We start from the raw sequence: 72,089 nt of genomic DNA, 5'->3' as shown, positions 1-72,089 counted from the left end.
CCACCGTGCGTTCGCTCTCCGTGATAGCGCGCGGGGGAGTTCGCCCTCCGTGATAGCGTGCGTCCTGCGCGCGCTATCGCTCGCGCATACGGCGCGCGGCGACGATTTTATCGCCCTTGGAATCTATACGGAACCTCACGGCGACGGCGACGCCGACGGCAGAAATCCGGTTGAAGTGTCCATATAATTGCTATCGCAATAAAAACACAAGACCAGAAGCGAGACACACAACTAACGCTGGGAAAGGTTAAAGGATTGAAGAGAGCCCGATGTAGAAGGAATAAATTGCAATACCGTAGAGGCTTGGGCTAGTCGGTACATACTCGATAGGGCTGGTTGTGTGTCTCCCTGCTGGTTTTGTCGTGTTCTTTTTTTTTTTTTTTGCGCTGTTTCCTTTGTAACTTCGTAACATTCGTGTGGATGACAACTTTTCCCTTTCATGATATTTGCTTCACATTGCGGGATTCCGCACGACTGATTTGGCATATGCGGGCCCAAATCACTAGAACGACCCGGGCGAAATAATGTTTTACCCCCCCCCCCCACCCTAATCACTCCATCGACCGGATCGCCTTTCTGAAGCTGCTCGGTGCAGTTTCGATTTCGACGTAGCCATAGTGTAGTAAGCGTGCATTCTACAGTGCATATCAGTGCAACCTGAGTGCAACCTAAGTGCAGCCTCGTAGAGGGTTTTCGGGCAGCGCTTGCGGCGCGCATGGCGCCGGCGGTCTCGGCGACGGCCGGAGCGATGAAGGCCTATGGCGAGGGACCCCGCTTGCAAGCGTGCGGTCCCCGCTATTTGTCGGGCCTCGTTGCGAACTCTACGGGCATGCCGAAAGCAGCGCGCAACTAGCCGCCGCCTGCTGAGAGGGCAGCCAGCCATCGTCGTATAAAAGACGGTGGCTCAAAATGTGAGTAGCGGCGTCGCCTTCTCCTGCGCCAACACGTGCGGTGTGTAGCACATCTATTTCCCCCGCAACTTTTTTTTCTTTTTTTCTCTTACCTTTCGAGAACAAGCGCTTCGGCGAGACTGTCGACACTGCCACTCTCGCCGAATGGATAATATGCGGCAGTGTTCAGTGTTTTTCGAAGCTATAGCGGTCAGCATTTGTTGAGGTCTGCTTGCCTTCAGTTGGGGTCGACCGCCAACATTCAATCGCGATATCCCAGTGTAAGCTTGGTCAACTGTATAATAGATCTGTTAATTAGGTTCATTCCAGAAAGGATCGCGTAGAGTATAGGGTAAATCAAGATATCGATTATGTTCGTAATGTCGCAGCATATTACAAGGAACCGCCGGTTCAATGCGCGATCGCCGGCATTGAGACCACGTGACAACAGTCGACCCCCCCCCCCCTGCCCCCCTTTTCATCCTATTCCTTTTGGACCTCGAAAATTCATTCATTTGCCTGACATTCTGCTACCATAATCTTGTTTGTTTGTTTAAATTTGATCTCAGCAGTGTGCACTGAAACTTATCAGTGCATTGATGCTTTACTTGTGTGGCAAAGTAAGCAGTGAGCAAGACGAGAACAAGGTGAGAGCAGGAGCCAACGTTTCGACAAGTGCACTTGTCGAAACGTTGGCTCCTGCTCTCACCTTGTATTTGCTTATTGTCCTGAATTTCCATCTCCTGCATTCCCTGTGTTTTCCCCAAAGTAAGCAGTGGATGCTCCACTGCATGCTTTGTACAGTAGTTCACGTTATACTGGTTCTGGTACGTTGTACTGGTATAATTGCTTAGTCTAGACACTCTGCAGTCGACGGTTGGGCATTGGAACAGCACCGCTGGTGGCAGGTGCTCGCAACACCCATTGGTCACTTCGCTCTAGAGTGCTTTAGCAACATAGCTGTTTTCTGAGTTGTTACTAATTATCTCAGGAGGGATGCGTGTGAGTTGAAGCACACATTGTTGCATATTCTGCCTTCCAGCATTTCTAAAAGTGGGAGAAGAGCCTTGAACTTAGTACGAGAGATGTGCTGCTAGGCAAACTCTTTGGCGGCTCATGCTTGATGCCAAAACCAGGTGCATTTGTGCTATATTGTGCTTGGTCTCCTCTACACCTATAGAAGGAATTCGCTGCCTCACCTGCACCCTTGAACAGATTAAGGGCCAGCTACTGCACGACAAGTGCATTAGAGGACAGCATGGGCATCAATCTCATGCTACTAGCAACAAATGTAGTACTCATATTTACTCTAAACAGCAGCCTAGGAAATGGGGCAGATTCGTTTTGTTATGCTACGGATCAAGAACTGCACAACATGACATAAAAAAGGTGTCCGAGTAGAAAGGCTTGGAATTATATAATCTTAAAGGGGGCCGTGCTATGTTATTTTAATCTTTCTGTTTCAAAGGATTCTTTGTGTAGTCCTGAGTTAAATGCAGAAAAGATTTGCAAAGATCAACACATGTAAGTTATCCAACCCCAAAATTCAAAAGGGAAGCAGACGAAAAGAAAGGCATCCACATTTGCCAAGTGACGCCTTATGCTGCTACCATTGAGAGCAGCATTTTCATGAGCTTTTACACTGGAAGCTTGAATATCAAGGTGGCCTTGTTGCCGCAGCAAGAGCGTGTGGTTTTTGATGGTGTTGTTTTGGCTGCACATACCAGTGGTACTGATGGTGCAGGTGGGTCTAGCGAGAGCTCAGACTAATACGCTGATTTTATCTTACCCCTCTGTGAGGAAGAAAAGGAGGAACAGCAAGATGGGGTCACGTCACATTTAGGTTGCAGAATTGGCAAGGAAGACAAAAAATGGGGTGGGAGAGGGATCGATCACTCAGAGGTATGTTTCAAGTTGTTGGCCCTTATAGCTGCCTCATGTCATGATCTCACTCTTCGATTATGTTAGCATTTATTTTTGTACTTGCTTCCTGCATAAAAAGGTTGTAAAACTTCATCCTATTGCTTTCTTGCATTTAGTTGCGGAGTACTAATCAAAGATGCGCAGACTGCACACCCAACCAGTCGCGGCGAACATCATATCCCCCCATATCCACTGCTATAAATCACTGCCTTATGCTGCTGCAAGACGTATGCAATTCTGGCTAGATTAATTATTCTAATGCCACTTGTCATGAAATCCGAGGCATCGCAGCAACCTGTACTATGCTAAGAGGGAATGAAAAATATGTGCTTGTGCTTTTTTGAGGCACCACACTAGGTGAGCGAACGTTAGTGATTAGGGAAAGTGTTTGGCAAGATGTGCCGTGCCTGCAATGTATTTTATCCGATAATCAAGAATTCTACAAGAACCCATCTGGCAAGGGAGAAACCCGGCCAAATCAGACAAAAAATAAAAGGACTATAATCTGGCATTTCAGTGCCCATACTTGTTCACAATCTTTCACAGGTGTGGGTTCCATAACATGAAGCATAACATGAAGCTCGTCCGGGTAGCGCTGCCCACCCCTAAGAAACATGTTCAGTTATCAACTTGCCCAGCTTGCTTTGTTAATGAAGCTTTAGTCAGTTTATTTTTACATTTTGGCGAGTGTTCGTTTTATTTCACCAGGTTTTCTCCTGCACTGTTTTGATTAATTGCAACAAAAGCCACACCACGGCTGCTTATTGTTTGCTTGAGCAGCATAAAATGCTCTCCTTAGTGTACTGCATTTTCACGCAGTACTGCCTGCAGTGTGCCCACCTTGCCCTTGTCTTTTGCCCACACCTGCAGTGCCAGTGATGCTGCAGGTGACTCCTCGAGTCAGCTTCCCAATGAATGACGCACCGCGCCGGAGCAAAATCATCATCGCATCAGCTGGCATTGGCATCATTCTGCTTGGCGTGCTCACCAGGCAAGTGCCTTGATGACAGAGTTTGTATTTTATTTACGAAGGGGCATAGCGGTATGTAGAGTAGCATCAGTTCTTATTCTTGCTGTGGTTACACCAGATGCTGCATTCTTAATTCATCACCTTCATTTCAGGGTGACATACTGAGAAGTTCATTCGGTGCTTCAAACAACTGAAAACTGTTTGCAGCTTCATACATGTGTTTGGGTGTATGTCAAACATATTTTTATGTCAAGCTTTTTTCTTTTTTTTTAATGCTAGAAAGGGCAACAAGCCCTGGGTGTGAGGTCAGGCCCTGACATCTCATTGTACTCAGTGTACTGGGGCAAACAGCACTTTTGTGCACTTTTGAGACGCAAAACACATGCATCCCGTCTCACTGTAATGTTCACTATGTGTGCTGCGTCGGCATTCATTGCCAGCTTTCTCGTGCTAATTTTTCATCATTCAGTTAACCCTTCCAGATGATGTATTGATAGTGACGTGTTTCTCGTAAAGGATTGAGGCAACTACATGACGGCAGGAACAAGAATGGCTGGAGGGTAGCAAATGTCTGCTCTACCTTATCGCTGTCGTGATAATGTAGGGCAGACAGCCCATGCTCGATACAGGTGCCACTTGCCATTTGCAGATTTTTTTTCTCTTTTTTCACAGTAAGCCACCTAAATAAAACTTGGGCCTTAGTGCAACTAATTAAATCAGTGGCAAACAAGAAGCTACCGTCGTTCATTTTTTGCATGTAGGTGTGTGCAGAGCTTCACGGTGGTCACAAAATTCAACCATGCATCTTAACATGGAAACTGTAAAAGCAGTTGTGGTATTTTGTCAGGCAGCTCCTCAATCGGCTTCTGCAGCCCTCTAATTTACGGTTAGGTGGTTCTGATCTGGCACTGCTTCTGGCTGGATCACGAGTTTCAGGTCACGGTCTTCTTCGGAAATCATGTTCACGTTTGCATGTTTTGTTTGAACACTAAGTATTTGTCGCTTGAAAGAAATGAACTTAGACTAGTCCTACCCCGAAAATTGTGCACCATTTGAGTGTTATCACGTTCAGGATGCTTGAGGTCATAGAGAGAAAAGGCAATTTCTTTCATTAAAAATTTATTTCACAATTTTCTACGGTACCAGAGATACCTGTACGTCTTGCACATTCTCTTCGGCCACGTCTTTAATGCAAGCGGAACTGACAAACTCCGGCAACGTCATCCCTCCTTGTCAATTGATTTGATTTCCGAGACGGTTGTTGATGCAATTTCTCTAGAAGTTTGCCTGCGCATAGCTTGCTCACATTGTTGAGTTTCTTCTCATGAAACGAGGACGAAGGTAGCGCAACAAACTCTTAAGAGATATCCGAGCAGTTCACTAGCTTTACGTAGAGCAGTTTGAACATATCCAGCATGATGCTTTGTATATGTCTGTGAGCACACACAAATTCTGGCCGTCCATTGAGTACAAGGGTTGTAATTTGATCTTGAGACATTCATATGATATTTATTTCAGCAGGTAATTTTTTGAAAACCATAGACAATGCCAGAAACGTAGAAAAAAAAGTCGCAGGGCCTGAAAGGCAAAGCATTGATTGCGATAGCAAATTATTAGACAGCTACACGAAGTAAGGTTAGTAGTCTTATGGGCCGTATAAACTGCTGTAAACATTTGCTTACTAACTAAATGAACAAGCACGGTGTTGCGCGCACACAAGCAAAGATTAACCCAATTTAGTCGATGAGCTCAGACTCTCGTCGTCACAACGCTGCTGCGATAGAGTGGCAGCGGAAGGGAGCCTTGTCTCACTTCAATGAGGCGTGTGTGATCACACGAAGCCGTCAGCTATTACTCGCTCTTTGCATCCACCGCAGATTACCTCCAAGGAGTAGAAGAGGATATGTACGTTAAACTGCCCCCTCCGAGCACACGCACATCACCCCGCTCATCCCTTGTGCGCGCAAGAGGACTCTGTCGCACCAAGCCACCATCCTTCTCGGCTCACCCTCGCACACTTTCCTTTGCACCTACAGCATATGGCATGCGATTGCGATGTTACCGCACTTGGGCTCTATACAGAACGTCACGATGACGACAGCGGTGGAAATTCGCCTGGAGTGTCTTTACGATTGCTATAGCAGGGATGGAAGTGCTGCGCCAGTTGCGCCAACCTGCGCCAAAACACTAATTTCGGACGAAGTCGCCAAATTTAGCAGGATGTGGTGTGTTCAGTGGCCTAGCCCTGCAATCCAAGCCCAAGCAATCCCTTTCAGCATCGGTGTCTTAGGAGTGTGGGTGTGTTTGGTGGCATAATTGTAACTAGGCTGCAAGAAAATGAAAACCGTTTTGTGCTATACAGTGCATTGCGAATGTTTCATATAAGTGTTTTGCGTTTGCGTATACGCAGACCAGCTAAGGATGATTTTAACCGGCGCTCATTTCATGGGGCAGTCGGGAAGGAAAACTGCGCTGAATGAATAAGGTCGTACAGTTTGCTCAGCGTGTAGCTTGTCAGATTTCACACTCTGTTCGTGCATCTGCATCGATTAACGGGCGAACGCCGTGTGTGCGATGTTCAAAACCTACTTCACACATGCACCATGTGCGGTTGTGGCATGCTGGCAGTACGGCACACTGACAATCTGCTTGCTTCCATGAATCTTCTCGGTCACAAATACCCAATGGCAACACCAATCGTCACTGGAATTTTCACTCGGGCTGCACTATTTTCTTCGTGGCCAAACCACACACAGCATCAGGCTTTTGCTGCCACAGAAAGCAAGCCAAGGAGTTTTGTATTTAGTCAACCTTAGCGGTCAAATGGTGGTCGTACTTAAAGGTGCGGTGAAGACGCAAACCTCTGAAATTGCACTCACAGCAACGATGTTCACGACGCGACTTGCGCAGATTGATTCTGCAAATTTTAATAAACCATCGTTCGGCGCACAAAATACTGGTTGCCATTTACATTGCCCTTATGATGCCTGTGGCAGAACCACAAATAAACCCAAATAATCGGGCTTATTCAAAGTATTGGTTGACGAAGCAGATCAGAAAGCCAGTGAACATTTTTATTCCTTTATTGTTTTAAAAATTATGTTAGAGTTTCCTTCTCGGCCAGCGATGTGAAATACTGGCCAACATGCAATGACCAGTATGTCACTTCACATTTATGCTGCGGTATTCTGCGATCTTAGCTGAAGGTCACCAACAATTTAAAATTACCAGAGGGTACTTCGCGAACAGCGTTCATTGTACCTTGATGGGTGCTGATCACGGTGGCCACTGTGAATATTTCTTGTTTATTGTGCACGAATGCGTTTAATTGGCTAACTTTATAAATTTACCTAATCAATGAGATGTCAATGAAAAAGTTGTGGATAGCATTGAGAAATGACCGATAACAGCATTTAAAGCTACCCAGGATTCATGAAGACATTTTTTTTTTTTACAAAAAAGAAAGTCGGTGAAAAAAAAAAAATGTCTGACAATTACGATACTCCCTAATGTGAAATTTGAGCACAGGTGTATACGTGTTTTCATTTCATGATATATTGAGGCTGAGGATTTGAGACCGAAATCACCGACTGGCCAGTGGGCCGTCAGCACCTTCGCAGGGGAGGGGAACCAGCTGTGGAAGAAAACAACGAAAGCGCAAGCAGTGGCACGCGTGCATTCGTGCCGTTACATCAAGGGATGCCGACGCTCAACCCAGGAATGGGCGCCTAAGAGCTGTGCTCTAAAAACCCCAATGTCACCGTGACGACGCTTCTGCGTACCAAAGATTGCATAAATATTTACACAAACCTCGTCAAATAGGGGCACTGGAAACGAGCGTCCACACTTTTTTCTCGACGCATCAGCAGTTTTTGGCGCTTCTCTCTGGTCCTTATCAAACGGGAGGTAGCGCTATCTTGTAACGGTTCGCTTTCCGAACCGTTGCATGACTGCGACCAAAGTTTGCACGTTCGTAATATACACAATGCACTAGATGACGTTTCCGTCTGAGGCCGCTTTTATTACTGGTGTGTGGACGCATTGTCACGTGGATAAAAAAAAAAGTTCGATGACTTTTTCTTGTCTTTTTTAGCTTATTGTTATTGTCAGAAAAAAGGACAACATAAGACCTAGGTTGCTGTATACGCTGTTGCCTGTCATTTGTCGATGTATTTCAATCTTTGCATTGACACCTTATTGAATAATAAGGTAATAAATGTTAGCTCTTGAAACTTAAATATTAGTTGCTTGTTCACAATGAAAAAAGAATGCAACTATCATTAAGAAAAGCCTATCAACATAGAGCAGGCGCTGTTCATGGAAAGCCGTCGGTTATTTTTTCTTTGCCACATTTACTTGGTACATCTGGTATGCTACTTAATAGTGGTTTCTGAGAAACCCGTATGGGTTTCCTTTGTAGCTTCATGCTCCAATTGGGTGGATGACGGTTTTTCCCTGTCGTGAAGTTTGCTCGCCTAGTGGGCTTCCGCAGAACTGATTTGCCATGATCTAATAGTGTTCTGCAAAGTCAAATAAAAAACGCTTTTTTCATTTGTCTGTATTTCACTCACATTGACCTTTACCAAGCTGCTCCAAGATGCGTATTTACTTCTCCAAAAGAGACAATTCATGCTCCAAACCTGCATAGCAATAAAATGAGAAAGATAGCTTATCTGGTGACGCTGAACCATGTGCTGCCGTCCACATTAGTTTTTTCCCCCTTCACTGTATGGCATAGTGAACTCCACAGTTGCAAAATGGGAGGAGCGGAGAATTTGGCTGGAACTATGAAATGTAACATGCTCGAAAGGAAAGGTGCGAGTTCACAATGTACACACTTGTGTACATAGAGTCTGACATGCTGTGTAACATGCTGGATGCTATGTGTTTTTACAAACTGCATTTCATTTGTTCAGTATAGCACATGGCTAAGCAAAAGGGAAGACAAGGTTTGGAGTGTATTAAAACGGATAGGCGGGCTAGTTGGTTTGGCATCATAATGAAACTTTTGCGCACACAACACGAAACCACAACGAAGAAGTACACAAGGACTAGCGCAGACTAACAACTGACCTTTATTCACTAAGAGAAAACACATATATATGGTCGCGACACGCACCTCACAATCACTGCACATGAGCACAAGGGCATTTTGTAATCTATTACATAAAAATAAAAACCTTTAACAAAACCATTGCGCTATCACATCTTATTCATCAGGTCAATTTCCTTGTCATTCAATGCTATTGAAGGATGACTGACACATGTGCTTTGTAGTCTAGATGTATGCCAAGCTTCCACAATCTCTCTTGTTGTCTGATTAGGATGAACATACAAAATATCAGTTTGATTACACACAGGACTACACATATTCATTGAACACCGTGCACAATGTATATATGTGTTTTCTCTTAGTGAATAAAGGTCAGTTGTTAGTCTGCGCTAGTCCTTGTGTACTTCTTCGTTGTGGTTTCGTGTTGTGTGCACAAAAGTTTCATTATGAAGGTTTGGAGGTCATGGTCAAACTTTGGTTGTTGCCACTTGCAGAGTTTAGTTTGTTATTTGTTTTGGTAGCGTATACGCGCTTGTTATTTTGCATTGTGACATCAAATCAGGTCTGAGGAACACTAGAGAGTTACATTTGTCTTTCACTTTTCAGGTACCTCAGGAGACGTTTTGTTGACTTCAAAAGTGCCGTCGTCAATGGAGGCAAGTGAGGCTCATTTTATCATTTTGAGCAACGTTAGCGCTGAGTAATTACAAAGTATGTACACTGTGTGACCTCTACCGTGGTGTGCTTGTGGCAATGTGTTAGTGCTCCCATTTTGCCAGATTAGTCTTACCAGCTTTTTCGCTTACACAGTTGGTGTTGTTTTCCATTGTACCACATACTCCTCATGGTGTCTTTATTTTCCCGTTTCTTCATCGTAGTTTATGTGCTGTGATGTAGATTGAGCAGCACATGGTGGCAAAACATAACAATGTGCATGAACAGCAATGAGTAGTTGCTGCTACACGTAACGAAATCGGAACAGTGCTAGATTTGTGTTTTGTGTTCAACCAACACTTGACTGCAATCTTGTTTGTGCAGAATTGCAATATAACATTCAGGACTACGGGCAGCGTATGTGGGAATTGAAGCCACTGGAATGTAAAACATGACTTTTGTACTTTTGCCAAAGTTGATGTTTCCACACCATAATAACTCGTATTTCTTTGCCTTCTATTCTTTGTGTACTAGGTCTTGCGGTGCCAATTGTAGGTGACAGTTAAAAATAAGGGATTGGAGAATTATGATAAATAATTTACAAAATTCCTTTAACATTTACGTTAGGGACACGTAATTACAAGACCGAAGTCAGCCGCAGTCAGTCAGAATAGCCATGTGCACACTGAGGTTTTACTCTGTGTGCCTAGTTATGTGAAATAGAGACTCGGAATGAAGTGCATCACTATTGCTGTTCCAGTTATTAGGTTTCCATGCTGCCGATATATGCAGTTTCGTATCGAGTTGCCTATTATAATAATCGGGAGACTGTCATCAAATACTTGTTATATAATGATAGTTGTTCTTGCAGTTTAGTTTTTCGTATCGCTTATTCAGGTAATACAGGCAAATGGATTGCAGTCACTGAGTTGAACTGGTAACACCTGCAAAAATTTGGCTGGGTTGGTCGACTAAACAGGAATAGTAGTAAACTTGAAACACTTTTTTTTAGGTGTCTAAGTATGTAACCTTGATCAGAAGAGGGAAAAAAAGGAAAAAGGAAAAAGACCCGCAGGGGCGTCTGCGCGAGCAGACGTTTGGTGTGTTGCGACACCACGGACCCGAGCACATGGGGGTTGGACCCTCCCGCGTGTAGCCGTGCGCGGCTTAGCCGTGTCTGGGGAAAGGGGGATCCTGGGGGTTGAGCCGATACCGGGTGTTTGGACCTTTAAGGCCCCCCGGCGGAGGCAACACGCCTCTTCGGCCTCTGCTTCACATAGACGGCACCTCCAGACTGACCCACCTGGAGGAAATCGGCAGTCGCCTTTTCCTGTCCCCCTCTTCAATCTTTTGTCTTTCTCTCTCACTTTTCCATCTGTCCTGTCTTCTAGTCACTTCTTCTCACTTCCGAATTTCTGGGCGGCAAGGGTTAACCTGGTGTAGCTATCCAACCTTGGGTATTTTATATTAGGTTATAGCGGCGATGCATGGCTGGCGTCTGCAAGCATTCCATCCTTGTAGCGTCCCCTTGTTGGGCTCGGTGGTGGGTGGCTACCATCGCCGCCGAATTTAGCAATTTTATATGGCAAATCTATTTCCCCCACTTCCTGATCGCTCCCTGAAAAGGGGGCGCACCGATGACACTTTCAACTTTTTCATGAAACCCAAAGAAATATTTCCCAAGTACCATGTCATTCATAGCCAACACGAAACGAAGACAGTCTGTACTATATCTCCATTTGTCGTAGCAAAATGCCTGACAGAAGCAATCGGCCCAGGTTACAAGGTAACTAAGATGGGAAGCGGAGACCTCCTTCTGGAAGTGCGTGATAAACCCCAGTATAACAAATTGTCTAAACTTGTTGCATTTGGTGACATCCCCGTCTCAGTGGGCCCTCACAGGTCAATGAACACTGTACGTGGTGTCATCTCGGATGACGACCTTCTAGAACTCAGCGAAAGCGAGCTGTTGGATGGATGGCAAGACCAAAACGTAGTAAAGGTTCAAAGAATTAAGTTAAGGCGTGACGACAAGGAAATTCCCACAAAGCATGTAATTATTACGTTTGGAACAAGTGACCTTCCAGATTCAATCGAGACGGGATATTATAAGCTCCGTGTACGACCGTACATACCCAATCCGCGCCGATGCTTCAAGTGTCAGCGTTTTGGGCATGGGTCTCAGAGCTGCCGAGGGCGCGCTACTTGTGCAAAATGTGCTTCTAAAGAACACGCCTCAGATAACTGCACTTCCACAACCCATTGTGCCAACTGTGACGGAGACCACCCCGCCTATTCGCGATCGTGCCCGTCATGGAAGAAAGAAAAAGAAATATTACAACTCAAAGTCAAGCTAAACATTTCCTTTCCAGAGGCGCGCAAGCGTTTTTCTGCCCACAACCAGTCCAGTCTTTCCTACACCGATGTGGCGCGCCGGGGGGCAGCGTCACATCCTGCGGCGGCTGCCCGAGTCACACAGAGTGTGACAGCGGTGACACCATCAGCCCCCCTGGCAGGAGCAGCCAGTGCTGTTCCGCCCCCTGCCAAGGAGGGCCAGCAGACCCGCGGGTCTGGGGGACCCAGGGCCACTGCCCGTGCAGATAGGCCCGAAACCCGTGCAAACGTGCCCGCTGAGCGGGCACTATCCACCGCCTCAGACGAGGTGATGGATACAACAAACAAAACACCGGCGTCTCAGACGCCCAAAGAACGGCGCAGCTCCCTCGAGCGCGCCGGCAAGAAAGGGAAAACCCCCATCACGGGGCCTGGAAAGGCCTCGTGAGCTAGCCTAATTTACCTCTCTTAGACACACAGCACAAAACACATATAAAATGGATACACAGATCGTACAGTGGAATGTTAGGGGTTTACTCCACAATCTAGATGACATTAAGGAACTCCTACATAAGTACAATCCAAGGGTGCTGTGTGTCCAAGAAACACATCTTAATTCTTCCCACACGAACTTTCTCCGGCAGTATGCCATTTACCGAAAAGACCGCAACGACGCCCTTGTCTCGTCGGGCGGTGTAGCCATAATAGTAGATAGAGGTGTTGCTTGCCGGCAAATACAGCTTAAAACGCCTCTAGAGGCAGTTGCTGTCCGTACAGTACTATTTAATAAGATGATCACAATTACCTCTTTATACATCCCCCCAAACTACCACCTGTCAAAAACAGAATTTCACAGTTTTATCTGTGAACTGCCCGAGCCTTATATTGTCGTGGGCGATTTTAATGCACACCACACCCTTTGGGGAGATTGTCGCTGTGATGCTAGAGGGCGCCTAGTAGAAAGCTTCCTCCTCTCTACAGGTGCATGCTTACTAAATAAAAAAGAGCCTACATTTTACAGCATGGCAAACAAAACATATTCATCTATCGATTTAAGCCTTGCATCTAGCACGCTCGTACCATACCTAGAGTGGAACGTGATTAAGAATCCATATGGGAGCGACCATTTTCCCATTGTCATAAAATTAACAAAAGCAGATGAGTGCTCTCCACGGGTCCCCCATTGGAAAGTCGAGTCAGCCGACTGGAAGCGTTATAAAGAACTCACGCGCATGAACTGGGAAGACATCTCTACACTTCCTATCGATGATGCAGTGGCGTATTTGACAGCGTTTATTGTTGATGCGGCGTCAATATGTATCCCCGAAACAAATGGATCGCCTTCTAAACAACGTGTTCCCTGGTGGAATGATGAATGTAGAGAAGCACGAAAAAAACAAAATAAGGCTTGGAATCACCTCCGTGACTCTCCGACTACAGAGAATCTTATCAGCTTCAAGAAAATAAAATCTGAAGGAAGAAGAACACGCCGCCGTGCCAAAAGGGAAAGCTGGCAGAGATACATCTCTAGCATAAATTCTTATACAGATGAAAGAAAAGCTTGGACAAGGGTAAACAAGATAAAAGGTCGTGAAACTCATCCTCTACCATTAGTGAATACACAAGGAGACACTCTTGAGGCCCAAGCTGATTCTCTAGGGGAACATTTTGAATACATTTCCAGTTCATCCCATTATTCAGATACATTCCTGAGACACAAGCGACAAGCAGAGCGACTGCCTCTGGATCGGAAAGGAGAAAGAAATGAACCTTACAACCGTCCGTTTAACATGGCAGAATTTCAGGCTGCACTAAATTGTTGTAATAAATCGGCCCCCGGAAACGATCGAATAGTTTACGAGATGATAAAACACTTACACCCCGAAGCACACAAAACACTCCTATCGCTTTTCAACGCCATTTTCTCTGCCAGCTATATTCCGTCCGCCTGGAAGGAAGCAATCATAATACCTATTCTTAAAGAAGGCAAGGACCCGTGTTCGGCCAGCAGCTATAGGCCTATAGCCCTGACAAGCTGCTTATGCAAACTCTTTGAGAAAATGGTAAATCGACGCCTGATCCATTATCTTGAAATCAACAAAATAATAGACCCCTTGCAGTGCGGTTTTAGGGAGGGTAGATCCACAACTGATCACCTTGTCCGCATCGAGGCGAATATCCGAGATGCCTTCGTGCACAAACAGTTTTTATTATCGGTATTTTTAGATATGGAGAAGGCATATGACACAACTTGGCGTTTTGGAATTCTCCTTGATCTGGCTGGAATGGGAGTCCGAGGCAACCTGTTGAACGTGATTCAAAGCTATCTATCTAACCGCACGTTCCGTGTTAGGGTTGGCAATATCCTATCTCGTCCATTTACTCAAGAAACAGGTGTACCTCAAGGTGGTGTGCTGAGCTGTACTCTCTTCGTTGTGAAAATGAACTCGCTCCACACTGTCGTACCTCGTACAATGTTTTATTCCGTGTATGTGGATGACGTGCAAATAGGTTTTAGATCATGTAACATTTCTATCTGTGAGCGACATGTTCAGCTTGGGTTAAACAAAGTATGTAAATGGGCTGACGAGAATGGATTTAAACTGAACCCTCAAAAAAGCACTTGCGTTCTTTTCTCGAACAAGAGAGGTATACTACCTGACCCCTGTATTCATCTTAATGGACAGCGGCTATCTGTGAGCCATGAACATAAATTTTTAGGCCTCATTTTAGATTCTAAATTAACATTTATCCCCCATTTGAAATATCTGAAAGCGAAGTGTTTGAAGACAATGAATCTACTGAAGCTATTGTCCCGGACATCATGGGGAAGCGATAGGAGATGCCTTTTGAGCCTCTACAAAAGTCTCATAAGGTCGCGCCTCGACTACGGAGCTATAGTATATAATTCCGCTGCACCCAGTGCTTTGAAGATGCTAGATTCCGTTCACCACTTAGGCATCCGTCTTGCTACAGGTGCCTTCAGGACTAGTCCTGTAGAAAGCCTGTACGTTGAATCAAACGAGTGGTCACTACATCTCCAAAGGACTTACTTAAGTTTTGCCTACGCCCTGAAGGTTGAATCAGATAGCCAGCATCCATGTCATTCTACCATTCGCGACTTGTCCACGGCCAGGCTGTTCCGTAACCGCCCGGCCACTAGGCCTCCTCTGTCACACCGGTTGGAAGCACTTTCAGAAGAAACAGGCGTCCCTCTTCTAAAGAATGTCCTAATGCCTCCTACTAGGCTTCCACCACCTTGGGAGTGGCAGACCATCCAGTACGATATCTCTTTCGTAGAAATATCAAAATGGGCACCTGAAGCACACATACATTCGCATTTTCTTGGACTTCGGGAGAAGTATTCTTGCAGTGAATTTTATACGGACGCCTCCAAATCGTTTACTGGTGTTGCTTACGCAGCTTTGGGACCGTCTCTTTCAGTGTCCGGGGCACTAAATCCACATACAAGTATTTTTACAGCAGAAGCATACGCAATCCTTTCAGCAGTCAAACACATAAAACAAATGAATATTACAAAAGCAATTGTGTTCACAGACTCATTGAGCGTCGTTAGAGCTCTAATGAGTCTACGAAAACACAAGAATTCAGTTTATAACGAACTGTACAGCTTGATATGCTCAGCTTACAAGGACAACCAAGTAATCATAATATGCTGGGTACCTGGCCATAGAGGCATTAAAGGCAACGTAGCTGCAGACGAAAGTGCCACTTCAGTAGTTTTAGAACATACGAATAGAAACATAGCCATCCCTTCCACTGACCTAAAGCCTTTCTTGCGCCATGAATTACGAAAATATTGGCAAAGGCAGTGGGATAATCAAGTGCAAAATAAGCTACATGAAATCAAGCCAAGAATTGGGAGATGGATATCTCAGAAAACAACAAGACACAAGGAAGTGCTTCTTTGCAGGTTAAGGATAGGACATACCTATGGAACACACTCGTATCTCCTTACAGGAAGTGATCCTCCGACATGTGATAGGTGTGGCGACATACTTACAGTTCTCCATGTCCTTATCCAGTGCCCAGAAATAGAAGCTCAACGTAAAAAGTACTTTTATCCCGCGTATCGTGAGTACATCCCCCTTCACCCAGCATTCTTTCTTAGCCATGAGCCGCTTTTTGATTTTAATGCCGTCTTAAAGTTTTTAGCAGATGTAAACACGTTACAAGTCATCTGGCCAGGGTATCTGTAGCGCAGTCTCGACTTGCAGGCTGCAGCTGCAGTGCAAAACATTTTACAGCACGTGCCTCTCAGTCCTTGATTTCAAGGACCTCGTGAGGCAATAGTGCTATTGCATATACTTTATTATGTCACCGCTTTGTACCGAAACCTTTACGCTCATACCTCACATCATTAGTTTTTGTCATTATTTTAACGCTCATATTTTACGCAATTTATAGCGATTTGTTTTAGGCCTCTTTACAGCCACCTTTTATGTACCATTTGCATCCTACTGTCCACTCCATCCATAATGCATTCAGAACCCATCACCATGTGTCATGGCGCTCTTTGGCCATAGCTGGCCCTTGCGCCATTAAACACTACACATCATCATGTATTCATAAATATTTTGTTATCTGAAAGTCACGTTGTGGCATACAATATTTTTGTTCTTTTGCGTTCTGCATTTGAGCAGTAGGTCGTGGGTGTGATAACAATGGCAGCCACATTGATTCTAAAATGGTCGTGTATTTCGATTTATGTGCGCGGTTAAGATCCTTGGGTGTTCGAAATTATTGCGGTGATCCTTACATTTGGTTTTGCTATAAACCCAGCCAACCAGCAAGTCGCTCTGTCAGTCGGTCGTTCGGACAGACAGTCAAACAGTTAGTTCGTTAAAAAGTGTTACCTCTGTGGTTCTCAATTCGGATATTTCTGTGGTCGCTTTGGGAAGTTGATAGAATAAAATTGTCCATTGTGGTGGCCTGAAGCAGAATCTGAACACTAGAGACACTTTTATTTTTTTATTTTCCTTGGCGTCCGAGAGAATTTAAATAAGTATACTTATCTCTTTATATATCTCCTCGTATTACTAAAGCGAAAGTTCAATTGTCTCGCTCACGCACCCGTAATGCGACATTGAAATGCAACGACACAAGCCAAAGAATGCGGGCATTTCCTCACCGACACTGTCGTTCGCACATACCAGTGCACGGCTCTTGCGTGTTGACAGACTCTCCTGTCGTGATTCGCCCTCCGCCCCCCCCCCCCCCCCTCCTCCGGCTACGGCTTTCCTTTCGTCGGCCGTACCATGCTGAATGCAGCGGTTCACTCCTTTCATTCCATGTCAAGTGAGCGAAACGCAACCTGGGCCTTCGTGTCAGCCTTCCGTCCGAGTAAGCAGGCAGATCGAGCTCGTCTCCTGTCACGAAAGTAAACGGATTCCCCGTCCCGACAGACAACGCTGACAGAGAGTCGCGCCGTACATTTGTTCTGGCTGGAAGGCACACTGTATTGATTTTACGCTAAAACACAGCGAACGCTTTGCAACGACTTGACTTGTTTTCTTTTTTTTTCCTTCCATACGGCTTTTTTTATCACCAGAGCATCAGAAATGCATAACAGAGCGTGCGCATAGTGGAACGCACCAGTTCCGCCGAGTGGCTCCTCTTCTAATGGAGAGTGACACATCATAAAAAGCAAAGAGACGGATGTGTACGCATAACTTATTCGGTATTGTGAAAAAATAGACGATAGCTTTGAAGGCGGGAAGAAAATGCGTTGACGGAAAATGACATTGAATAAAAGGACTCACTACCTAGTTGTGTCGCAAGAGCTTCGGTGGACTACGCTGTATACAGAGCTAAAGAGAAATTTGTGTATCGAAATGCTTTATTGACGTGCTGTGCTAAAAAGGAAACCGAAATTTGTAGGTGACTAGACAAAGATTTACACATTTTATTTCATACTGCACGTGTAGATTTATACTACAGTGATCCACGTGACGGCCAAGGTGAGTATGGACATTGACTTTCACCAGAAATTGATGGCAAGGACGTGCTTCTTTTGTGCGCCAAAGAAAGGAACCAAACAGTGTGCGCTACTTTAACCTTAAAATCAGGCAGGAACTTCGCGCAGCAATACGTTTGTAAAAAATTCAGTTGATGTAACCGCATTATTTTAATAGCAAAATTTCTTATTTAACGTGCTCTGTGGTCGCACATGAAATCCTATGGCCATTCTGATTTTAAGGAAAACGTTTTGGCGTGTTAATTGGGCACAAATCTGACTCTACAAGAAACGTTATATTTGAATTGATGTCCTCGTATCACTATTGTTGGTTTATTTCTCTTAAGAGGAACATTAACGTACGTGTCTTTCAGCCCGGTAGGCTTTTCTTTTAGGTGTGAAGCACCTTATGCGCTCGGGCTGTCGTCGTCTTCCACAGCTGTATGCGTTTGCGCTCATCAGTCCAGGGTAGAATTTAACTTCTTTTCTGTCGTCGTAACGGGGAGGCTGCGTTTACGGATTTATGAGCCATTGATTCAGGCAGTATCAGCCCTCTAGCGGTGCATCACTGCATGCTTCGCACTTCCCCAGGTTTCACGTTAGTGGAGCTGCATTTCGCTCAATGGGTCATTTGACACTTACGCTTAAAATTTAATTCACCGCTCAAACCGAGCCTACGACTTAACTTGGGCTAACTGTAATAACTCATAAAAACTAATAGAGTAAGAAAGGCGTCCATAATGGCCCATTTTTTTTCCCGATGCAGCTACTCTGCGTCTTGTCTTGGGTTATGTGCAAGATGGGGCACTGCCTATATTGTCCGAAAACTGGCCGTTTGACAATTTATAGTCCAGTTCCAAATATACGATGCAGTTTTCATTCTGGCTTCTAAGCAAATTCCTGGGGTATTAACAATATAGTAATCATGTGAACATGCAGGATGTTTCAGCGAACAGGTTCAAAACTGTTTAAAGGTTGCCTGTGGTAGATAGCACAATTCTACTTCATGAGCTGGTCTACTCAAAGAGCCAGGCATTACTTGCAGAAACAACTGAACTGCATAATCGACTAATTAGTAAAAATTCACTAATTAGGTTTTAACTAATTAGCTTATGGCCCAGATTGCAATTTACAAGTGGTAGCAGTCGAGTTCGCAAGGCGGATCCATTTGGAATGAATTCTCAGGATGACACCAGTTTCGAGATATTAACTCCCGGACTTTGGGCAGAAATACATTGGCGTTCCAGTTACATTCTCAACAAAACGTTGTTTCATGCATTAGAGCACAAAAGTAAATGGGACGCCAACGGATTTTCCCGCAAATATCTGGAATTAATATTTCGAAACTACTTTCCTCGTGAGAATTTGTTCCTAGTGGATCCGCCTTGCGAACTCCACGGCTATAATTCAAATATTACAATATGGGCGATAATTTAATAAGTTGAAAACCTAATTAGAGACTTTTTGTTAATTAGTTCATTATGCATTTCATTTTTTTGTGCAAGTAATATCCGCCTCTTCGAGTATACCAGCTCATGAAGTAGAATTGTGCCATCTGCCACAGGCAACCTTTACAACAATGTTTTGAATGCGTTTGCTCGAACACCCGGTATATAAACACCAAGAAGAGAGAATGCTCAACTTTCCACAGTTATGGCTATGTGCTGCTTAGGAAGTTCCCACTACATAATCTTGTTATAACTAAGCGGAATCCCTGGAATGAAGGTGAGAAGCAAGCATGGTGAACCGACATGAGAAAATCGGCCATGCCGGCCTGCAGTAACAATACTCCTCTTCCTTCTTGAACAATCGCTTGACTACGTGTTTGAATTGAAATCGTGTTTGTTCTTTTTCGTTAGAAACCTTGGCATGTGCAACGGCTTAGGCCATTCAAGCCATCTGTGTTACCCACGCTGGACATTCGGAGCGAGTGACGACGCCTGCTGTGAAAGAAAACACATTCCACCCTGACCCAAAGCTTCACAACTCTGACAAAATCTTTTCCTATTCTGCCTTTGGTGGCGACATATATTATTTCATTCGGGACTGGTGGAGGAGCTGTTTCCTTTTTTACCCATTCACTCTCTCTCTCTCTCTATGTCGTCAAGAGGATTTTTTTCTTTCCCAACAACGAAGTTACACCAGAGAAGAAACCATTTCTTTGGTTGCCATGGCAGCTATCTATACAGCCTTTGTCTTGTTCCAGGCTCGCCGCACGAAAACAAGTGCAGCACTACGACTTTCAGGGATAAGCTTCGGACATAAACTCCCAACATTACTTCGGATCTTAAGATAGATTCTCCAGTGTCGAGAAGCAAAGAATGCTATGACCAAAATGCGTTAAAAACAAACAAAAACAGTGAAATTCGGTCAAGGATTGCAACGCGAAGAGGTTTCTGTTTACGACTAAAGGAGAAGCCGTACGTGTGTTCATGTGGGGTATGAAAGATTCCCGAATCACCGGCTTTGATCCTGCCAGTTTCTCTCGTTACAGCTGCTTTCCACATCGGTCCCTCGTAGAATAAGAACGAGGTTGAAGACCCTTTTCGATAGGGAATGAAGGCTCGAGGATCGATGGGATTTAACAAAAGCAACAATTTTCAGTCGAGAGATGCCGTTGTGTAAGGTTCAGGATGAATTATGAGCACTCGGGTATACCTTATATACTTGCCACATTTTTAGTGCATTATACTATTTTTATTTTTGCATCCGGATTACAATATGGGTTTCACGGCTGCAGTATGGAATCCGCGGCCTCGTTCTGAGCTGTTATATTGACTAGATTCGTGGCTATGGAGTTCAACTATCTGATTCATGTGCAGAGGCTTGTTTGATAGTGCTACCTAAGGCAAAAAGCATGAAAATGTGTAATCGCGTACCTCTTATCTGCGTCTCGTTGTAATAAAATATTCATTGGCAGTGACTGTTTGTCGCTTGGTCCCGCTGTTTGTCTTCGTCATTTTCAATGCCCGATATTCTAATGACTGTACAGATTACCAACAGAAAAAAAAAACATGCTGTGATTGTATGCGCTTCGGCAATGATGACAGCGTGCTTCTCCTAGAATGTAATAGGAACACGTCCACCCGAAGTGACACTATACATTCAACATATATAGTGAGAAATTCGTTTCACATTTCTGCTCTACCGTATATTTTGCTACGCGATGCCTTGACTTTGCAAACGCCTCGGCGCTCTTCTTACAGTTGGAAATGAATGGTTTAATTCCTTATTAGCAATTTATATATTTTTATTCTCGATTGTCCAGCTATGTAAGCGCTAATGATGTGTGGTTTACTAGCCTTAAACTGTCATAAAAATTGCTGGAATCGAAGATATCTGCGTATTGCAGCTGAACCCCCCCCCCCCCCCCCCCCAGCTCTCCAAAGTGTACTGCCATGCAAAGTAGAGGAATGATGACGTCAGCTGAGATGGCGATTCTTGGCGGAAACATTCGAATTGAAAATAAGGACAAAGTCAGTCCCTAAACATCTCATCACCATACACCACTGGAGCACAAGCTATGCTTCAGCGTAACTTTATGCGCATGTTCAAGTTCATCTATAGTTGAGCAATTTCAAGCATGACGCGAGGAGCCCATAGGAACTTGACCAGCATAGTAATAAAAGGAGCGCGTAATAATCTTTCCAGCGATTGCACTACACGGATGGGAACGTTTCATTTCACCTGAGTTCAGAGATACTCGCGAATGAGCGCCAAACAGTACATTCACGTATAGTTCTTATTTATTATAGAAAATATGAAATCATTTTCATTCACGTGGGTTTGCGCAACATTAGTTCAGAAGATATCCTGAGAGAAACAAAATCTTGCCTTCTGGTGCTGTTCATTTTTTGTATTTCCGTACGCCTCCTTAGTAAAAAAAACCAACAAGAACTAATGAAGTCTTCAGTAAGCAGTCTGAAAGGGCGAGATAGAAGCACATGTGGAAACCGAAAATTCTGGCAAGGACCACCAAGCTGGTAGTTTAGGCTTGTGCTGTACCCGAGAACAGCTACAACGAATTACAATGGGAGTCCTCAAGTATGTATGTAAGATATCTTTGCTCGTGCTGTCATATTTCTCATGGCGCGATTGTTGCTGCTGTTGCTATCTGTTTGGACAACTGCCATTCTTTTGTGTGACACAGAAGTATCTTATAAAAACGACTACCCGCAAGGTTTCTTTTCCGGTTCTTGTTTTTAGTGAGAATGCGTCTTTTTCGTTACCCTACTACATGACACATTGTCTTTGAGCAGATATCTTTGTAAGAAAACGCACGTTTATCCCCTTTTGTTAGAGCGTGCCAGTTCCATATTTTGCAAGTGTCTTTCTATCGTTTCCTTTCTCCAAAAAAGAGAGCCCACTTGTAACTCACTTTTGTGTCCGGGCGCTGAAGGAACTACACAATACCCTTGTATTCCGGTGAACCGCACCCATGTAGATGTAAACAGCAGCGTGACTTCGTCTTGGAGACGGTTGCATTGCTGGCACTACCGAACGGCACTCTGGATGGCTAGATCCTGACCCAAGGTGCGGGTAACCAAGGCTCCATGTGATCGAAAGAGCTGCCTAATGTACGCAAACAAAATGAGGAGAACAACCTGCTTTTTCATGCCACGAGGATAAAAGAAAGTGTGCTTCTTGTGTGAGATAAAATAAAATCCACTGAGGCCGTTTCGATCATGAGAGTAGTTATGCTGTTAAACTTCCTTGGAGACTTCAATCAGTTCGAGGAAAAAACATGTTGTCCGAACGAGTGCTTTGGATCGCAGCAGAGCCGGCCGAAGCTTTTATTTTAAAGTAGATTTCGCAACAAGCACCAGTGCTCTCTTGCATCCCTGTCCTTTCATTATAGTATTGCTTCAATGATGGGAGAACAGTGAGCATGGAAAGATATTAGAGTCCTTGTTAAATTTGCAGGTTGACCCTGCTCGCGAATACTGCGCGGTTAACTGTTGAGGAGAAAACACTGACGTGCATGCGGCCTTTTTTGTGCTCTCGCTGAACCACAAGTACCTCCTTGAGTTACCTGTATGCACTCTAAAGGAGAGTAGAAAGTTGCCAACGCCGCCAGCTACAAGTCATCTGCTGCAAAGCCGCAAGAGAAAAGAAAAGGGGGGCGGCTTTTTGTAAGCTTCTTTGATTCCTTTAACTGTATACAGCGCTGTACATTGAAGCCTAAATTGCAAGGAAGAAGCGTTTTACAACTAGAGCCGCTATGTATGCTTTGTTTAGATATCATGGAGCCTTTTGGACGTAGTTATCCCGCTTATCATCGGCATGATTGCTTTCTCACCAGTGTTGCCAGAAGAAAATTAAAAATAGGAGTCCAGACGCGAGGCTACGTCCAATCACCACGACATTCCAGCCTGTCGTTCCGTCATTGTCGTCCTTTATGGCATATCTGTAGGCGTGTGCTCATAATAACGCTGCGTATGATTATTCTCTCTAACGCGGCTGATGTCGCCCACTGTATGTGTTTACAAGCGCCTGCCTCAATGCCGGTGCGAACATTTCCTCCTGCAGCCTTCTCTCGGCCCATATGTTACTCTTTAGCGCCTATGTTGCTGCAACATGGAATAAACCATGTTTCAGTACAGCCTGCCGCCTTTCCTATGTAAGCCTGCAAGTATGACATCTTTGTTTCATGGTGGCTGCTGCCTTGTGCGCAAGAATAGCTGTCGTTAGTATGGATGGCACACACCCCTTTCCCTTCAGTGGCTATGTGCAATCTTCATCAGCCGTTGCTGCAGATAAAAAGGTAATTGTGGCCCCTGGGAAGAACTTTGGACCGAGCGAAAGAACAGTAACAATTCCAAACAGGATGTACAACAGGATCGTTTTTTTTTCTGTTTTCGGCATGAAGTCTCCTGTTATGGTGAAGTAGAAATCTGTTACGATGTATAACTGTTTTTAGACTAGTGAACTTTAGTGCCCTAAAAAAAAGGTATTCTTTATGAAAACCCAATTGCGCTGGCGTATTCACTTAAATGCGCAGACATTTCCTTGCGTAGGCACGTCTGACATTCCCATTGTTTTCTTTGCAACGCTTTCATGGTTGCTTTTTTTTTTCGTCTCCATCTGTTACCAGCATTTCATTTTCCCGCAGCCTCCTAGCAACTCCACCCGGGATGCACGCGGAAGTTGTTCAGAAGAGCTGCTTCCCAGACGAACTCTAACACAGCAAACATCCGTTCCCTTTGGGTGTCGTATGTGCCACTGTCATACCGCGCGTTACTCTTAAGTTGTTTGTCATACGCAATGTTCATTTTTTTTTTGTCGCAGAGCACGGTGGCAAAAGTTCCTCCAACGGGAATTGCAGACTGTTCTGGGGAAAGATTTACGAGAGTTGAGGCCGGGTGTTATAACGGGACGTGGTTGGAAAATACGCCGACGGAATACGGTGACCTCGCGCGTGTTTGTCTTTGCAATGACGTATGTGCTTGCGACTCGGGCGTTGCGGCTTCGCAATTCAACTTTTATTGCTTCATCAGTGCTTGAAAAGCAGAAGCAGAGAATACTCTGCACCACAGCGCAATTCCAGAGATGTCCTTTCCTTATGCAACTGTGTGGCCGCTAGTGCCAGCATGCCCAGGATAAACGTTTCTGTTTCTACGGTGGTCTCTAGTTTTCTTTGTAAGCGTTTAATTCAATTCCAGCCGAACGGCGTCAGTTCGCGGTATGCGCCGTCAGGACCGCATAATACGCTTACTTTGTTGATGTTGGACGTCGTGCAGCTGTATTTGCATTTCAGTCCCCGTAGTTTAAATTGTCGCCGCCGCTATGTGCCCCGCATGCTTCGCACCATATTCATTAGTTTCCTGTTGCACACAAGATTTAAATTGGATGCGTCTGTCATTTGTGATTTTTCTCCATGCAGTGCGCAACTCTCGGGTACAATAGCCTAGTATTCGATATGGCATTTACTTTACAATGTGCAGCTGTGTTCCCTGTGTTTCCATTTTAATGCAAGCCACGTGTATTCTATGGGGGTGGTTGCATTTCGGTTAATATTAGATTTGGCAAAGTGAAACTCTCCACAAAAGCTTCGCCTTTTGTCAAGTATAACAGACGCAGGGAGCACACAAGATGGGCTTGCTAACTACGTGAATTTAATTGCGTGCTTCCAGTTCGCACCTGCATGCCTACGCTCTGAAAACGCATGTCCTTCACATAAAACTGTCATTTCTACGTAGTTTCTTTGTTATCCTAGTGCGTCATTCAAAGAGTAGGCGCACAGAAAAATCGCTCTGCTCACAGTCCTTTGAACGAAGTCTTCGCACACGAGGTTACCTTGAAAATACTTTGAAGGGTATTTTGTCTTTCCCGCTATCTGATTGACGAACTACTTCTATGGCCGACTGACTGAGAGACAAACTAAATGACTGACCGATTTGCTGATGGACTGATTGACCGAGTGAAGGACTCGACTGACTGGCCGATTGACTACTCATTGAATGACTAACTGGTGCACTTGATGAACTGACCGATTGAGAGGCTGAATTGACTGACAGACTGACTGGCCACTTGACAGGTCATACAAGCGACAGGCTGACTAATCGACTCACTGGCCTAATACTTGGGTGAATGACACTTGATTGACTGAATCTCTTATTGACCTGCCGATTGATTGACTGACTGGCTGGCCGATTGACTGATGACTTGATTTTCGAATATTATATTGACTTACTGACTGCCGGTTGAGTGGCTTACTGACTTGATTGATTGAGTGAGCAGCCTATTGAGTGATCGATGGACTGGCTGATTTACTTGCATGAGCCAATGACTATATTGAGTGTATGAATGGCAATAATTTGCTAAATTGCGTTTCGGCGGTGAGAAACACCCCAAAAATTCATTTTCTCTATTTGCGTCTATATTACACCTAACGCTCTATTTTGTGGACACCCAAGTGAATGGAAACAGTACGAGTGTTGTTGGTAATGGCAGTCTTCACAGTTCCGTCTATGCAGCACATGAAATCGCTAAATGACAAAGTGAGTTGGAAACAAAGAAGCTTTTGGGGAGGTCCACAAACTGACTGAAATTGAACACCTTCATGAATGGTGCACGCATACCTAAGAGTCTTTTTTTATTCTCGATGTTTGCTTCTACGTTAAGCATTCCTTCCCCCGACTTTTTCAAGCTTGATGGTGGTCATCAGAACCAATTCATTGTGGTTTGAAATGAATGATTGACGCAACTATTTGGGTGCTTTGTGCGAGCGAAATTCGCCATGGATTTTTTTATTGCGGTACCAACCATATATGGACACACAAGGAAAATTCACTGTCGCCATCACAGTAATCTTTCCTCACAAAGTCCAAGCGCGATACGATAGCACCCCTCGTTCTCTACCCTGTGACTACGAGGGAAAGGGTGCAAAGCAACGCCGCGAAGGATGGTAGCCTGACAACTGACTCCGTAGGGAAAGTGCCCGAAGGTAAGCCAAGAAGGATGGTGGCCTGACTGACTCCGTAGAGAAAGCGTGCGAAGGTAGGCCGAGAAGAATGGTGGTTTGATGTTTTCCGTCCTGCCACGAGCCCACTGTGAGAGGTCACGTGATCAAGCGCGAGTCTGGTACTCTAGCCCGGCCATTACTGGGCATGGCTGTCAGTATCATTTAGAGCATCTGTTGGCCACGCGTCGTATATTTGAGGTGATCTGCGGTGGCTGCAAAGGCTATGAGGGTGAGCCGAGATGGCTGGTGGCTTCACACGTGCTGTCTTCTCACACTCCTAATAGTGCAGGTAACGGAATCTCATGTTTTGGAGACGCGGTTATGCGAGAGACAGTGTTCTTCCGCGCGGCCTGCGCTCTTTGTCAAGAACACATAAGGAACCAAATATTTCTAAGACGGCTCTTTGCGGTTTAGAACTTATACATGCTTTGAAGCACTTCTAGAATCTCCGCTACGAATATGTTAGTTTAGTGGCATTCTCGAGAAAACATTGGCCAGCTTTCCCACACATAGACACAGAAAAAAAAAGCTATTTCGAGCTATCAAGCGTATAAATCAAGTGAATGAAGTGAAAATAAACCATATGAGTGCCACTTACGCAATATTTTTCACAATACTTTATTGATTTGAGCCTAGGGCGCTCATGGGACCCTTTTTAGAAATTCTAAACCGTGTATTACCACCGATATAAAGTCAGTGCACTCAACGCATACAAAAAGGTCTCAGTTTTTTTTTTTGAGTGTTTGTGGAGTAGCATGGTTTTATACAAATAACAACACTTGAGAGCAAGTGAAAAAAAAAACGAACTGAAGATTCTACCCCAATACTGCGCATAGTAAAATAACGGCTGCGAAAAAAAAGTCCTAAAATTATTTTAAAAATTTGCATTCTCCAAGTTAGTGCCCATTCGCATCTCAATTTTACGATTTTTTTTTACATTCTCGTCAACAATGCTCGCACGGAAGTTTTATCGTAAAAGCTTTATTTTTCGCCCCGCAATAAAGAAAGCCGTTCCTCTTCCAGTTTGTGGAACGCAAAATCCACTTTGCTAAGCGACATACGTCTTTCAGGGGGCCCTGATCTCCCGTCACGCCGCCATATGCGTAAACTGCGGCCGGTACTGATAGAAAAATACGCGGTTCTTTGTTTGCTGTACCTCAGTAACAGTCCGAAGGGAATAAGAAAGGGTATAGACAGAAAGAAAGCTAACACTGCCGTTTCACGGCATTTCTTGTATACGAACGCAGCCCCCGGAGAAGCCATACTGTCGTTCAGCACGGCCCGGCTTCGTTCGACGAAGAGGCCGGGAAAGCGCCGTCCCGTGGGTGGTGTAGGTCACGTATGGCTCGTAAACGAACTTTGTGAGCGTATAGAGACAAGCGTCGAAGGAAAGAAGTAAGCCGAATATAGCAGTCAACGCAAGAGTGTTGCCATGCAAGATTCAAGGCTTCTGAGAGCATGGCAACCTACGTTGAAAGCGTGGGTAAACTTGGTGGCGTGAGCTTGCCCGTTACAGCCGTGTTGGCCAAAACATTCGTTCCTGCTTTCTTTTTTCTCTTTCTTTTTCTCTCTCTGTGTCTGTCTTTCTCTCTCTCTCTTTCTCTCTGTCTCTCGCTCTCATTTCCTCTTTCTCTCGCCAATAGCAAGCTGTGTTACAATCGTGGGTAAAACGCAATCATATGGTTCCCATAAATGCACGTTCTACAAGCGTGGGTGCATAGCCTAGTGGTTATGACGCTCGCGTTCGGACAGTGGGTACCCGGGCTCGAATCCCGCCTCGCCAAGAATGTTTATTTTATTCATTTCTCTCGCTCTCTGTCTGTCTCTCTTTCTTTCTCTGTCTGCCCCTCCTCTCCCCATTTCACACTCCGTGCAATTCGCTCGTAACTGCGAACACCATCACTCCGTAAAGATCATCCTCGACCTTTGAATACTCTTCTGGCCGCTGCGACCCCTAGCTTGCTCTATGCTAACATGTGACCTCTATCGCCTACAATCCACTGCACCTTACATCATAGATTGTTCACGTCACAGATTGTATGTGTGTTGGTATTCATAAGCCACCTATGTTTGTTTTTTTTCTTTATTTATTTATGTACGCATGTTGGTTTCATGACACCACTGAATGTACGCGCCTTTGTAGTCATAGGCTACCTAGGCTTTCCCTCTCTCTCTATTTCTGTTTGACTCTCACAGAGAAAGTCTATAAACTGAGCTCTGGGGGCTTGCAGTCGCACTCTTGATAGAGGCCGGACCCCGGCCGAAACGACGAAATTGAATGCTGGCTAATGCTTCGTGCGCCTGGCACTTAGTTAAATTTGCTAAACACCGGATCCCAACTATTACTTCTTACACACACACTGTGGTGTGTTAAGTGCACGACACGGTGCGGTGGATTGATACAACAAGAAGTAGACGACAAGGAGTGCGCGCGCCGAGGCGAATTCCGTGCTGGCTGCAAGACGACAACGTCGAAGAGCAGTCGGCACGTGAACGCGTGGCGCAAAAGCAGGAAATAAAAGGAAAAGCATCCAATCACAAGAGAACACGGAGCTTCAAACAGCCAATGAGCAAACGACGAATCGGCGAGAGCGGCAGAAAAGCGAGCCGCGCTGGCAGAGGAGGGGGAGAGTTCCAGAAGTGGCACCAGGAGAAGATCGGCCACCGGATCGGGGGTTGAAGACGGCCGTCGGGTTCCGGACCCGAGCCACCAGGACTTCACCCGACCGGGGCCTCCTGCCAACCCGTTCCTGGGCATCGCCACTCTGCCCGATCGTCAACTGCTGCCCGAGGCCGGCGAGCGTCTGCGCCCGTGGGCAGAACGTGAAGTGTCGGGCTACGGGCCTGAGTTCCACAACCAGCTGCCCGGCCAGAACGCTGCTGCCGTCTGCCCGTGCTGCCGAGCCACCTGTCTTCTCCCTTCAAGCCAGAGCTGCTATGCTCCTGTAGGCCGGTCAACGATCTAACACACCGACGTTTGGTGAGACCGACGCCACTTCTTGAACCGTCTCGTCTCCGCTTCTCCGCGTCGAGACTGTTGTGCGCCCACACGCTAGATGCCTGCCCGAACTTGCCTGCTATCATTAGCGTTCCAGCTCCGAGTGTATTCCGTATTATGAGCTTTTCATTGAGTGTTTGATTTATGGGTTGCTTTCATGTTTGTTGTAATAAATGTTTGGGTGCGTTGTCCAACGAACGGCTTTGTCCTCAATGGGGTTCTCGGAGGCTCCGCCTAAGAGACCAGTCTGACACATTAAACAAAAAAACCTGTCAACACACACACACACACACACACACACACACACACACACACACACACACACACACACACACACACACACACACACACACACACACACATATATATATATATATATATATATATATATATATATATATAAGTTAACAGAAGTGCAGGCGCACGTAGCAAAACAGAAACATTTTAATTTTGACGTATGAATTCTACTAAATGTATAAATTGAGCTGTGTGCTTGCAATCGCACTCTTGACGAAGGCCGGACCCCGGCCGAATCGTCGCAATTACAATGTGTGTGCTTTTCGACGTGCGCCTGTACTTCTGTTAACTTATGAACACCGAAGCCTAACAAATACTTCCTTCGTATATATATATATATATATATATATATATATACGAAAGAAGAATGGGAATCGAGGGGCTCGATTTTATTAGTCATAGCCACATAAAGCCAACAGACAACGAAGCCACGGAAAGCATCGGGGAAATTAAGTGTAGTTGAAATTGGAATGTAGAAAATAATGAAGAAAAGGGAAATGAAAGTGGACGAAAAGATAACTTGTCGCCGGCGGGAGCCGAACCCGCTACCTCCGCATTGCAACCCGCGTAATGCGGAGGTTGCGGGTTCGGCTACATTGGAGGAGGGCGAGGACGAGAGACCAGCCGATGAGGACAGTAGCGAAGGAAAGAGCGAAACAAGCCAGGGCCGTGTTTCGATCATCAAACGAGTGTATAACTCCGCTATTACGGCACCATTTCGAAAAATTCTCGCGGCTACGTGTTCGTTGTAGACTCGGGCACAACTGCAACACCAGAACTAAACTTCGACCTCTGGGTGGTTTAGGGGCTCTTTAGGTTGCGCTGTTTGCAAGCTGTGCTGGAAAGTTGCAGCGTGGCCGACTGTGAAGACGAAGTGAACTTGGTCTCGGATGATCACACAGCGAGCGTGGGAACAGATAAGATGACTGATGAGAAGTAAACCAGGCGTTCTGGCCTACCGGTGGGCTGTCTGCTTCTTTTCAATATATATATACACTCTTCTACACACGTCAGCGGATTCCCATACTTCACGTACAATTTTTTTTTGTTTACTGCGACACTCCTAATACTCGCGCATATAAAAATGGGGGGGGGGGGGGGGGGTGATTCCAACTCTACTTGACTGCTGATGAAAAACAGTGTTTTCTTGAGTGAGTTGGGTTTTGGAATGAGGTGTATCCATTACAGATTTTATTCTGAAGCCTGAAACGACAGTGTTTGTATCTTCAAACAGAGGCGCAGTGCTTTAACGACGGCGAAACGTAGCTCTCGCGAGGTAAGAATCCAAGAACGCTGGCTTTACCACCACTGCCTCCGGTACCACTGCTACCACCGGTACCATTTCCATGGTACCACTGGTGCCACCAACCCCGGCGGTATCCCAGTACAAATACCACCAGTACCGCCCAGTGGTACCGCCTGTACCAATGCCACCGGGAGCAGCGAAACCAGATCAATCCTCGGGATCGGCGCTCATTTTTAGACTGCGCTATCGCCGGTTTCGGCCCACAAATAAGACAATAAACGCACCCTATGCCGAAGCGTGGTTGAAACTCGTCGAGAAAGAGATTGTCATTAAAATTTTCAACACTTACACATGGGGATTTTTTTTCTCTCTCTCTCTTCTGGAATATTCTCCCATGCCTCCCGCGCAAACACGATTGGGTTCCTCCCCGCTTCATTATGACCTGGCCCGGCGCCTTTGGCACTTTATTAAGGATGAAGCTTTTCTCTTCCTGCTTTGTTTATTAAATTCTCGTTGAGAGAGCATCTTTCTCTGAAAACCTTTTAAAGCAAAGTGCGGCAAAACTTTGACCAGTGCTTCATAAAAAGATTTAACGATGGACGTTCTTATTGCCGAAACTGAATCAAAATGCCGCCATTACCCCTCTCCGGAAATGACACATGACTGAGGGCACTCGGCTGCCTGTGCAACACTTACTAGATCAGGCGCTGTCCGTGGCAGGCTGAAAAAGCTCGGAGGCGACGTGCTCGGACTGACGTCGGATTAACCACCAGGGGCACCCGTCGTATGCTTAGATGATATATCTACAGCTGCTGCTACGAAAATTACGCAATTGCCAGCCCTGCAACATTGCGAAGACTGCTTCAGTAGTTTAGATCCTACTACTTTAAGATTATTTTGACCATGTTAAAATTTGTTTCAGTTCGCTTTACTGGCGCCACTGCTGGCGCCACTCCTGACGCCTTTTTACAGACTTTCTTTGTTCTTCTAGATCTGTGGATTTGTTACGATAGCTTTTTGTTATTTCTTTAACGTTTTCTCTTGCCTGCCGTGATGGCAGTGGCTGTAGCATTCTGTAGCAGAGAACCAGGTTTTACGTTCGAATTATGGTCACCGTGGTTGCATTTTGACGGGGGTTAGATGAAAGCATACTTGTGTACTTTTATTATTGCGATAGCAATTATATGGAGACTTCAACCGGATTTCTGCCGTTGGCGTCGCCGTCGGCGTCGCCGTGAGGTTTCGTATAGATGAAATCTTCGCCGCGCGAACCTAAAGGTCAGAGCCGTGTGGAGATAAGAGACGGTGCGAGCGAGCGACGAGCGCGGTTGTTGGCAGAGTAGAAATGCGCCCCCCCCCTCCCGCTTCCTCCGGCGCTCGCTTCCCGCTTCCTTGCTTGCGCGTGGAAGATTGAGTGCGTTCGCTCTCCGTGACAGCGTGCGTCCCCGCACGCTTCCGCTCGGGCATACGGCGCGCGGCGAAGATTTTATCTATACGGAACCTCACGGCGACGGCGACGACGACGGCGACGGCGTCGCCGACGGCAGAAATCTGGTGGAAGTGTCCATATAATTGCTATCGCAATAAAAAGATATCTGTGCCCAGAGTTGCCCATTATTTGAACCTCGCCCATCAATTTACTGTCCTCATGGTTAGCTTATATGCTAGACCAACGCCCGGAGAGACCTTGGTCCCAGTTCGATCCCTGCACGAGGACAAATATTAAAGCGAGTAACTTCTTTGCCACTTTAACCCGTTTTTGTGGTCGGTAGGTGATGGATGGTTCGTGGTCGGTGAACAGTGGCCGATGGCCGGACTCTGAAAGGAAAACGTTCGTTTGTTCTTTGGTTCATTTGCTCGCCCGTTCGTGGGCTCGTTTTTTTTTTTTTTGTTCATTCCCTCGCTGGTTCGTTCTTCCGTTTGTTCGGGCTATTTGCTTGCGTTGAGAATCATTGTCGATAGTTTGCGCACAATTATTTTTCAACCTCGAAATTTTCTCTCTCAGGAAGGCATTGTAAGGTTTGCTTATACCACCGTGCTACTGTCAGGAGGATGACAATTTTCACTGTTGTGAAAGTTCTTCAGCTTGTGAATTTCTACATGACTGGGGCTGAATTCTCTCATTCGTAAGGAATCTTTCCCATTGGCTTCCTACATTAACTATTGATATGTCCAGTATACGAATTGATGGGATCTTTCTTTTACGAGAAATTCTAGCTGAATTTTTTTTAAATACAGGCTGTGATTTGCCTTCACTAACAACTGTACACAAGATTTATTTTTACACAAAAAATTGATACCAAGCAGCAACACATATTCATAGCAATACTTGTAGACTTCAAACGCGTTTATTGTACATTTTGAGAGGAGCCCAAAGATTTAGTACAGGAGAACACGTCTTGGAGGCACAGGACGTAAAAATGAAAGCCCCGGCAGCTTTGGCGTTTTCTTTCTTGGCATCTGTGAGGAGTGCTGTTGTTTTTTTTTCTTTTCGTGTAATTAGAGTAGGACAGAAATTTAAGCAGTTGTAATTTTTAATGAGGCTTCACTTGTATCTCCCCTAGAGTAACCAACATACCCTGGATGCAGGTTCCCTATAATAAACTTCAACAAGATTGTAACTGTCCTCAAAGTATGCCTTTCGCTTTCACTGACACGGCAAAAAGCCTCAACTTGCAATTACAGGTTCAACAATGAGCACCAAGCTATCCGTCTATACATTTTTTTCTTTTACTTTCTGTAACAGCGTTAAGTTTACTCGCTACCCTGCAGAGCACATTGGCTGCGTCACAATCGCAATAGGTAACAAGTGGCCACAGCCCGACACCCTAAGTGTACAACTACAGTAACATTTTTTTTTATTTGAGGATCGAGGTGCCAAATTCGGTGAAGTGGATTCTTGAGCGAGGGAATTGCACAAGCACACTAGGCGAACACAGAGGCTTTTTTTGGCGTCGTAACACGAACACTCGCACTCATGGAAATGTCATTTTTTTTCACAGAGACGTAGAGAGAAAGAGAGAAAGAGACAAAAATATAAGTTACACAGCTTTCATCACAGTTGAAGCACCGAGATGACACTCTGTTTAAGCAGCGCAAGAAGTACAGGTCACGAGGAGCGCGACGTTGGTGTGTTTTTCTTCTTCTTCTTCTTCTTCATTAACACGGCATAGGCCACGAGAGATAAGTTAAAACGGCACACATACACCACACAATCACTGTCGGTCCCGGTCTGCACGAAGGTTCGAGCATTCAAATCCTTCTTGTGACACTTGTACACAACACCTACGTTACCTCACGGCGCAACAAGAGTGGTCGAAGCGTCCTTGGGTAGAAGACAAGTATTCCGTTATAGAGACAAAGGTTGACAGAAAGTTGTGCTCCGCCGAGAGATGTGAACGTTGATAGGTTAGGAAATACCAGAAGCTAGACGTCTGCTACGAGAGAAAGGTGGCAAGTTCCGGCAGAGGTGATGTAGACACCGTAGAAAATAAACTCCCAAAATATGACAAACAAGTTTCCGTCTCAATGAAGATACTAGAAGCCGAGTACGTACCATGAACGGGCATCGATGCTTTTAGGCAATGCGCGTGCTTCTCATATGAGAGCAAACATTGACACTGAACACGAGGCACCTCAAGAAGGCCGACACGATCCCAATATGCTTCTCATTCTAAAGGTCGGCGCTACATCAGATATTTTCTATGTACAGTTCCTGCGGCGCATGCTAGTTTCAGCGATTTGTGTTACAGGCATTGAAGGATTACTATATTGTTGACTTGTAAGGCTGGCCTAGTTTACTTGGGTTCTGTGCAGTTCATAGGTAATATGAGTAATGGACGAAGATAAAGAAGTACTCAAGCATGCGTCTATCTTTACCGTTAGTTCGCCCGCTTACTGTAATCACTCTAATTTTAATGTTTACATGCAACTTGGAGGTTGTATTTTATATTTATCGTTCATTTGAGAGGTCTCTTGTTTGTCGTGCCTACTGACTCCCACGCTTAAGAACCTGGAATCACATCAAAAGAATTTCAGTAAGCTACTGAGGAGAGACACAGAAATAGGGGATGTGGAAAGACGAGGTGTGCAATCTTGTTTAGTACACTGGGTGAACGTCGTAAGCTACAAGCATTTTATGCCTGTCCATTCCCAAGCTAGTAAAAGAGATAATTCACAATGTAAAACACGTCGCAAACGTTCGGTCACGGATAGGTTTGACATAACAAATGATGCACAAATGTTAGGCAAGAAACGATCAATATACGCATCCACGAACACAAATCAAAACACTTCACATGCTGTGCGTATAGGGGAGGACGCCGGTGCAGTTGCCTAACTTTCTGGCATGTTCTGTGCAATATGGAGGGTATGATTGCTGTTACCTTTGAAGTAGGCTATACATTCATATCTATACTGACTGTCCACACTTTCTTATGTGACCATGTGACTGGGGTATACGTTGGCGAAGAACTATTATAATAAATTTTCATCGCTTTGTTAGAGACATCTATCTGGGCATGCAAAAATCGCTACGGCTGCTGGGTCTTCGTTGGAACCAGGGAATGCATGAGATATTTGCTGTTTTTTTAGACGAATGATGCGTTGATAATAACGGTGTAAATGAAGGAATGAGCAATAATTGTCTAATGTTGTGCTGATTCACATTGCCTGTTTTCGAATAAAAATGTAATTTCACTGGACCCACTAAACTCACTTGAACTTACCAATGCCTAGAAGCCCATATGGAATATATTAGTGTCGTCGCTCTTGGAAGGATACCGTCAGCAAAATGTTTTCTGGGTATTACTATCACAGTTTAATTTCACCAAACAACGTCTAGTGTTCCTCGTCTTCGACTTTTGGCGTGTCGTTATAGAAACGGTAACGAAGTTACCGTTTCTATCAAGTGTGCCGAAGTTAGGAAAACAGCGTAGCAGGTAGAACAACAATTTGGCCCTTGGCTCACCGCTCCTCTTGTTCTTCACACCATTTCGACAGGCGCATTTTATGAGTTTAAAACTGATGTTAGCCTGCTCATCTGTGTGAAGCCCACTGCGACGACATCATGGGAGCAGTAACGACAGCGCAAGAATGTGCTTCAATTCAGTCAACAAAATGTTGTTCGTCATCGCGAAGAGTTGCTTTGAATATATTGAAAGTTGACGTGCGCGTGCACCTGATGCAGAATCCAAGACTGCCAAGGAATGAAGAAAATACGTGGGAGCAGCTGCCACGGCCACACCACATTAAAGAAGAATCATTTACACAACATTGGGCCGAGACGCTACGATCGCTCTTGTGTTTTGTGACAACACAAAGGGGCTTGTCGGTGATTAGTAGCAGCTTGGTGAGTCGGTGACATGACAAGTATTCGTCAAAACGAAAAGGTTATATTTCCGCTGGCGTTATCCGTAACGCGGTAGGCTGAACTTTGATTAACGTAATTTTTTCAGCCAGCAAACTTTGTTAATACCATTGTCACGTTGGCAGAACTGCAATTAATGCACAAACTGGACAGTCGTATGCTGCCAACAACACAGGACACATACACAGCACATAACTGCCGATCCACGGACTGAAGCGTCCTCAGCGGAAAAAAATGTGGACTAGTAGGGCTTGATGCTGCAGCTGACGGCGACGCACCATCGCAGTCTTCGTTACAGGATGTCGTTCATGATTTTGGGAGCCTTGTTCGCAGAGTTGGCAAGAGTTTCTCGTTCGGCGAAATCGATCTCCTCACCCCGTGTCCGGGTTGGACAGGAACCGACAGCCGCCGGTGTCTTCCGGTAGCAGAAGATCACTTTCCGGAAACTCTTGCGGAAGTTGTCCGAAAGGAAAGCGTAGAGGAACGGGTTCACACAGGAGTTCGTGTAGGCCAGTATCTGCGAAGCAATCTGCACCACAATTCGCGGAGGGTTCATCGGCAGCCCGTAGATGTCAACGCTCTTCAGCACGAGCACCACCTGCGACAGAGCAAGAACATCGCGAGTTATGTTCTGCGTATAGAAGGAAATACAGGTAAACAGTGGACATCTATAGGAATCCAAGCTTCTACGTGTTACTGGAATTGTCGGCCCCTTTTATTTTCAGCTCTCAAAATTCATCGTGTCTGTAGCCAACATTTATGCGTCGCTTCGGTCATTGTCACTCCTTTTACATCATGTTACTCTAGTGACAGCAATAATAAAGCATATATGTATCGTAAAGATGCAGCGCAATGGCATACCCTGTTAAACACGATCATGCCCGAATGGCATCCACTCGGTAGAGACACCGTCTAGCTTTTACGTCGAACACCAGCGATTTCTTTTAATGAGCTCTTTCGGTGTTGCCAAAGCGAAAGCATCAAGTTAGAAACAATGTTTTTATCACATTCTTTCGAGTCACTATTATAGCCAAACAATAACTGTAATGTATATTTCGTCCATTCTCTTTGTTTAGCCCTCTGAGCTCGCTACATCTCTGTTAAGAACGCAATGTCTCGTTGATACACGCATGCTGATCGCAACGTTAGAACGCCGTGACCCCACTGCTAAAGAAATCAAATGCACGCCCACTATTGTTTGAAGAACAAACTCCGAAGACTTGATCTGCTGTCAAAGTTCTTTGTTTCTTCTTCTCCCCCGTTTGCGAAGGCTTCCTGCTGTATGCTAGTGTCTTGCCGATTCGTTAGTACAACTTGGTTCACTGGGTATTTGCACTGGGTATCTTCAGAATAGACCTCTTAGGAGACGGCATATGTGTAGCTGGGAATGTGACACTGTACGTCTCCGAATATACAGCGCGCCAATAGGTATTTGTAATCGGTTATGTGACGATATATATATATATATATATATATATATATATATATATATAGTTGAAAAAATAGAAGCACGTAGGAAAAACATAACAAGACTTTACTGACGTTTCAGCCGGGGTCCGGCTTTCATCAAGAGGCCGGACCCTTGACTCTTGATGAAGGCCGGACTAATATATATATATATATATATATATATATATATATATACATAGCACTAGGTATGGGCACAGTGTTTCCCCCTTTCCCAGAATAGATGTGCGCCACTGGGTAGGTGCCTAAATAGATGGGCACAGCAAAAGGCTAGAAGGGGTGAAGTCGGCAGAAAAAAGCAGACTGTGGAGAAAGCAGTACAGGGAATAAAGTAGAAACAGAGATCGCATTGAGTCAGGATTTCTGAGCTACAAAGCAGTGAAGAACTCCGCAACAAAAAATTAAAGTCGGCTATATAGAAGGGAAGAAGAACTTAGAAACAGAAGCAGTCGACTGTGAAAAAAGAAATGTAGGTGAACAAAGGGGATTCAATGCCTTTATTGAGCAAGAAGCGTTGACCTACATGGAAGAAAAGAAGTAAAGATATTTCTAGTAAGCATCCAAGAAAGCTTCGCTAATCACCGAATTCCACATAAGTGTGGAATTCGCTGATTTTTAATTTATGTTCTTGCACGTCGGGGTAGTCTCGGACCAATTAATCACACCTTGCAGCCACAGCCAAAAATCAGTGACGCAAGAGCATTGATCCCGATGTCTCTTCATGGAAGTACAACTTTTTTGTTAACATTTATCTGGGTGTTTGAGAACTGTTAATTTGTATCCATGCTACACCAAACAATGGCTGGCTCTATCCCGTAATGAGAACCGACAACCCACTGAATCATAATGCAGGAAAGCTGTTGTATTGTACGGGTTACAAGTTGTGTCAGCACATACAGTTCTGGTAGTAAGAAATGCCATCAAATAAGTCAATCGACTTGCACTTGAAGCCTTTTCTTTTATTCCGTAGCACTGAAGGAAATTAACACAAGTGCGACACCTTCTGCTTCAACTTCTATATCACTGAACGCTATCGCACACAGCTTTGGAGGCTATGGTTTCGGCATATTGCGGTCATAAGGGTTGGCCATCAGAAATAACGAACATCTTTTGAGAGAGCTGAAACACATTTCAAGAGCCGAGTTTGTTCCACTGGATACATTTCCCGGCGCCAAAAGTGTAACACGGTATTTTGCTGGGTTAGTTTGTGCTTATTTGTTGGTTCGGCCAGGATTAACGTTACACAGGGACGAGAGATGTGTTCTTTTTTTCTGTCATCCGTTTGTAACGTTATGCTGACCAAACAAGTCAGAACTATGGCTAAAGGCACGAACCCGCCGGGGTGGCTCAGTCGGCTAAGGCGTTGCGCTGCTGAGCACGAGGTCGCGGTATCGAATCCCGGCCCCGGCGGCCCGCATTTTGATGGAGGCGAAAATGCAAAAACGCCCGTCTGCTTGCGTTGTAGTGCACTTTAAAGAACCCCAGGTGGTCGAAATTAATCCGGAGCCCTCCACTACGGCGTGCCTCATAATCAGAACTGGTTTTGGCACGTAAAACCCCAGAAAGAAGAAAGAAGAATGGCTATAGGCACGAATAAACCCAAAAACATCCACTGTCATTTGCTTACGAATGCGGCAGAATGCTCAAGCGGGCGTCAAAGACGACCGAACAGCCATTTAATGTGGTCTTCTCATGCTTGAAGATTTTCTCCGTGTAGCGTAAAAAACAAACAGACGTAGAAAAAGAACGAAGACACACACAGGCGCTCAGTTAGCACCTGTGTGTGTCTCCGTTCTTCTTCTACGTCCGTGTGTTTTTTGCGCTACAAGAACAAAATCTGCAAACATGTTACACCAATAAGCCCAAATGTGTACACTGATGGAGTTTACTTATCATGCTATGCGTGGACACCTATGAGCGTTCTAGCCATGAAGCATTCCTACCCAATACTGTGCTTCTCATATGACAAGCCTTTACTGGAAAAGCCTTGGAGATAAATGCTTGAAAACATGTTTTACAGCCTGGAAGCGTCTTGAAGGAACATAGTTCCCGTAGCCATGTCCTTCTTAAACCAGATAGCGCAACCCGCACATTTACCAGCACTTGAGGACCGAAGATCATCATGCTACCATTGTTACCTGTACTCATCATTACTAAAGCAATAGCACATGGCACATACCTGAACGGGACACCAGCAAACGGCGAACACGACGACAACCACGACGACGAGCCGGGTGACCCGTTTCTTGGATCGCACGCTTTCTGCGCTGACCCTGCCTCCGGGTGCTGTTCCAAACCAAAGTCTCTTGAGCATCAAGACGTAAAGTATGAATATGAGCGCAAGTGGAATCACGAAGGAGGACATGAAGAAAGATATCTGGAAAGCCGCGATGTTGTAGCCCAGGTCCACCCGGAAGGTGCAAGATGAAAAACTGTCGTTGAGAACAATCATGCCGTGGGCGAACAGCGCGGGGATGCAGGCGAGGAGAATGACGACCCAGGTGAGAAGAATGGCCAAATACGCGTTTCGCTCCGTTCTCACGGACATGGAGGTAATCGGGTGGACCACGGCCAAGAACCTGTCCAGCGACATCAGCACCAGCGTGTATATGCTCGCGTACGCGCACACGATGACGAGGTACTGCACGACGCGACACCAGACGTCGCCGAAGGGCCAGTAGTTCAGGGTGTAGTCCCAGCCCGTGAATGGGACGCAGAAGACGATGAACAGCAGGTCGGCCATCGCGAGGTTAATGATGAGAATGTTCGTGGTGGAACGCATCTGCGGGTTGCACAGCACGACGAGGACCACGAGCGCGTTGCCGAAGAATCCGATCACGGCGATGGCACCGAACAGGATCGGAACCACGATGCCCAGCACTTCTTCTACCGCTCTGTTACCGGGGTACTCAAAGAAGTCGTCGTCCTCGCCATCCGAGTACACGGCGTCGGGAGTCACGTTGCTGGAGTCACCGCCGCAAGATAACGGCGACGCGGTACCGTTGCAGAGGTTTGAGGCCGCTGCCACTGCGGTCTGTTTTACGAGCGTCGCCAGAAGCTTGATTGGATCGGAACTCCCGTAGTGCTGGACGGCACCGGCAGGCGTCGCTGGGTCGGCATCGCGCTTGTGGTCTTCAGCCGCGTACGAGGACTCTTCAGTGTAGCCGTGCATGATGGGCACTTCTTTAGGTAGGGCTCTTGCTGCTTCGGATCACAGGAGTAGCTTTGTGTCGTCCGTGGCCAGGATACAAATGTGCAGACTCTGGAAAACAGAAAAGAGAAAGTGGAATTATAGCTTTTGGTAAGGTTTCTGGCATTATTGTTCACGATGTGTGCACCAACTATGGCAATGAGCAGTTACTTACTGTGGACATTCATGAACACGAGGTGCAATTCGCCCGTTCTATAGAAAGTGACGTTGTCATAGTGTGAAGAAGCATACGCGCACTGTTTCACGTGAGCATTTGTATGCTTTTTCCATCAGGCTGGCGATTGCGTTATTGATTCATCTGCTACGTACGGCAAGACTTGGTTTCTCGAATGAATTTTATGATCAGTTCTTTAGATTTTATCGAGAGATGGCCGAGTATCGTTTTTAAACAACTGGTAGCATTTTTCTGTGCACATGAGAACCACGCAGTGCTTCCGTATTTCTACCAGAATTATATGCTGTAAGTGAGCGCCATTTCGTTTCTATGTCCTGTCCACGCATGTTTTTTTTTTTTTTTTTTTTTTTGTGTGGCGATCGTTGTGAGGCCATTACGAGTAGCGCATTTTCTAACCAGCAGCGTTCACGGGCTGTGCACTGAAACGACCCGTAAACGCCGCCATGATGCATTCAAGCTCACCTTCTAACTCAACGCGAGTGTATTCCCACATTACGCTCATTATTATTGCTCTCGCACCAGTACACCTTCCATTACATCACTTTTTTTTATTGCGATAGCAATTATATGGACACTCAAAAGCAGATTTCTGCCGTCGGCGTCGCCGTCGCCGTCGGCGTCGCCGTCGCCGTCGCCGTCGCCGTCGCCGTGAGGTTCCGTATGACGTCAATGGAGATGAAATCGTGGCCGCGCGCCGTGGTAAGTGGTTCTTGAGGGAAAGGGAAAGGTTGGCGCTATCTTCTGCAGCCGCGCCGCCGAACGCTGTATGTGCGAGTGAAAGGGCGCGAGGGACGCGCTCTTTCACGGGGAGTGAACGCACGGCGGAGAACAAACGCGCGTTCTGCGCCGTGCTTCCTTAAGGGCTGCAGAAGTAGGCGTCTCTTTCCTCCTTTACAATCACCATATATGTAGAGCAAACGCGCCTTCTTCCGATGCGCGAGAGACCGTGGGGGAGGGGGGGAAGGGGGAGGGAAGGGAGGCGACGTTTAGCTGCGGCACCAAGTGCCTATTTATATCAGAGGCTCCGGCAACAGTCACCAACGCCGCACGCATTTTGAGCGAACGCGGGCAAAATGCCGACGGCGTCGACAACAGTTCGGCGCGTTGCCGGTGCTGCTGCATGTCCAAGTTTATACAGCTGATAAAGCTAATATCATTACTCCGTATATCTCTCTACAAATTTGCTATCGCAATTGATGCTTCACCTTTCAGGTGAAACTGCGACAACTTTTTTATCTTTCCATCACGGGTCAAATGACACGGGTGTGAAGTGGTGCGTTCACGAATTGTCGACGCTAAAAACTTAACTATCGCTGTTTCCATTATGGATCATTCGTTGCAACATTGGACCGGTTATCACGTTCTCTACTCCCAGCAATACACAGGACGTTGAGCGACATAGTCGGGAATTAGCGGCATTGTACTCACTTTGAATACATAGAGAAAGAGAAACATTCTTTATCGGATGGTGGGGGATACTGCCATGGTAAGACGCTTAGCTTGCTACTTCACATGACGAGAACGACTTATGAAATTACGCATTCAAACATAGCGCACACCTGCACAAGCGCAAACACATTGAGCAGAAAGTAACTAATGCGTCTGGTCGAAGCCAGTACTTCTGAGAAATGCTTAGAGTACCTCCGTTGGGATCTACCAGAGCTGCTCGAAATTTCAAGCACGCGGTGCCACTAAGAGGTGCTGCCTTGTAAACTTAAGTAGACTTGTAAATCACGCTTCAGCAAAATCAACCAGTCTTATCGCCAAGAGAGGCAAGACCAACCTGAGAGAATGTTCGTTGCAATAAGGTCACGAGACGCGTTTCCTAAGGCGAGTGGACAGGTTTCCGTCGCAGCATCTGTATCGCTGCGTGAAAACATCCGTTTGGCGCACGGTTGCAAGGCTCAGCTCCAGTTACTAGGAGCGCGCCCCCTTTGGCTCCGCACTAGACGATCACTGCTTGCGTTGCGCGATACTTTTCTAACACAGGGAGAACCTATAGCGTTGTAGCTGGCACTCTCTATATATTTCCTGGTCACAAGACTAGCAGGAGCCGGCGCCGTATTCGTGTGCGAAGGCCCTTCTCCATATCCCGTCAATGAAGAACACTAATACGAGAAATATTCGGTCTGTGTAAATGGCGAGAATGAGACGATCACTTCTCTCTCGTGAGTACTGGGGTGTGTTTCGCTACATTATGGTGGTCATTACCCAGAAACATCTTTTCTCCAGCCCTGGGGCCATCCCTATCATAAGCGAAAGAGACCGGTAATGGCACCCAGGAAGGTTGGAATAAAGCAAACGCTTCCAAAGAACATTAACAAGAGAGAGTAAGCAGAAACGCTTGAGAAAGGGTGGACACCATTCTGGAATTATGAGCACAGGACTAGTAATTATAGCTTGAAGACATCCTGTTAGCATCACGTATTTCTTTCTCTTCATTGTATTGAAGACGCCTTGGCCTACTTCAAGTTTCCGACTAAATCTCCTTTCTTTTCCTTTACTTTTTCTTTATTATACCCTTTATTTCTTTTTTTGTGTGTGATTCGTATAACTCCCGTAAACATGCTTGATATTCTTTATATAGTGCATCTTTAGAAAAAGTTATACCTTATTTTGTCTTATAAACCTATGTCTGCTTTATGATTTACTCACCCTTGATGTAAAGCTACTGGCGAAGATAAACGCTCGAATTTGTTTTTTTACATTCTCCGACACAAATACGTGTAACAAAATTCTGGCTCTCCCGTAATCGAGAGCAGATGTAAGCATGAAATGGCTACCGGCAAAGCAGTTTGGTGCCGCGATGCAGGCCTGAAAGCTTACTCAGCCGAAGTGAACCTGTTTTGAACTGAACCTCGTAGCAAGTCTCGTCTCGGCAAAACAACCATCCGCGCTGTTAACGGACGCTGCCGGCCTGGTCACGCAGCGTGGCGCCATCTCTCGAAGGAGGCGGCGAAAATCCCGCGCCGCGGAAATCAGGGACCGCTGGCGTTGAAAAGAGCACAGGCAACCGTGTGTCACCGCCAAAAGATGACAATCAAGTGTAGGGTGCACTGTATGGGCCTTTTGAACATCGTTATTCGAAATTACAAACAAAAGTTCAGCGTACACGAAGTTACAGCTTCTTGGTTAAGCCACAGATAGGTCCCTGGCGTCCCGTTACGAAAATTAGAAGAACTAATGTCCTATTCTCTCGTCTGAGAATAGGACATACATTCGGCACCCACAATTTTCTCTTAACTGTAAATGACCCGCCAACCTGTGGTAGATGTGGAGAGAGGCTTACCGTGCTCCACGTGCTCGTGGAGTGCAGGGAAGCCGAAAGAGAGAGAAAAAGACACTTTCCTCTAGCGTACCAGTACCGTCTCCCTCTCCACCCTGCTATGTTCCTTGGTGACGAACCTCTCTTCAACACCAAAGCTGTTCTAGATTTTCTGGGCGATGTTGTACTGCATGTTATTTGCCCAATAGTTTCGTAGCGCATCCTCTCCTCAGAGGATGTCGCCGCGATAGTAGTTTTTGCATAGAGCGCGCCTCCAGGCCCTTACATTTTCAAATGGTGTGTCAAGGCAGTAGTGCTCTGAAAAAAAAAACTGATATATTTTCGTTTATCGTCATTACCTTGCAATTTGTTCTTTCGTGATCATAGTGCACCTCATTAGTCACTGCCATAATTTTATTACATATATATCTTACGCATTTTACAGCGATTTCTTTTTAGGCCCTTTTACAGCCACGACACACCTTTGACAATTCATTGCTCCATTGTCAGCTCATAACCACTGGCCTGGCGCTCTTTGGCCATACCTGGCCCTTGCGCCATTAAACACCATACATCATCATCACGAAGTTACAGCTTCAGTGATATTATGAACGAACAGGAAGAAATCGGAAGCGATGTTTTTTTTTTGTATCTTGTTTGGGCAGTAACTAGCGTATGTAATGCTGGCCAGAGACCATATTTTCTTAAATGTTGACTGGTTGTCCGGATGATCTCGTTTTGCTCTCGCAACGGAGGTTCTTGCTTCGTTCTCGCACCCATTCTCGTCTGGAGTGCCCGGATGACGGCTCTGGATTTTCGCTCAAGGTCTGTTCAAGGTCGCCGACAAGGGGAGCTAAAATGATTTCATGTTCAAAATTTTGAGTGACACCGTAGTGCTGCAGGAAACTCTGAGCTGCGGCACAGAAAATTAAACATACGGAATAGCTTGGGAAGCGTAATGATGTCTGCGTTCCAAGAAAAAGTATAAGTATTAGGTAGGGACCGAACGAAGCCTGGAATCATTGCAGACTTCGAAATTTTTTCAGCTTATTTATTTTTTTTCCATATTTAGGACACTTTTTAAAGGCAACGCGCACGTCCGATGTCACATTTCAAGGTAATTAAGTTACCACTAAGTGTCTGAACATGGCGTAACAATGATAAAGTTAAAGTGCAACACAAGTTTATAATATGTACAAGAAACAACAATCGCCGTACAGAAATTTTCGCGCCTCATTTTCGCAAACAGTGAGCTCTCGTCTTAGCTATAGAGCATGTTTGCAGTGTTTCGAATGAGCGTTATTGACTGTTCCACGTCTATATTCCTTGTTATTGTTGGTATAGAAACTTACGCATCGGCAAAAAAATAGCATTTTGGGAAGTTCGATCGCAAGCTATTTGAAAGTGAACACGGGAGCGAACGCCGCGCGGTTCACAGCAAGGCCCTTGCTTGCGCTTCTCTCAGCACATGCTGCGCTATCTAGCGGCACCCCCGCGAAGTCCATACGCGGCCACCGTCTGGTGCTCCGGTACGAGCGATTGCAGCGACACGCATCGTGCGTGAGGAGCGAACTGTTGCCGGGCTCCTCTCTCGCGCGTTCCTTCCTCTACGTTCCTCTAGCGGTGCAACCGCTATATCCGCGCGTGGCTTCGAGATGTGATAGCCCGGATGTTTTTTTTTTTTGTTTCATAACACGAAAGTGTTAAATGCCGGGGTATCCACCATCAACTTCCTGTAACGGATGTGACGTCGGCGCGAACGCGTAGAATGTGCTGTCTTCACATTTACTCTTAAGAGTGGTGGCGCTGCCATCTAGGAGCGGTGAAGCGAAGTGCTGCATCACGACACTAAAGGCCCAACCACAAGGAATGGATTTCCGACGGATTTTCGGCGTCGGCGCCGGCCGGCGGCACGCGACGGCGGCCGGCGGCGTGGAGAACAATGCGCCGCCGGTCGGCGCCGCAAGACCGAGCAGGCCAGACTGCAGCGCTGACGGCGGAAGTGGCGGTAGACGCAGGAGACAAACAAAATATAGCCTCCGAGATGGTGCGCCGTGCCATGTGAGTGAGCTCGGAGGCCATTTACAAAGCGAGCTTCCGGCGTTGCCGTCCGCGAGTGCCTGTGCCTCGTCTGCGTCCCAAACAGCCGATCGCTCGCGCGTGCTCCGGCCATTGCAAGTGGTGCAGCTTTGTAATGATGTATACTCTTTCCAGACAGGGACATGCAACGAACGTCGAAGTGCACACTTAAGGCCCGTCCACGTTACCGGCACGCCAACTCGCCGTACGCCGTTCGCGGGTCACCGTTTGACGGTGGTTTCGCTCGCGAGCGGCGAGATTTCCTTGCCGTAGACAGGATGGGACCGGGACCCATTTGTGCTGCAGCTGTACAGCGAAGTGGCCAATCAGTGACCGAGGGGTGGTCACCCTGGCACAGACGGCAGCCTCACCGCCGCTGATCGTTCGGCGGCGCCGATATCGTCGCTAGGCCATCTCCGGCTCACTCGAAAGCTTGAGCTGACGGCGCTTCGGAATGAATCACCAACGCTCACCAGCCGCGATATTTTCTCACCGTTCTTGTCGCTCTTCGCTATAATTATACACAAAGAAGAAAATGCGCTGATATTAGCGGCGCCGTCGGCTGCGATGCGGGCACAACCGAGCCGGTCGTCTGCCGCCGGTAGCCGTGCACTGCAGCTGAGCTCGACAAGTATCGGAGCTCTCGTTTGTGTTTAACGTTCGACAGCGGATATAGTTTTTCATACAATGTAGAATTTACACGTCACGTTATCTAGCGGAAAGTATTTTGCTAGGAACAGAAGCTGCTGGTGATGCTATCCATGCTATGCGACTGGTGCTACTTTTTTCAGCACAGACAACCAGCGTATATGTTTGCACTAGAGCTACGGACAATTTTTATGAAGTTTTAGAAGTACAAGAAGTCCTTGCTTAGTAAAAACAATTGTTCTGTTAGCGCAGCATTTTGCAAAACTGACCGACTAAATTCGGGGCCAAGGATCTGGCCACATTGCGCCACGCTTGAAATACGTCGACGCCGAGAGTCTCTAGTGGTTGAGAGCCGTCCACGCCGCGTGCCGCCGGCCGGCGCCGACGCCGGAAATCCGTCGGAAATCCGTTCCTTGTGGTTGGGCCTTAACGAGCGCCGACAGCGAGCGCTTCGGTAGTCTCAGCGCAGCGGAGGCTCCAACGCGGTGTAGCATGGTGTTGGTGGTGTAGGCCTTCGGCTGAGGTTACGACGCAGTTTCCGCACATGGTTTGGCTTTTGCGTCCGATTAGCCTGTGGCACCTCGTCGCCTACGGAGTGCAGCTTCAACATGAATAAGCAGTGCTTACACGCTGCCTATTGTTTCGCTTGCAGTGGTACCAACTAAGAAAACTGCTGCGCTATACGCGGCGCAGAAAGGTAACGAAGTCGTCGGGCGAATCTCGCTTTGGTCTGGCGAGAGACACGTCAGCGTGAAGCAGAACGCCTTCGCACGTTCGCGGAGCATGCTGCGAACTCAGCCGGTCCCATTCGTGAAGCTGAGCGCGTCGCAACTCAACTGGTTGCTTAAGACACTACGGAGCTGTACCAAAATGCTCGTACCTTCACCGAAGCGACTCGGCAGCAGGACGTCGCTCGCCAACAGGACGCCGCAGCCAAGCAAACCAGCAACATGGTCACACACATTACCTTCTTCTTCACACACATTAACTCTTCTTCACCGCCTGATCATGACGAAGCATGTTATGTTTTACTTGCTTCGCCATTTTTCTGCCCATACTCAGTGACAATCCTGAAGTTCCGCACGAACTTTACCGAAAAAAAAATTACACCCGCGCTTTGTGCCTCTGCACGCCAGAACATAGTTCTCTAGAAACAGTGGAACTGAAGGCAATTTTTTCCGCAACGATAACACTGAAGGATGATGGTAGAAATCATAGTCATGAGCATGACACAGATAAATGACAATGACTCAGCGAAAAAACGTTAACATTCAAAAGCCCCTGAAATAGGTTCGAACGTGGGCACTAAGTGAAGGAAGCACTAAAGGTTGGTGGTAGAAGTCATAGTCATGACCATGACTCAGCAAAAATGAGAATGACTCAGTGATAATATGATTAACACTCAAAAACCACTGGAATGGGTTTGGATATAGCACTAAGTGAAGGCAAAGGCTAAAGGTTGGTGGTCGAAGTCATAATCATGGACATGACTATGGCTTTCACCTTAAGGTCTCTTAGGTGTAGCTAAAGGGTCTCCTGAAGACTAATGACATGAATGTCATGACATGCGTATCATGTAGGTCATGAAATAGCCGCCTACTTTTTAGTGCTCTCATGGTCGTTTCATTAACGTGGTAGGCTCCCCGCACACTTCTTCGCATAACATCGATTCCCACAGGACGTGGGATCTGCCGGCTTTCTTACCAGTCATCTTTTTACCAATTCGCCTTTTAAGAATCAGCAAGTCGTGAACGCGCTTGCACCGCGCTGAAAGCATTATTTGCATTCATTTAGGTAAGAAATACAATGGCATCCTTTGGTTTCAGGCAACTTCGGTCTTTCTGGACTTTTAGATTCTGTTCAAACAGTGCGAAATACGAAGGAGGGAGAAAAGGCAAGTACACAAGAGTGCACTGCCAGCTTCCAGCTGCGCCAGGGCAACAGGCTTTTCAGAATAGAGACAAGCGAGGATAACTCGTTGCATGTTACATGCACACCACCAGAAAGTCCGAGCCCAGCTCGGGCCCACGTCAAAATACCCGAGCCCGGCCCGGGCCCGCGTCAAAAAGCACATGCCGTGCCCGAGCCCGGCCCGAGCTATGAAAAAACTGCCCTACCCGACCCGGCACGGCCCACGGGGCGGGCCGGGCCCGGGCTTTCGGGTAAGCCCAAGCGCGTGCAATGCTCTAATCCATGCCACCTTGCCATTGTTCTAAGCACATGTCATTCGCTGGAGGCGGCCCTTTGCTCATGCATTTATGCGGCTCTGCCTACTTTCGAGTTATCGTTTCTTCGCACGTACAGTACATCTGTAGTTCAAATAGATGGTAATGTAAATTTGTTTAACATAAGAATATACAACGATATTTGCTAATTTCGTGATGAAACCGGTTTACCTACAACCGTTATTTATGCTTGCCGAAGAACGGCAGCTAATATGATACCATATTCATAATACATGTACAGACTGCAGACATTTACGGCATATCCCAGTTGTAATCATCGGTCAAAAAAATTGCAGCAGAATCCTTCTCACGGTGACTGTGGACGGTAATGCGTTTATCCTTGAATCAATATAGCGAAACAACGTATTCCCACTATCGAAACGAGTTATATATGAGCTGTGGACTGCAGCGATTTATTTTTAGCGCTTCCAAAACAACACTCGCCGTCATCTAGCGCTGCCGCCGCGAGAACTCCACGTGGCCTCCGAAATGCATGGCGAGCTGACGCTCACGAACGCTCAGAAACGCGTCATGCGGCCACTGGGCTCCACTCCTTCGCTTTTTTTTTTCTGGACAGGCTACGCCATCTAGTGTCACTCATGAGAAGTCTGCGCGTGGCCTCTGAGACTAGAAGCGTGGCGCACCGTTGCCAACGAACGCTGAGAATTGTTCCCTCGCTTTCCGGACACCGAGTGGCACATACTTAGGGTGTGTTCCAATACTCGTCTTAGACGGCTAAATAGACAGCTAAGTGGACGGCGGCCATCTTAAGACTCGTTCTAATTCTCGCGAAGATGTCAAATTAGACAGCATCGCGAAGACAACATCGAAGTCAAGAACGATGCAGGCTACTTTCCTGTCTAAACAAGATGGCGACTGAGCAGGGCGCTTAGAAACTCGACGGGAAGGTTGTCTGCGCACACAAAAACGTAGACACGCTTTTCAATAACCTTAATGTAAGTCACATCATGTTTTTCATAGGTTCGCGGGCGAAAATACTTAAAATAAAGAACTAATGTGTGCTTTTCTCAACTTTCTTGTTGTCGCCGCGAGGTGGCGTCACGTCGCAGAAGCGTCTTCCAGACGGCTCGAAACGCGTTCCATTATTGTCCTCGAAGCTGTCTTGGCTGTCTTCGTAGACGTCAAAGTAGACTGTCTACGATGATGGAAAGAATTCGAACACAGCCTCAGTGATCCCAGTTTGCGAGAGGTTCGTTGAAGAACGGCCCGCATACCCAGTGCATTCGTGGCGCAGCTCGCGAAAGCATTGGCGCGAAATGCGTTCACTGAAAACCGGCAGATGTATTTTTGGTGCTGTCTGCGAATGCATCCGGTTACTGTCCTTGAGGACCCTTGTGATGTGGGTTCGATTGCGCTCAACATCGGATAAATCGAAGGTACCTACCCAGTCCCGCATCTACAGGGACCCATGTTGGCGTGAAAGAGCTTCATAGAAGAGCGGTACGTATGTACACATTGCCCTATACTGAGTGACCCATCTCAATCCGATGGTTGGCTTCGAACCCTGTTCCCTCAGCACAGCAGACCTATACATTACCCATTCAACCACAGATTAGTAAGTGTGGGTACCCAAATAGGTGGGAAAGTGGTTAGATACAAACATAGCCCCCGAAAAGTAGGTGAAGTGCCCAAAGAATGCTAACGCATTAAAAAATAAATAACTGTCCCATTAAAGAGTTTAATATAGTCTAGGCCGCACAAACTGCTCGCGTGAATTCGCGAGCGCCAATGAACTGCGTGTCGTAAAAGCTGTTGCATAAGCGGCGACGCTAGAAACATTACTCGTTCTTTGGTGGCCTTCTTTTTCTGATTTAAAGTACGTGCACAACGCGTTATCCTTTCTTTACTGCTTTTTACGTGTTCCATAAAAAAATCTCGGGGTACGTCCTACTTCAGAGCCACGCATTTCTGGACGCATTCGAGTCATGTCATCTTAGGACACATACGCTTCAGCGCGTCCAGAAAAGTTTTATTACGGTCCTCACGGGGAAAGGTCGTAAAAGACACGTGTGGCCACTCTGCAACGACGCGATGTCTGCCTCGCTTTCACCTAATCATTACGACGGAAGGTAAAGTTTGCGCTCGTCACGGCCGTTAAGTTCTGCTAGAACTGCAGTAACATGTGACGATGTAACGGTGACTACCGAAGCGTCGCCTTTACGAGTTGAGGGCAACAGCAGCCCAGCAAAGCTCCATATTGCATCGGTTTCAAACGTATAAGACGAGCTCAACTGTCGGCGTGGTCGTCAAAACCTTGTTAGTAGTTCCTGGTTACGCAAACCACCTACATCCTATTCCAGCGATTCCCAATCTAACCTATAGTCCCTCGTGACACGAAAAGTAAGAAAGTGTTCCACGTTTGTAAAACGTGAAGGCGAAAGCCTGCCAGCTGTGGAAGACGACAACGACGACGGCGAACGCGTGAGGAGGGGCACGAGCATGTCTCTGTGATCACGTGACGTGTGCAATCAGGCATGCACCAGGCACATCTTTAGTAAGCCTCAACCGTGTAGCAGCCCTGGCTTCAGGGAAACGTGCTCGTCTCGCACCGCGGAGGCCCGTTTTCGATTCGCACCCAGAACGAAATTTACGAAATTTTCTATTCAAAACCACTAATTTACTTTGTTTACAAGAACCTCCCTGAGAGATGTGACATGAGTTCGAGCATTTTAGACATGTTTTCACTTTTTGCGACCTCGGCCATTTCTCTTCACAGCGCAGTTTCGCCAAGGTCCCTGTAAGGTCACTTAAAGGTCACCGCAAAGTCACTGCAAGGGCATGGCTAACATAAACACCTAAGGCTTTCGCCTTTATACGCAAATGCCACGTAGCTGGACAGAACCAAGGTAATATGTTTACCTTCGCTTGGAGACACTCGGATAACGTTTTTTTTAATTCTGCCTAATTGCATAATAAGCCTAAATAATGAATTAACTTCTGAGATATTATAAGTAGCTGAAAAGTCTAAACGAGAAAATTATAGAGCAGCTTGAAAAACTCCCGATATAGCTTTTTGTTTCTCAGTACGTGTTTTTCCGAGCGTGAAAGAAGCCCGCGAATACACGAAAACTGGCGTGCGACTGGCCGCTCGAGGCACTTTGCGTGTATTCATGGGCTTCTTTCATGCTGAAAAAGAAACTTTTATCTAGCACATACTCAGCAACAAAAAGCTGTATCGGGAGTTTCTCATGTTACTCCACAATTTTCTCGTGTACACTTTCAATCTAATTACAATATTGGAGAACTGCATTAAATAATCAAGATTAATTATGTAATTTGGTGGAATGCAAAAAAAAAGAATCTGAGTATCTCCGAGCGATGGCAAACAACGTCACCTTGGTTGGATCCAGTTAGAGGGTATTTGCATATTTGTATATATTGGTGAATGACAGTTGGGACCCCCTCCCTGTATAGTAACGAGTACGTTCGATTCTTAGTGGCGGCCTGTGAGGATGGTGAGATGTTCAGCGGCCTCTATACACTCTACAACCTCATATGTCTTACCGCCTTCTTAGTCCGTAGCTCCGCAGCCGTTACGAACGGACGGCTAGGGGTCAATTACCAGATTGATAACCCATCCAATTACTAACCTTGGCCAATTACTATGCCAAGGAGGCCAGTTCTTTTTCTGTCAAGGGCATGTCTTTTTTAAGTTCAGCAGGTCTTCCTAACGTGGTTGCACGAGAATTGGCATAGCCAGCTCCACTGGGTCGGTATTTTGTATCGATGCCTTTCCTATGCTAATACCTTTTCGCGCTTGGTCAGTGATTAGAGCGACGGTCCGCCTACGCTATTAACGGGATCAGCCGGCTGTGAGCGGTGGATGATAACCCTAGTATAGACGGTTTCATGCTCGCGATAACAGCAGCGAGCGCGCCACCCCCAAGAAACTTCCGGTCACGTGCCTTATAAGTCTATGTTTTGACGCATGGTATGCTCCTTTGCCAGTTACACTTAGCAGCTACGTCAGAGGGCAAAACCGGAAGCCGTGCAGGGCCTATGTTTGTAAACAGTGAAACGGTCTCTAGAATAAAGCATAACGCATCGCTACAAACTACCGGCCCTGGTTCTTGGCTTTTGTCGTATTTAGGCGCCACCGGAAGCATTTAAAATGTTTACTGGCTCTACTCCACGGCCACCCCGTATGCTTTCACAAATCACAAATGCCAGTACGTCCGCATCGTATCCATGTCACGTATATCGGTGGCGGAAAGCATGCGGACCAGGAATTCTGCAGGAAATGTCAGTTTCCTGGCAACTAGCACTGAAAGCCTTAATTAAACTGACGAATGTATGGCGTTACTTGCAACAATAAGTTTGAACTGTCGGCTTCAGTCTCGGTTTGTATGCTTAAGTATGACGAAATCGGATATCTTCACAGAATCTCTGTTCCGCAAACATGCGACACGTGCATCTTATCAGTGAACTGCAGAGACTACAGTTTTCGTCTGTGCAAAGACAAACTGTCAAGTTAAGAGTACGGCAACTGAGTTCACATTTACCGAAACATTTTACGGCTCCAGTGAGAAGCATGGAAAAGGCAAGCAAATTTACGAGATTTATCGAAGGTAAAAAAAAAAAAAAAACTGTTGGCTCTCCCGTAATCGAGAGTATACATGTAAGCCTGAAGTGGCTATCGGGCAAAGCAAATTGGTGCCGTGACACAGGCCTGAAAGCTAACTGAGCCGAAATGAACGTGTTTTGAACTTAACCTCGTTGGAAGCCTCGTCTCGGCCAAACAAGCATCAGCAGCGCGCCGGACGCTGCGGACCTGGTCACGCAGCGTGGCACCATGTCTCGAAGGAGGCGGTGCAACACCCGCGCCGCGGAACTCACGGACCGCTCAGCGCTAAAAATCACAATCAAGTGTATGTTGAACTGTTCTGCCTTTTGAACGTCTCTATTGGAAATGACAAATCAAACTTCGTACTAAAGGTTACAGCTTGAGCGATATTCTGAACACACACTAAGAAGAAATCGGAATCGATATGTTCTTTTGTAATTTGTTTGGGCAGTAATTAGCGTATGTAATGCGGTCCTGTAAAAGGGGCTGACAGCCAGAGACCGCACTTTCTTTGCATGCACCATGAGGTCATCCTGGCGCGTCTACGCTCTCAACCCGAGAGAAATAAATAAAATAAAATTTCTTGGGCATGGTATAGGATTCGAAAACGGGTACCTATGGTCCGAAGGCGAGCGTCATAAGCACTGCGCTATATACCCACGCTTGCACAACGTGCATTTATGGGAACCATGTGGTTGCATTGTACTGACGATTGCAATACAACTTCCTTTGGGAGAGAGTAAGAGAAAATGAGAGCGAGAGAGAGAGAGAGAGAAAAGAAAAGAAGGTGAGAGAAAGAAAGAAAGAGAGAGATAACCTAGCTACAACGAAGAGACGCAAGCAATCGGCCAGCTTCGCTGTGTCGTGAGCTTTGCGCGGCCTAGTGCAAGCTTTTGCCTTTCTTATGCTGTTTATTATAATTATGATTAGTACTCCTTGAGAACTTCACCCAGTTTACGGTCTGTATGCCCCTCCGTCCATCCGCGTCTAGCCTCTTTCATGTGAACTTGTGTCACTGTGTGGTGGTGGGTTGTAGCAACATGCGGCTTTAGCCTAGCGATCAAGGTGGACAACTGCTCCGCCTGAGCGCGTCTTACATTGTTGCTGCGGTATTTCGCCACATGTCCATCAAAGCTAGAAGACACGTGATCAATGTTCCAAAGGGTAGAGCGTCGGGCTGCTCTGCTCTGGAAATTTAGTTCGAAACCAACTGTCGGACTAACTTGTGTCACTGAGTATGTCACACTCGGCTTGTGCCGCTCTTCACTGAAGATATTTCACGTGATCTTAGGATCACCAGGCATTTGCGCTATTTAGTGACGCTCTTTCACGCCTTCTTGCGCCAAGGGTATGCGCAACTTGGTATGTTCCGGTCTTCAGTGAGCCTCTTTAAGCTAGCTTCGGCCACTGGGTATGTCAGTTTTCATAATAGTATTCATCGTAAGATATAGAACATATCGCCACCAATTACATACCAATCATAACAAAGATTCCCAATCTCATTAATGTCTGCAATCATCTCCAAAGGATGGATGCGTTGCCTATTTCTTCTTATTGTTATTTTGATTATGTGATTAGCATTCTTTGGATCTTTCGCGCACTTTTCGCGGGCTATCTGTCTACCTATCTGTGTATCTAACCACTGTCCCACCAGCTTGGATCACTGGGAATTTCATGCTCTAATGGGTAGCTCATCGGATTGCTGTGCTGAGGAAACAAAGTTTCTTGCCAACCGTCGGACCACTTTGGGGTCAATGAATATGTGGCAATGGGTATGTTCCGATTTTCAATGAACGTATTTCGTGCCACCGTGGGTCACAGAGTGTGCCTTACTGGGTTTATGTCGCTCTTTGATGAATCTCGTTGACGGCAGCCATCGCTCTTTGTGCGGTCCTTAACTTGTTCTCGAGCTTCTTTGTTAACCTCCAAGTTTCTGCCCCATATGTTAGCACCGGCAGAATGCAATGATTTGACAGGCATTGCCAAATCCTGACTGGCAACTTACCTCTGTCGTTGAAAAGGTACCCCGTAAATATTTCGAAATGCTAAAAAGCTCGTTAGCTTCAGAACACTCAATGCGAATTACATTATACTTACTGAAAAGAAACAACATGGATGTGTATTTTAACCTCGGTGCGCCCTTATCGTAATGGGGAGGGAGCCTGCTAGCGCCCCTTGCGTGCGGCAAACCTACTAAACACGTCAATGGCGTCTGCACTAGGTATCCAGATACATTCCCCATGTTCTACCCTTATTTTTTTCCCAGAGCTTCGTTGCACAGGATTCTAGATTCACAGTACGTGGTGCTTTCCGGATTTCAGGGCATTACCTTACATCTGTGGGGGAATTGCTCAATCGAAATTTTCAATAAAATCTGGTTTTGGTACATTGTGGCTTCATGATACTATTCACGTTGCAGCTGAGAGACTCATGCGGCCCTTCGAAGTGTTTCTTTTTCTTGCGACTCCTAGACAACGCAACCATAAGCCAACGTCGCGCACTGTTATCGTCAAAGTGGAAGTTGGTGACATGACAGGGACTGTTGGAATGCAAAGTGGGGAAGCAGGCGGTAATTGAAGGAAAAAAAACGGAGGGGCATGCCTCAAACACCTGCGTTTAAACTGACTGATGACGCTGCGCACTCGGGGCAGGAGACAAATCGACACAGGAGAAGGCAAATTACACAACATTCTGGACTGACGTCAGTCCAGAATGCCCTGGAGCAAAAGTGTATTGCGGTCCCATGCCGCCAGCTTCCCAATAGCTGGTCGTCTCGTCGAGCGTCTTGAACTATCGTAGTTGCCTAGCACCGTGCTGATATCGCGCTTGTACCTGTTTTACCGGTAGGTTCCCGGCGGTAGCAACCGCCTGCTTCTCACAGCAGCGGCTGATGGTTGACTATTCTACCAAAGCGTCGTGGGGACCGGGGGTGCCCGGAGACCCTCGCGTAAATCTATATGGCCTCTTTCGACATGATACCGCATATAAACAACCGAGCGCTAATTCGGGGTACCTCTCTAACCATTCGTGTGTATTTTAGGTGGTACATCATGTCTACATGTGAAGACATGTTGCACCTCAACGTTGCTTGTGCTTTCTCCTTTACGCATAACCTGTATACATAGTCGATATTGGGCCGGCTACTAGCTTTTAAGTGATCGGTCCAAGTAATATCTTGTACATTTAGTTTGGATTCCTGAATGAATTGTGTTTACTTCTAATAACGATAGAAACACTCGATTTGTTTTCAAGAGGCTATATAGTCAAACACACAAGCCTCGCATAAATGTGTTCATTGAAAATAAGCGTTCATAGGGGAAATGTTGCATTGTAACATTGTGTTGTTAGACTATGAACAGACACTAACAAGAAACTCGACTCCAGCTGTGTTATTCAATTACCCTTCTAACTTACAAAATAAGGGTGCTTTCGCTTTGAGCAACAGGTATGGAAAGCCATAAAAAACACAAAATCATTGGTGGCCGGCGATGCCACACTAAAATTCTCGCACAAGTTTTCCACGACGTCATGGAATTTTACAGCATCTGATCGGGCATAGTTTACATTTTATTGGTAAGGATGGAAAAGTATTGTATTCTAGCTCAACCGAAGACACAACTCGGCAAGTTTCAGGAACTTGTACTGGGCCACAACGGCACAAATGTGAATAAAGGAAGAAAACGTAAAAGGCGTGACGCCTCACGCTGACGCACATGCGCTGGGGCATCGGTGCGAAATTCAGCTAAGGGAAGCGTCAACTGCATTTGTACTATTAATTATCCACCTTTTACCCCTAAGTTGCAGAAAAATACTGCTTTTAAGGATTAGTTTATTAGTGTAATCTAATTTAGTGTTTTTATTTAGTGTCCGTTTCTAAGTTGTCAAGTTTGAGTCAAAACATTATGATTGAGCCTTTAAGCGCTTAAAAAAATGTGGTTAATTGAATTCCGAGGTTTTACGTGCCAAAAGCACGATTTGATTATGAGGCATGCCGTCATGAGGGACTCCTTATTAATTTGGACCACAAGTAGATTTTTAACGTGGCCCCAGTGCACGGGACATGGAAGTTCTTGCATTTCGCCCCCAGTTATTGCATTACCCGGCGAGTAAAAAAAGTAAAAAGTGTTTTAAATGCAAGGTTGCTCTTGACCAGCTTACCGAACAATACAAGTTTCCTTTCATTTTTGTTTAGAAAACTTCAGTTCCCATTTTGTTATTTCTTCAAAGACCAAGGACTTCGCTTCAATATCGGCGAATCGACAGAAACAAACAGCAAGAGCACCAAGAAAAAGTGATGCCATTTGCAGAGGCTTATGAAACTTCCTTAAATTTTATCGCCTGTTCTTTTTCCCTTTTTTCTATGTTTAGTATACAGCATATATAATGGCACCATTAAATGTGCATATCTCCAGTCTTCAACAGGCAATACCAACGTCAAAAGCAAACGCTGAGCGCCACCGTCTACGTTCGTGCTGGAGCAATTGAACATAACGACGTGCAACGCATCCTGCTCGTAATGATGACCCTCTCTTCAAAGTTGATGGGCTCTTACCAGTATAAAAATAGGAAATGCTACGGCAACCAGGCAAAAAATGAAGATGCTGACGAAACTGAAAGGCATTTAACATCGATTTGGTAAATACTGTACATATAACGCAAATTTTCTCATAACGAAAGGAATATAAGTGAGCCTGATATTGAAGTCTAAAAATATTGAACAGCGATGAAGCAGAGAGTAGCCTCATGGTTTTGATGTGGCGCTTACATCAAGGAACATTAGAAACTTCGGGAAGAAAAACATGCCTCAGGCACTTATAATAACGAAGCTTTCTTTAACTGCCTCGAAGCACGTATCAAACGCATAGCCAGTCAGATGATGCTTCACTGCATAATAATGGCGTTTTCCTGGGCTTTCAGCCATCTGACCCAGTTGTGCTCTCCTACAAGCAGTCATGCGCTAGTCGTGCTGTAAACAAAAAAAAAAAAGAAACTTAAAGAGCTGTGCCATATAAAATGTGACACCATGGTAAAAGTCTTCTGTCTAGCAGTCCGGGTCCCTCCTGTTTATCGCACTCATGAAGACTTGGTGGCTGTTAATGCCACCGAGCATGTTACTTTCTTTAATTCAAGAGGGCGCCACGCTCCCGCATGTGGCAGGAGCATGGCACTATATATCTTCGTGGAAGCCCTCGGCAATGCCTGAGCAATATTACCGGCAAGATTTCTTTTTGTGTGCGTGATAGCTTTTCCACCATACATTCGCTTGCTCGCCATGTGTTTTCTTGTTTTTTAAGCGCCGCCTTGACCGGCTGGTTCTTCTAGCCGTGTTGCTCGCTTATTCCCAAGGCCAACGAACACTAAGCAGTCGCAAAAGATTAGATGAGAAAGTAGCTAAGCAGCCTTTGAAAAAACGAAATATAAAGTGTGCTTAAACAGTCAATACCGAAAAAAAGCAGAGCACCGAACTGACAGATTGGGCACTTTCGATGATCAAACGCAAGTCAATGCAAGAATACAAAAAAAGCACACACACACACAAGTGTTTTACATAAGTATTACATAGAGAAGCATAACTTACTAGTACAACAAAACTTACTGACTCCCTTTAGGATCATTTAAGACACTCCAAATAAGCTTCGCTCACTGTTATTTTTCTATCACCACTTCAACCCTAGTGCAACAGAGCCATAGAAACCACATATGCGCACCCCATGCCATATTCCGGCGCATTCCCGAGCGCATGCATATGCATAGTACGTGCCTCGGAACCGAAGGCGGGACGCAAAACGCGTTTACGTCCCAATGGACCAACGTGCTCGTACACATACAAGCCCCAAATGGAAATTTGCCGCGGAGAATATTCGCGCATCGTTGATTGTATTGTATTCCATGGGGATGGAAAAAAAAAGAGAGAAACTGGGCTGGAGAATATCACATTACGCAAGAACCGTTGTGGGCCGTACTAACAACAAGACGCTTGCGCAAGCAACATATCTTTGGCTGACATGGGAGCATCGCGGGACGATTCTGGGCTTCTGGTTGTTTGCGGTGCGCGCCGTATTATCGAACTCTTCATCTGTAGCCTTATAAAGGAGAAAGTGGCAATCAACTTTCGCGAGTTTGTTGTCCTTTGGGACTTGGGGGAAACATTTTTATGGCGCCCTTCCTGTCCTGCGAGTGATTGTTTGTTACCTTGGATAAGGTCCCTTTTGTTTTTATCGCGATAGCAATTATACGAGCACTCGAAGCGGATTCACGCCGCCGCCGTTGGTGCCACCACTGTCACGTTGTTTTGGTATGGACAGCGCATGCGCGGCCCACACGCGGAGGTTTAGAGCGTCTTCAGAAGGGCGCTGTACAAATGACTGCATAGAAAACGAGGCCAAGTATGCGCACCGTATGATCAGGCAGTGTTGTACGGAACGGCGTTCCTAGAACTAGTTCCTTCTGGTAGGAACGGAGGAACGCCACCGTTTCGTTAAGGATCGGTGCACTGTGACGGTAACTCGTTAGGTTTACGAAGGAACGGCAGAGGGAACGGCTTTGCTTCTTAAACGTTCCACGGCATTGAACAGACGCACGCACGTATACGCAGTACATCCTGCAGGGCGGATGGGCGACCGCGTGAGGCGCCAAGAACTACCGCTTGCCTGTCACGTGAATGCCGCAGAGGAACGATGACGTCAGGATCGCAGCGAACCAACTTTTCCTCAAGTACAACACGGCAGTACTCTCAAGCGCTTTGGTGGAACGGCTCTTCAACACTGCCAGCGAAGTGCTGACGAAAAAACGGGTTCGTCTGTCGGACACCAAAATCGAGAAGCAACTCTTGCCGAGTTCAAACAAGGGACTTTACTAAGTTGCGAATATGCATTCTGGATATCTTTTTTTTTTTTCACTCATACTGCAATAATGAATCGGCATTCATTCAACGCCTATGTATTGTTCCTTTCGATGCGGTTTCTTATGCAAGAAATTTAATTATATTGGTGCACGTGAGTGACTTTCTATTTGCACATCTGAAGCGCAGTATCCTGGCTCCGCACTTGAAGACCGAAGCGGAAAGTGCCATATGTGTTGCGCTTGTAATAGACCAGCACCAAAGTTGCAGTTAGAGATGTCTGGAGTATGTCCGGTGCTCCCTGAAAAAAATCGGCTAAGAGCGTTTCTATGGAATCTTTTCATCTCCAGATAATCTGCTGCCAGTGATGTTCAAATTCGTATAACATGTTTAGTTCGATGCGTTTTTTAAAAATTAAATTGCTCACTTTATTTCGCTTCAGGATTATCCATCACTATATTAAAAAACAAGTGGAACGTTAATATAACGACAGGTTCCAATGTTCGAAGTGTAATGGAACGCAATAAAGGAACTTTTAACGGGAACTCGTTCCAAGATAGGGAAAGAACGAGGAACGAGCTTTCGTTCCTGTTTTAGAGGAACGTATACAACACTGTGATCAGGGACGTATTCTGCGACAATCACTTCGGCGTTTACTATCGCCTACACGTGACGTAGTGCTCAACCAGCCAAACAGCGTGCGCCTGATGGCCGAGGCGTTAGTATCACCGAAAGTGATCATCGCATAATACGTCTCCAGTTCAATTGGATCAGCCGGAGGCAGCGCAGTAGCATTCTGGCTTTCAAAACTATACTCGCCGATAAATTTCTGTGCCAATGAAGGGAAAGCTATGGAAGCAAAGCGCGCACAAGTGAGAACGCTTCTGAAAAGAGTCCCGCGTTTTCTTCCATGTTGGTTTTGGCCGGGGAAGAGAAAAACACCCTAATAGCAACAGTTGGGTAAGACAGAACCACGGCCGCTGGATAAAAAAAAGGATAAAACACCTTTTTTTATCCAGCGGCAGTGACAGAACACACCACTGAGTGTAAATGTTTACTTGTTTTGCTGCTTTTCCCTTCCGCGTCTGGGCAAACGCGAAACCGTCGCTCGTGGAAGCTGCGTCGATTCAGCGTCTGTTCCGAGCAACCAAAATCAATATCAAACGCTGCCGGACTACTCGGCGTGGTAACACATGTGCAGCAGCCACGCGCCCGTAGCTTTCCCTTCATTGCCACAGAAATTTGTCCGCGAGTATATTTGGAACTCGGCGATGAACGAAATTGCCGATTTTGTTAACGACTTGACAAGAGAAAAATTTTAAGTTGGAATTGTCTTGTTGTGGCTCTGCTAATCAAGCACCGATGGAGCTTCTAGTAAACAGCTTTTCCAAATGATTGGAGATCACAGAGTGCGCTGGCGGGAAGTCGTAAGACGCTGTTCACGAAAGCTCTGCTCCATCTCCGTTTATCTGAATTGAGCGTGATCTGGATTGATTGAAACATTTCTTTATTATCCTGCTGTTCAACTGCAATCCAGCATGATACGATAGAGTCGAGACGGAAGACCTCTTAGCAAGAGTTTGTGAAAGTAATAAGTACTATTGCAATTATAGTTTCACGTTCTTTATCAATTTACTTTTTATACAATCAGGTATGTCCAGAGGAAGGACCCTCTTCTAACTATAAAAAATACGGCGCGTCTAATAGAATTCTGTAAACAATGTGTAGTCAGAAATGGCAGAAAAGCTTGAGATATAGTAGTGGTTGAACAGAAGCAGATACTTTTCGGTATTTCACAAAGACCTGAACATAGGAACCGTTATACATTTTGGGCATGCGTGCAGCTTTCAAACCGCCTTATTAGTGTAGGGAGCGTACATGCAACGCTCTGTTGCATGTAGGCTGCCTATATTCGTGATGTATGGTGCGTCAAACGTTCCTAGGCTCGAGAAGTGGTGTAAAACAAGCACAATAGCTCCAAGCCCACGGCCGCACGCGGCATTGGCTATGTGACCTAGGTAAATTTAATTTACATCGCTAAGGTTTCTTTTAAAACGAAGCTTTATATGTCTAGGCGAAATAGTATATGGCTAGGCGAAATCGCCTGTGTACAGAAAACTATCATCATCAGCATTGCCTCGAGCGCGGTCGTCTTCTTCCGCAGCTGGCATGCATTGCAGCTCATCATTGCAGCGTAGAATTTCGCTTCTCTTCTGTCGTCGTAATGGGGAGGCCGCGTTTTCGGGGGTATGGGCCATTGCTTAAGGAGCCATTTATTGTCTTACGTAACGGACAAATTTAATTTTCAGGAAGTGCAATTTTTTTAAATTATGGAGCTTTACGTGCCAAAACCACGATCTGATTATGAGGCACGCCGTAGTGGGGGACTCCGGAATAATTTAGACCACCTGGGGTTCTTTACCGTGCACCTAAATGTAAGTACACGGGTGTTTTTCGCATTTCGCCCACATCGAAATGCGGCCGCCGTGGCCGGGATTCGATCCCGCGAAAATTTCATTTCGAAGAATCGCAAGCGGCAACGGGCGGGCGAATGCTGCTAACCACGCCGCCGAGCTAGCTCAAGAGATCGAACGCAAGCTGCAACGTTGTACTGCGGGCATACCGTCAGTGACGTCATTTCTCTCCGTCGCAGCCGAAGGTGCGTACCCTCATAATTGAGAAATGCTTTAATTAACCCTCGGGGATTAATCCAGTGGCAAACACCGGGGCCCCACGTTTCAACTTCGGTGGTTATTAACCATCTTCACGGAGTGGAAGGGCCGACAAATTTTTTTTTAGCTACAGTTTCACCCAATTTCACGGAGGTCATTGGTGGGATGCTGGCGGTACTTCGACTGTCACCTCCGATGCCAAGGTGCCTATGCAAATGGCCCATGTCGTCGCACAGTCAAGTTACGGGGTGTATTCTTCGCTAAACACTAACTACACCCCATCTCAAAAGTTGTTTGCAGCAGTACAGAAGCTGCAGGACTTCTCAGCCAAAAGGAATTCGAGGTATACGACGCGCATGCGCGGTGGTCCTACAGTGTCCCGTGTCGCTGTAATACATCATGTACCAAGCGAACGTTGAAAGAAAAACATGTACGCTAATCCTTCCATTATTCAGACAGTTATGCTGGAAACAATGCATTTATGACGAATCAACGTATATGCATATCTAAACGCATAAACTACAGCTACAAATTGGGCTGTTTAAGGGCATTGTTCTCTGCGGAACTACTCAATAAAACAACGAACACTATCAGAAATTTTTTTCCCTGCAACAAAGATACGTCTGGAAGCCCATCATCCCAAAATCGAATAGCTTTCTAGATGCGTTCGGCTTCTCGCTTAATATGGCAATCGTCGATAGTTCCCGCACAATATTCTTTATGACAGCAATAGCTGCGTGTATTTGTTCGCGTACATTTATCTTTATCGGGGCATCTTAATAAATAATGGAGTGTGCTACGTAGGTTTCACGATCTTTAAGCGAGTCATGATTCGACAAGTTCAGAAGCCTCATTCAGAACTGGCCTGCTATATACTCTAAGTGTCCACCAAGGGGACAAGTCCATTTCATCTGCTGCTGAAGTTCTGATTGGCTGGCCTGGGGTCAGATGGAGACGTGCGTCCTCAGCCAATTAGTAGTTCAGCTGCAGACGAAGTGGACATGTCCACTAGGTGGACACTTAGAGAATACCCCCGTGGTGTGGAACTACCTGCAAAGCATCAGGCAGGCACGTCACGAATGGAGCTCAACGAAAGGCTCTATCAGCAAGCATTAGGGCCAATAAAAGAAGCGAAAGTGCGCCAAAATATGCTCTCTTGGTTAACGTGTACGTGACTGTATGGGCCAATAGACATTAACAATAGTTCTTTCTCAATATACAAGTGGGGTGAAATGCTGAATAGATTTAGGCAGCAATTTTCGTGTTGATGTCGCCAAGAGGCTGCCCTTAACTCGTGTTTGAGAACAGGCCTTCTTCATCGATAGCATTGTCATCCATAACTATAATAGCCAGCGCGCTTGGCAGACGGGATGAAGTACCCAGTTTTGCGTTCAAGTTTCATGTAGAATTCATTACTATTGTTTAGTCTTTTATTGATTCCTTGCTGCCTACAGTTTTGCCGAGAGGGAATTGAACAATATTCAACTGCATCTCGGCCAAACTGTAGGCAGCAAGGAATCAATAAAAGACTAAACAATATATTACCCGCCGGGGTGGCTCAGTCAGCTAAGGCGTTGCGCCGCGGCGGCCGCATTTCGATGGAGGCGAAATGCAAAAGCGCCCGTGTGCTTGCGTTGTAGTGCACGTTAAAGAACCCCAGGTGGTCAAAATTAATCCTGGAACCATCCACTACGGCGTGCCTCATAATCAGAACTGGTTTTGGCACGAAATAATTGAACAATATTATTGAATAAACTAGAGACATGTGCGCAATGTCTAGCGAAAGCGGTCATCAACCGCTCTATAGTGGTCTTTGTCCGTTAGTGTTCCACAGACTTCCCTGCGTTTGCCTTAGGGACCGTCTACAGAAAATAGTGAACAGAATATTTCCAGGTTGTAGTTCCAAAGTGTGCATCTAGATGTTCTATTGCTTTCACTGAAAGGTATCTGTACACACTGTACACTTTATTTATATATACTTACGCAAGAAGGCATTGGTATGCTTTGTTATTTGTGCGCGCAGATTTCTTTCTTCACGGTTACCCGAATGATCCCCCGGTGCTTCGCCCACTCATCACCATTCACTTCGTGGATATGAGGTGATTTTTTTTTATTCTGCAGCGTAAATTTAAACACGGATCGATGAAATTCTTATCGAGGCTTCACCTTTTATGTTTTTCAACGTGTATCTCTTGTTCAGTTTTTCTTATTTCACACCTACAAGTTGATACTGTGTTATATCGCTTAAGAAGTACGTCAACACGATTTCAAGTGCTCTTTTGGCGGTGTTTATTTCTCGTGGTCAGTTGTTGGCATCACCTTTATTTTAACGTTTACTTTGTGAATGCCTTTCCATTTTTTTCTCTCTTCTTTGCCTGAATCGGGCACCAAGGTAAGATACAAACTGAATATAAAGTGAAACTTACGCTTTAGAAATTGCTGAAGCAATGGTTAGACTAAATTTACGGTGCTAACAACATCATTATTCATTATTGCTTCTTTAGAAAACACTTCCAAGAGGATTTTCCGGGAGCTCCTCTTTGAAAAACGTGTTTACGTGCGAGTGTCTCTCTCTCTCTCTCTTTTTTTTTGTGTGTCTCGAAATCTCGAACCACCGTCGCAGCGCCATACAATTGAGCGTAGGAACTTACGAAACTCCTTCTCCCGTTCAGCGCAATGCGGTGAAACCCAACGGACGGCGCGAATACTTCTGCATTATTCCGTGATTGTTCCCGGTTCCCTGTAAGAGAAAGAAAATTAAATAATGCGTTATTACGGCACAAGACGCTCGAGTTCTTGCGCACGCACTAGCGGCGACTCGTTTGCCATTCGGGGCCACTAACAATGCCATTTAGAGCCTTACATTTCCTTTCAGAATTGTACCCTTTCGGATAGCATCTCGTTATTGCCTGCAGAAACAAAGCGTGCGCTCTTACGCGATTCTGCGAGCGGTACCGTTGTCACTCCTTTATTATTTTAGCATCGAAGTTGTAAATGTTGGAATAGACTACGAGTCGTCTAGCTACAGCCCTTACTGGATGTAGCAAGTACAAAGGAAAATAATTCAGAGTGTTCATTACAAACCCTAACTGCGAGAACGGTTCAAAATGAGATTTCTTAATTTATAACGAGATACATAAGACCCTAGCACAGTAACTGTTTGTACGGTAGAATGCTTTCATGAAGCCCGTAAATATTGCAACTACGCGTTTTGCAGGCTTATTGCAGTCTCTATGAGTTCTTTTTTTTTGTCGTAGCGCTTGTTTGCAATAGAGGTCGTATTGTATTTTAATTTAGTGTAAGCAACAAGCGTAGACAACACGCCTATTGAACTACACTCTCCATGGGTTTTCCCTTTCACTAATTGGAGCCTGCGTGGAATGAATGTCTTTGAGCGTCGGCAATTCCATCGCTGCAGCTTCTTGCAGTGCTTCTAATAACACCTAAATTCTTTTCACATAAGTATCCCTAACTCCGTGAAACATCTTATCTTTGTTCATGAGAGGTACGACTAAGCAAGTGGGACATGTTTTGCAGAAATGTTCCGCTTATTTATTCAAAATTACGCGGAAAGTTATTGAGAACGTAGTGTACGATTGGAAATGATTGTTCGAAACAAGAATGAAATGCCTGCAACAAAGAATTAGGGGCCCAGACTGCCTATTATGAGCGTCATGGCGATCGCAGGGTTGTTGTTCAAGTGTGAGAGGGAATCTTTATATAGGAACGCACAGTGCGCCCAACACTAAACGGCGTCCTTATTTACTTTCGGTAGGTTCTACTACTCACCGCGAATTAGTGTATTCCTTCGGCAGGATGCGTTTTCATAGCATCACCATGACTCAATGTAGAATGCAATTGTGAAGTGAGGAACATTTCTAGTTAGTACATTCTTTGCAACATGGAGTGTGCTTGGCGATGTAGAAAACTAAAAGAAAAATAACATCTTTAGCAGGTACTGAACACATCAGGCTACTCAGCGCCTACAGGCGTTCTATCGACCGTATTTGAGACGAACTGTGCCTTAACGCATACAGATACGTTTCTTCTGTTGGCCACACGCCTCCTCTTCAAGGTTAAAAGTGTGGAAAAAATTTTATTCATTGGAGAGGTGCAACATGGGCGTAAGTGAAATCAGAACAAATTAACAATGAAATTTATACTTCTCCGTTTCCAGAAGGCATCTCAGGGATGAAATAACTTTTCAGATCGTTTTTTTTTTATTACTGACGGGCATTTTTACGCGCGCGAGAAATCCAGCTTTTATTAAAACGCCACGATTACGTGCTGAACGCGGGTTCTTCGTGTAAATGGAGTGAGTCACCGTCTCCTTGTAGTCTCCTTCTATTTTTTTCCTGGCTGCATCAATTTAGCTTCACGTTATCCACGGTGTAGTACGCACACAGCTGTTCAGCTGGAACGCCAATGTGTCCGCGCACAGCGCTAATCATTATCACATCATCATCATCATCATCATCATCAGCCTATATTTATGTCCACTGCAGGACGAAGGCCTCTCCCTGTGATCTCCAATTTCCAAGGGTGGCTGAACGGGCGTGTTGGTAAAGTTTTATCTTTGGTTAGCAGCGCGATTATCTACATGGAAGCGAGTGGAGGGATGGGAAGAGCGCTCCAATTTCCCCTCTCTTGCGCTAGCTGATTCAAACTTGCGCCTGCAAATTTCCTAACTTCATCACCCCACCTAGTTTTGTGCCTTCCTCGACTGCGCTTGCCTTCTCTTGGTATCCATTCTGTACCTCTAATGGTCCACCGGTTATCCATCCTACGCATTACGTGTCCTGCCGCTTAATTTCACCTAGAATATCGGCTGTCCCCGTTTGCTCCCGGATTCACACCGCTCTCTTCCCGTCTCTTAACGTTAGGCCTAACATTTTTCGTTGCATCGCTCTTTGTGTGGTCCTTAACTTGTTCTCGAGCTTCTTTGTTACCCTCCAGCCTCCAACAGCGCTAATTTCAGCAGCGAAATCCCGGAATGCTGCCCTGACTCCGGCTGATCTGATTAAGCCGAGCGTCACGTAGTGTCCATTTGGCGTGGTCGCTTTTGAAGCCAAAAGCACTTCGCGTCCATGAAGTCCTCGAAGTCCATGAAGTCCATGAAGTCCGCTCCACGCGAGAGTCACGCATGCGCCGTCAATAGCGGGAAAGCACGACAACGCCAACGCCAATGGTGACGGTGCAAATGCGCCTAGAGAGCCCGTACAATTGCTATCACACTAAAATGGAAGCAGTTCCACGTGTTTACATGGTTGGACTTATAACCACAGGTACTATTTTCGATATGACAAGAAAGAAACTTTTAACAATGTTATCCTACCCTGAAGCCTTGACTTGAAAACTAATGTTTGAATCATAACGTGTCATGCAGCTTTAATAAATCGCTTCAAATCGAAGTCCATAGCGTGGAAATAGGTACCATGTCATCACACTGGTACATAGTAGGTTAATTACATCACACTTATACAACATCTAAAAGATGGTGTAAAAGCAAAGCGAAAAGAATACAATGTGTCAGTGGGAAGGAACAGTGCGTCCAATGGCACAGTGAACACTTGACGCATACACACGCAAAAACAACAAAAAAAAGCAACGTCTACGTTGCATACTTCAACGTATGATAATTTGCCAATAAAATTGGAAGATCAGCGCTAAACTTGCGATATTAATAACACCAACCTTCCTACTTACAATGTTTGTAGATCACGTAAACAACACATCGGACACGAATCTGAAAAAACAAAAACTAAAAACAGTAGCAAGATGAGGAAAATATTGGAAATAGAAAAAAATTATGTTTGCGCGCAATGTGGTGATAAATAAAGGGCACGTCTACACTTGGGGGTTCAGAAATAAAACAGGAATTGAATATATATATATATATATATATATATATATATATATATATATATAATGAACGAGAAGAAAGGGAACCGAGGGGCCCGATTTATATCTATATATGTCTATATATAACTTCTGCTTAAAACAAAAGACAACATACAGACACATAAACAAGAAAAAAAACATTAAGCAACTGGCCCGAATGCTATGATACTTCAAGATCGCTGCTTGCGAACCCGGATAAGACGAAAATTATTCGCTCACGGTCATAAAGAAACCGCGGCCGTTGAAAAGAGGAAGGAAGCCTTATAAGCCGACCAAAATTTACGGCAAAGCTATGACCCTGCACTTCACTGAGATGAACAGACGTAGACTAGAGCCACAGTAGTCGAGGTTAAGTTATTGGTCCCAGCAGGCAGTACATAATACGGGTAGCCGGCGAGTCTCCAACTGGGGGCGCTAAATAAATAAAAAATAAACAGTTGTGAAAAGTACGACGCAAAAGATGAAGTTATTCTTTTTTTTTTTCTAGAAGGAAACGACGAGATGTGTAAAGGTTTATAGAATACTGCTGCACAGAGGCATTGATTAAATCATGCTACAGAATGCATTTCTCCATGTTTTTTTTTTTTTCGTAAGGGAAGCAACAGACGTACTGCTTTATTGGACAGGGTAATAACATACATGGGTCCAGTATGAGCCAAGTTTAAGGAAATACAACGAGAAGTAGACGCGAGGCCGGCGACGATGACTGGGACAAATTAGCTTTTTTTGTTTTTTGCATGTTTGCTTAGTTTTTTGTGATTTACTGTCTGCCGAGGGAAGATGAGACGACCGCAACGACACTGGGTGTTCTCGTCGGCGCCTAAACATTCAGACGTGAGCCGAACTATTGAATGGAGTGGTCTGGTTTGTAGAGGATCGAGCAGACAGCGATAAGTGCGACTGCCCGCTGTACATACTGATTACCACTGCTCCGGAACTCATCTGAGCTGATCTGTCCGGGAAGTGAAAAACAAGCGTTAAGGCGACGAAAACTTTTTAAAAGTGGTTAAACTACACTTCCGGGGTGATTGAGGCAGTGCCGTTTTCTACCGGATCTGGACGAAGAAAGTTCGCTTGAACGAGGGTTCTCCGTGTGACTGGAGAATTGCGAAAGCAGTGGGTTCCTTGACGCAGCAAATTGAGAATGGAGAAAAAAAGTAAAAAAAAAACAACAATACAAGAAACGCAGGAAACGATTTCCATGGTCCATTTTTTGTATTTCTCAGGGAACTTGCTTCAACAGAGGGTGTGTGGAGAAAACGTAATTACTTAGGATTTTAGCAGAGGCAGGAAGTGTAAATGCATATAGAAACAGAAAAACAAAGCATTTATGGTATGGGAACTTAGGTATAGCAGCGCTCATGGCAAGAAAAAAAAAGTAACAGAAGTAAAAATGATAGACACAATAACAGATGCAATAAATCTTGAATGCCAAACACGAACATAAAAAAGCACAAAATTTTGTTCACCAGTCAGTACACCAACAAGCAGTCACTGATTCACTCTCCGAGCCGTATTACCAGTTCAGCCAAATGACAACGTAATCATTGTGGCGGTGGTCGCGCGAAATTATTCGCCGAGGTCCCCTCACCATTGATTTCATTTTCATGTGTCTGCCTCATTACCTTATAGTTCTCGAGACCGTGCTGTCGATATCTGAAGACGACATGTGGCACAAAAAGAAAAAGAAAGAACCAGAAAGCTCGTCTTCACGCATAGCGTTCGCAGCAAGCATTTCCCGGTAAATATTATCAGTTGCATAAGCAGCAGTTGCCGGGAAGCGTGAGAAGTAGTCAGGGGCCCTTTATATGCTATCGCTTTCTACTCCTAAAAGCGAAGCCTAAGCGTCTTCCACGTTTTTCGTGTATTACTCGCCTATTTTGTTAGCAATAAAGTAAGGTGCATGGCGAGCCACTCTAATAGATGTTGACTTTTTTGAAATGGGGATTTGTACCGCAGTCTGTCACCCCTACGATCAAAACAGGTTCCACCATATCGGTGACAGATGGCGCTGCTAACCCTTTTCGCCGTAAGTAGCGGTAAAAGGTAGATACAGAAGTTTAGAGGAAAAAAAAAGATAAGGAGATTTATACAAAAATTCCAGCACAAAAATGCATGTGTAGCATACCTGATTAAGTAAACCAGGCTAGCTGATTATTTGTCCCCGCCCCGTTTCAAAGGGAATGGCAAAATCGTCATTATCATCATCAACCGCAGCAGCAGCAGCAAACTACCACCGATAACGACGATGCCGAACGTGGCTTTATTTCGAAGGAAACCGGCATGTAAGGCTTGGTAAAGTGGTACCGAAGTGAACCTGTACTGCTAAAATGCTGCGCGGTTCAATGTTTGAGCGGATATCAGTAAGCGGTTTAGCTGAAAGTGTCATGTTAACCTGATGCATCTATTGATGCAACACTCTAAAGTAGCGTTGCTCTTTATCGACCGGATTGCTTGGTAACTGTCAGCCTTTTTCTTTACTGAAATTTGCGTCTGTTTCTCACAGGACACTCCTTATTTGCCAGCGTTGTTCCTCATGAATGCGTCTCCCTTTCACGTTTAGCGCTTGTTTTCGCTCGCGAAAAGCTATTCGTTTTTGTTCGGCAGCCATCACTTTATCTCCCTCGGCTTTATATTTTCGCTGTGGTCGTTCTCTCATTGTTTTCTGTCATGATACCTCGTATCCATCAATGATGAAATGCCGACACGCATTGCCTCTCTGCCTGTCGATGTTCCCGACTCCTTGTCTGGGAATAGGGTGATATTTTCTTACTTATTTTAAGCCTAGGCTCCACCACTGACACTATACTCACTGCTCATACCGTACGCCTGCTCTTATTCTGCCC

At 45.6% G+C, this 72,089-nt stretch overlaps 1 protein-coding gene across 1 annotated transcript; it reads right to left on the bottom strand.

Moving 5' to 3' along the window:
- Window positions 1-35,520: 35,520 nt before the first annotated feature.
- Window positions 35,521-66,083, bottom strand: LOC119452381 (allatostatin-A receptor). Its single transcript, XM_037714576.2, has 3 exons — window positions 65,994-66,083; window positions 39,821-40,903; window positions 35,521-36,772 (listed from the first exon to the last, which is right to left on the bottom strand). The coding sequence occupies exons 2-3, from the start codon at window positions 40,811-40,813 to the stop codon at window positions 36,467-36,469; spliced, it is 1,299 nt and encodes a 432-aa protein (XP_037570504.1). The 5' UTR covers window positions 40,814-40,903; window positions 65,994-66,083; the 3' UTR covers window positions 35,521-36,466.
- Between the last annotated feature and the right edge of the window lie 6,006 nt (window positions 66,084-72,089).

This window comes from Dermacentor silvarum, chromosome 5 (assembly GCF_013339745.2).
Source record: "Dermacentor silvarum isolate Dsil-2018 chromosome 5, BIME_Dsil_1.4, whole genome shotgun sequence".
Lineage (NCBI taxonomy): Eukaryota > Metazoa > Arthropoda > Arachnida > Ixodida > Ixodidae > Dermacentor > Dermacentor silvarum.
The sequence above is the reverse complement of the archived record's forward strand: the minus strand, read 5'-3'. Positions and strand labels throughout refer to the sequence as shown.

Bases quoted from the DNA above. Each gene is read 5' to 3' on its own strand.
- LOC119452381 (XM_037714576.2), bottom strand. From the start codon at position 40,813: ATGCACGGCTACACTGAAGAGTCCTCGTACGCGGCTGAAGACCACAAG. The intron at 36,773-39,820 runs GTATGTGCCATG...GCTCTGTCGCAG, and splicing joins TTTGCTGGTGTCCCGTTCAG to GTGGTGCTCGTGCTGAAGAG.